Here is a 72,089-nt window from a genome sequence, read left to right as displayed (position 1 = left end):
CAAGTAGGAAATTAGGTTCCTAAACCGGAAGGGACATTTTGCCCACAGGTAGGAGTGGCCAACTTCCTGTAGTTTTTTTTCAAGAAGGAAGTTGCGTTTCCATCAATGGAAGATAGTTCTGTATACAGGAACGTGCATGTCCCACAAGGAATGAAGTGTCCATATAGGAAGGGACATTTCCTCCAAGGGAAGAATTTATCCCCTAAAGGATGTATTATTTCCCCACATGAAGGAACTATTCATTCACAGCATAATAGGTCCTCATAGAGGTTAGTTCATTTCCCCACAAGTAGAAGGTTTCCTCACAGGAAGTTTGTTGCCCCCACAGGAAGAGGCCTTGCTCAACAGGAAGTTACTATTCCCCCACAGGATTGTTCAATGCCCTCAGAGGATAATAAATCCACAAACTGGAAAGTGCATTTCCCACACAGTTACTGTGAGACCCTCATGAAAATACCTCAGCACACAGGCAAGTGCATTTCCCCAACAGGAACAGGGGTTCCTAAAACAAAAGTGACACTCCCTAATATAAAATGGGTTCAGTACACGGGACGAACATATCCCCCACAGGAAGGAGGGTTAACTCTTGGCTAGTTTTTTCCCCCACAGAAACTTGAGTTTCCATCAATGGAAGTTAGTTCTTAACACAGGGACGTGAGTGTCCGAAAAAGAATGAAGTGTCTATACAGGAAGGGACATTTCCTCCAGAGGTAGAATTATTCCCCACGAGGAAGTGTTGTTTCGCCACATGAAGGAACTATTCATTCACAGAATAATTGGTCAGCATACAGGATAGTACATCACCCGTATGTTTAGAGGGTTTCTTCACAGCAAGTTTGTTTCCCCCCCAGGAAGAGGCGTTGCCCAAAAGGAAGTTACATTCCACCACAGGAAGTTGGGATGCCCTCACAGGAAGATAGGTCCACAAACAGGAAAGTGCATTTCCCACACAGACAGGTGCTACAACCTCAGAGGAAGAGAGATCTGTACACAGGAAAGTGCAATTCCCCCACAGGAAGCAGGGTTCCCAAAACAAAAGGGACACACCCCCAAATGAGTTGTCGTTGCTACATGAGAAATGACATTTCCATCACAGGAAGGAGGGTCCACAATAAAGAAGTTTTGTTTCCACACAGGAAGTTGCCTTTTCATTAAAGGGAAGGTAGTTCTTCACAGAGGAACGTGCATGTTCCACAAAGAATGAAGTGTCCACACAGGAAGGGATATTTCCTCCAGAGGAAGAATTGTTCCCCCGGAAGAAGTATTGTTTCCCCACATGGAGGAGTGATTAATTCACACATAATAGATCCGCATACAGGATAGTGTATTTGCCCACTGTTAGAAGGTTTCCTCCCAGGAAGTGTGTTTCCCCAACAGGAAGAGGCGTTCTCGAACAGGAAGTTTCGATTCCACCACAGGAAGTTGAGATTCCCTCACAGGAAGATGGGTCCACAAACAGGAAAGTCCATTTCCCCCCACCCCCGGAAGGCGTGACTCCCTCACAGGACGAGAGATCAGAACACAGGAAAGTGAATTGTACCCACAGGAAGAGGGGTTCCTAAAACAAATGTGACACTCCCCAATATAAAATGGGTTCCTACACGGGACAGACATTTCTTCAACATGAAGGAGGGTTAACACTTGCCAAGTTTTTTCCCCCCACAGAAACTTGCATTTCCATAAATGGAAGATAGTTCTTAACACAGGAACGTGAGTGTCCGACAAAGAATTAAGTGTCCATACATAAAGGGACATTTCCTCCAGAGGAAGAATATTTCCCCACGAGGGAGTGTTATTTCCCCACAGGAAGGAACTATTCATTCACAACATAATAGGTCAGCATACAGGATAGTACATTTCCCGTACAGTTAGAGAGTTTCCTCAAAGCAAGTTTGTTTACCCCACAGGAAGAGGCATTGCCCAACAGGAAGTTATGATTCCCCCACCGGATGTTGCGATGCCCTCACAGGAAGATAGGTCCACAAACAGGAAAGTGCATTTCCCACACAGGCAGGTGGGACAACCTCAGAGGAAGAGAGATCTGTACACAGGAAAGTGCAATTCCCCCACAGCTAGCAGGGTTCCCAAAACAAAATGGACACCCCCCCCCCAAAGAATTTTGGTTCCTACATGAGAAATGACATTTCCATCACACGAAGGAGGGTCCACATTAAAGAAGTTTTGTTTCCACACAGGAAGTTGCCTTTTCATCAAAGGGAAGGTAGTTCTACACAGAGGAACGTGCATGTCACCCAAAGAATGAAGTGTCCACACAGGAAGGGATATTTCCTCCATGGAAGAATTGTTCCCCCAGAAGGAGTATTGTATCCCCACATGGAGGAGCGATTAATTCACACATAATAGATCCGCATACAGGATAGTGCATTTGCCCACTGTTAGAAGGTTTCCTCACAGGAAGTGTGTTTCCCCCACAGGAAGAGGCATTCTCGAAGAGGAAGTTTCGATTCCACCACAGGAAGTTGAGATTCCTTCATAGGAAGATTGGTCCACAAACAGGAAAGACCATTTCCCCCACAGGAAGGCGTGACGCCCTCACAGGAAGAGGTATCAGAACACAGGAAAGTGCATTTCGAAGGGTTCCTAAAACAAACGGGACACTCCCAAGTAGGAAAATAGGTTCCTAAACCGGAAGGGACATTTTCCCCACAAGTAGGAGTGTTCACCTTCATGTAGTTTTTTTTCAAGAAGGTAGTTGCGTTTCCATCAATGGAAGATAGTTCTGCCCACAGGAACGTGCATGTCCCACAAGGAATGAAGTGTCCAAATAGGAAGGGACATTTCCTCCAGAGGAAGAATTTATCCACTAAAGGATGTATTATTTCCCCACATGAAGGACCTATTCATTCACAGCATAATAGGTCCTCATACAGGTTAGTGCATTTCCCCACAGGTAGAAGGTTTCCCCACAGGAAGTTTGTTGCCCCCACAGGAAGAGGCCTTGCCCAACAGGAAGATACTATTCCCCACAGGATGGTTCAATGCCTTCAGAGGATAATAAATCCACAAACTGGAAAGTGCATTTCCCACACAGTTAGTGTGAGACCTTCATGAAAATACCTTAGCACACAGAAAAGTGCATTTCCCCAACAGGAAGAGGGGTTCCTAAAAAAAAGTGACACTCCCCAATATAAAATGGGTTCCTACACGGGACGAACATATCCCCCACAGGAAGGAGGGTTAACCCTTGGCCATTTTTTCCCCCCAGAGAAACTTGCGTTTCCATCAATGGAAGATAGTTCTTAACACAGGGACGTGAGTGTCCGAAAAAGAATGAAGTGTCTATACAGGAAGGGACATTTCCTCCAGAGGTAGAATTTTTTCCCCCGAGGAAGTGTTGTTTCGCCACATGAAGGAACTATTCATTCACAGCATAATTGGTCAGCATACAGGATAGTACATCTCCCATATGTTTAGAGGGTTTCTGCACAGCAAGTTTGTTTCCCCCACAGGAAGAGGCGTTGCCCAAAAGGAAGTTATGTTCCACCACAGGAAGTTGGGATGCCCTCACAGGAAGATAGGTCCACAAACAGGAAAGTGCATTTCCCACACAGGCAGGTGCGACAACCTCATAGGAAGAGAGATCTGTACACAGGAAAGTGCAATTCCCCCACAGGAAGCAGGGTTCCCAAAACAAAAGGGACACACCCCCAAAAGAGTTGTGGTTGCTACATGAGAAATGACATTTCCATCACAGGAAGGAGGGTCCAGAATAAAGAAGATTTGTTTCCACACAGGAAGTTGCCTTTTCATCAAAGGGAAGGTAGTTCTGCAAAGAGGAACGTGCATATCACCCAAAGAATGAGGTGTCCACACAGGAAGCGATATTTCCTCCATGGAAGAATTGTTCCCCCAGAAGGAGTATTGTTTCCCCACATGGAGGAGCGATTAATTCACACATAATAGATCCGCATACAGGATAGTGCATTTCCCCACTGTTAGAAGGTTTCCTCACAGGAAGTGTGTTTCGCCCACAGGAAGAGGCGTTCTCGAACAGGAAGTTTCGATTCCACCACAGGAAGTTGAGATTCCCTCACAGGAAGATGGGTCTACAAACAGGAAAGTCCATTTCCCCCACTGGAAGACGTGAAGCCCTCACAGGAAGAGATATCAGAACACAGGAAAGTGCATTTCCCCCACAGGAAGAAGGGTTCATAAAACTAAAGGGACACTCCCAAGTAGGAAAATAGGTTCCTAAACCGGAAGGGACATTTTGCCCACAGGTAGGAGTGGCCAACTTCCTGTAGTTTTTTTTCAAGAAGGAAGTTGCGTTTCCATCAATGGAAGATAGTTCTTAACACAGGGATGTGAGTGTCTGACAACGAATGAAGTGTCCATACAGGAAGGGACATTTCCTCCAGAGGAAGAATTTATCCCCCAGAGGAAGTATTGTTTACCCACATGAAGGAACTATTCATTCACAGCATAATAGGTCATCATACAGGATAGTACATTTCCCGTACTGTTAGAGGGTTTCCTCACAGCAAGTTTGTTTCCCCCACAGGAAGAGGCATTGCCCAAAAGGAAGTTACGATTCCCCCACAGGAAGTTGCCATGCCCTCACAGGGAAATATGTCCACAAACAGGAAAGTGCATTTCCCCCACAGGCAGGTGTGACACCCTCACAGTGCGAGAGATCTGTACACAGGAAAGTGCAATTCCACCACAGAAAGCAGGGTACCCAAAACAAAAGGGATTCACCCTCAAAAGAATTTTGGTTCCTAAATGAGAAAAGTCATTTCCATCAAAGGAAGGAGGGTCCAGAATAAATAATTTTTTTTTCCACACAGGAAGTTGCCTTTTCATCAAAGGGAAGGTAGTTCTGCACACAGGAACATGCATGTCCCACAAAGAATGAAGTGTCCAGATAGGAAGGGACATTTCCTCCAGAGGAAGAATTTATCCCCCAGAGGATGTATTATTTCCACACATGAATGAACTATTCATTCACAGCATAACAGGTCCTCATACATCATAGTGCATTTCCCCCACAGGTAGACGGTTTCCTCACAGGAATTTGTTTCCCCCACAGGAAGAGGTGTTCTTGAACAGGAAGTTTTGATTCCACCACAGGAAGTTGAGATTCCCTCACAGGAAGATGGGTCCACAAACAGGAAAGTGCATTTCCCACACAGGCAGGTGCGACAACCTCAGAGGAAGAGAGATCTGTACACAGGAATGTGCAATACCCCACAGGAAGCAGGGTTCCCAAGACAAAAGGGACACAACACCAAAGAATTTTGGTTCCTACATGAAAAATGACATTTCCATCACAGGAAGGAGGGTCCACAATAAAGAAGTTTTGTTTCCACACAGGAAGTTGCCTTTTCACCAAAGGGAAGGTAGTTCTGCACAGAGGAACGTGCATGTCACCCAAAGAATGAGGTGACCACACAGGAAGGGATATTTCCTCCATGGAAGAATTGTTCCCCCAGCATGAGTATTGTTTCCCCACATGGAGGAGGGATTAATTCACACATAATAGATCCGTATACAGGATAGTGCATTTCCCCCACAGGTAGAAGGTTTCCTCACAGGAATTTGTTTCCCCCACAGGACGAGGCGTTCTTGAACAGGAAGTTTCGATTCCACCACAGGAAGTTGAGATTCCCTCACAGGAAGATGGGTCCACAAACAGGAAAGTCCATTTCACCCACAGGAATGCGTGAAGCCCTCACAGGAAGAGATATCAGAACACAGGAAAGTGCATTTCACCCACAGGAAGAGGGGTTCCTAAAACAAAAGTGACACTCCCCAATATAAAATGGGTTCCTATACCGGACGGACATTTCCCCCACAGGAAGGAGGGTTAACCCTTGCCAAGGTTTTTCCCCCGACAGAAACTTGCATTTCCATCAATGGAAGATAGTTCTTAACACAGGAACGTGAGTGTCCGACAAAGAATTAAGTGTCCATACAGAAAGGGACATTTCCTCCAGAGGAAGAATTTTTCCCCACGAGGAAGTGTTGTTTCCCCACAGGAAGGAACTATTCATTCACAGCATAATAAGTCAGCATACAGGATAGTACATTTCCCGTACAGTTAGAGAATTTCCTCAAAGCAAGTTTGTTTACCGAACAGGAAGAGGCATTGCCCAACAGGAAGTTACGATTCCCCCACAGGATGTTGCGATGCCCTCACAGGAAGATAGGTCCACAAACAGGAAAGTGCATTTCCCACACAGGCAGGTGCGACAACCTCACAGGAAGAGAGATCTGTACACAGGAAAGTGCAATTCCCCTACAGGAAGCAGGGTTCCCGAAACAAAACGGACACACCCCCAAAAGAATTTTGGTTCCTACATGAGAAATGACATTTCCATCACAGGAAGGTGGTTCCACAGTAAAGAAATTTTGTTTCCACACAGGAAGTTGCCTTTTCATCAAAGGGAAGGCAGTTCTGCACAGAGGAACGTGCATGTCACCCAAAGAATGAAGTGTCCACACAGGAAGGGATATTTCCTCCATGAAAGAATTGTTCCCCCATAAAAAATATTGTTTCCCCACATGGAGGAGCGATTCATTCACACATAATAGATCAGCATACAGGATAGTGCATTTGCCCACTGTTAGAAGGTTTCCTCACAGGAAGTGTGTTTCCCCAGGAAGAGTCGTTCTCGAACAGGAAGTTTCGATTCAACCACAGGAAGTTGAGATTCCCTCACCAGAAGATGGGTCCAGAAACAGGAAAGTCCATTTCCCCCACAGTAAGGCGTGACGCCCTTACAGGAAGAGGAATAAGCACACAGGAAAGTGCATTTCCCCCACAGGAAGAAGTGTTCCTACAACAAAAGGGACACCCCCAAGTAGGAAAATGGGGTCCTAAACCGGTAGGGACATTTTCTCCACAGGTAGGTGTGTTCACCTTCCTGTAGTTTTTTTTTTTTTCAAGAAGGAAGTTGCGTTTCCATCAATGGAAGATAGTTCTGCACACAGGAAAGTACATGTCCCACAAAGAATGAAGTGTCCACATAGGAAGGGACATTTCCTCCAGAGGAAGAATTTATCCCCCAGAGGAAGTATTGTTTCCCCACATGAATTAACTATTCATTCACAGCATAATAGGTCCGCATACAGGATAGTGCATTTCCCGCACAGGTAGAAAGTTTCCTCACAGGAAGTTTGTTGCCCCCACAGGAAGAGGCCTTGCCCAACAGGAAGTTACGATTCCCCCAGAGGAAGTTTCAATGCCCTCACAGGATAATAGAACCACAAACTGGAAAGTGCCTTTCCCACACAGTTGGTGTGAGACCCTCACAGAAAGTAGATCAGCACACAGGAAAATGCATTTCCCCAACAGGAAGAGGGGTTCAAAAAACAAAAGTGACACTGCCCAATATAAAATGGGTTCCTACACGGGACGGACATTTCCCCCACAGGAAGGAGGGTTAACACACTGCCGATGACCCTCTTGGACCGATGCAGGAGCTCTCTCACTCCCAGTCCAAGAGAGGGTGTTTTGACCCTTGATCTCTTTCTTCGTTTGTTTTCTTTCCATGGTGGTAAAACACAGACCTCCTTTGAACCTTTGATAAGCCTACAGTTTACAATCACACTCCTTTAGCTTGATTTTTAATACAACTCCCGGGGTCAGGATCACGACTTTAGAGTCACGGGTGGTTCACCCAATGAGAGGACACTTGTGTGTGTGTGTGTGTGGGGGGGGCGCGCTCTGCTTTCTCCCGCCTCCCTAAAATGTCACCAGTCGATTTCATGTAACCCACGTACGGTCTCCTCTTTGGATTGGAGTGTATAAAATAAGGGGGGGGGGCGACATTGCCATTGCCGTGCTTCAGAACATCATCTCCCACCGTTGAGATTGTGCTTCTCGCCCTGTGTGCGACATTTCTGGACAGTTTGGCTCAAAGACACTCACAGAAATTCTTCACAGGTTAGAGGATTTCTTACGTTGTTGACAAATACCACACACCCACACATGTGCGTGCCCTTGGTTCACAGTTGCCGCCTCTGGGGCTCTTTCAGGTTTGTCCATTTTCCTTCCTCTTTTTCACGGGGAGCAAGGAGGCAGCAAGTGAAATCACCCGTGAGTGTGTGATATGAGACTGAGGATTTCCCGTGGAAAGTGGGTGGGTGGGAGGGAGGACACATCCATCCATCCATCCATCCATCCACGGAAATTAAAAGTTTAACTAAAAATCAGTGATGGTGGGTAGTCACGTCCTAGGCCGCTACCTTCCGTGACAAAGGTCAATCATATATATAGTGTTCTTATTGATTCCAAAGAGGAATAGAGTGAGAGATCAATGATGAAAGATAATCATGGGTCCATTGCCTCCTGCACACCCCCTACTGGGAGGTGGGGGGGGGGGTGGCACGCTGGGGATCCAGCACGCTGCCCCTGGCCTGAATCGAACCTGGGGGTGGGGGATGGGGGCGGGGTGGAGGGACGGATGCCGGGGTCCAACCCCAGCAGGTCCAGGGGTTCCCAAAGGCGTAGACGGAGTCGGCGAAGAAGGAATGACACGGAGACAGCGTTCAGTTGATCAGCAGCCTAGCCAGGATCTCCAGCCAAGTTCTGGTTTCGATCTCCAGAGAGGTTCTGCTTAGGATCTCCAGCCAGGTTCTGTCCAGGTTCTCCAGGCAGGTCCAGTCATCAGGTTCTAGTCAGGCTCTCCTGCCAATCTCCGCAGTCAGGTTCAGTCCAGGATCCCCTGCCATGCTCTCTCGCCAGGCTCCACCTCCAGGCTCCGAGGCCAGTCCCTGTCCAGGATCCTCCGGCATGCTCTCGCCAGCAAAGTTCTTCTGTCCCTAGAGAACGTTCTGTGTAGGTTCTGTGCCTAGGCTCTGTCTCTCTTGGTCCTGTCTTCCAAGCCCTGTGTCTGAAGTTCTGTCTTATAAGTTCTGTATTCTGAGTTCTGTGTCTTGCTGTCTTGTTACATCTGTATTTATACCAGTTGATTCAATCCTATCAATCTCTATTACAAAGGTTAGGGCGTTTCTTATCTCCATTCCAGGGAGTAAAGATTATGTAGCTTAAGCATGATTGTTCATAGTTAAAGGGATTAATTACCCGCCTGGGACTTAGTTGAGGGGTTTTATTCCCTCCCTAACTTCAGGGGAAAATCCCTACCTGGGGATTCAACCTTTCTCGGAGAGGTGACCTTGGTTAAAACACGGCGCCAAGAAGGTGAGCAAACATATTAAGAACCGTATGCCATATATGCCAGGTCCCTTGAAACAGCAAGGATGGACCGGCCCCCGGCAGACGGATGGATGATAAAAACCGGCAACTGGAGCAGAGTGTGCCGGCCGGTCCGGTGACCTGGGGTTATTGAGGCAAATCATCCCTCACCAGGCCTCCGGGGGTCCTCATCGCTCCACTCCTAGCTATGCCTCCCTTCCCAGGGGATCTGAGACGCCGAGGTCTACTGTGGACCTTCGCCATGGACCCTGGACTCACGCCCCCTCAAACGCCTCCCTCCCGCTCCCCACCCCTTCTCGGGATTCCCAAACGGGTGAGGGCTGGTTCCTGGGTTGGCAGGTAGAGGGCACTCTTTTCCACCCGTACAGGCCGGCCCGGTTTCTCAAACAGCCTCCTTCCCTCCCTGAAGTTGGTGAGCTTCGGGCCTGAGGGTGGGGGTGGGGACTCGGAGAAGCCCGAGGCGAGGGGTCCGAGGCCCTGTCGTCACTGGAGAGCTTTCTGCATTGGAATGAAGCCTCCGAGTGAGATCCATTGGAATGAATCCCCTCCCGCTTGCTCCCTACCCCACCCCCTACTCCCCATCCCCCACCCCAGCTCCCTTCCTCTCAGCCCTCAGGTCAGGGGCTTCCCTCTTAGTGCTGAACTGAGCCTCTGGGCCTGCGGTGGGGAGGGGCGGGGGAGAGGGGAGTCACGCAGGCAGGGGGAAAGCTGAGTTGCTTCCTGTGAGTGTATTTGAGCCCCAAGGTCCCTGTGCGTCCAGCAGAAATCTGTGTCTGTGGGGGCTACCCTCCTGCCTGCTAAGAGGTGCTGTCCCACCCTGGCCGGTCATTTCCCTCCCCCATCTGGGAGCTGGGCTCTCCTGCCCTGGTTCTGCACACAGGTGTGTGCCCGGCTCTCCACTCTCCACACAGCCTGGTTCCCAGGACCTGTGGTGAATCACTCAGACCCCCCCCACCTCCCCCCCCCCTGACTCCCGAGGCCAGTCCTTTCATCTCAGCCCCAACAGCTGCCCTTGGTCAGCCCTGGGTGACCAAGCCCTCATGACCGCTGAGTGGCCCTCTTGCCTGCCGGGAGCCACTGAGCAAAAGGGTTTTATCCTCAGCTCCGAGCTGCCTTTCGGCGGACACCACTTCAGTCCGGGGCTGAAGCTCTTAGTGGACAGACTGACTGAGGCGGCCGAGCCAGGGCAAGCTCCAGGCAGGGACGGGATCCCCAGGTCAGGTCCCCTTGGTCCAGCCCAACTGTGTTCTGTCCAGGTGGTGGGCGATGGCACTGCCCCACATGGGGGAGTGGCAGCTTGTCACAGCAGCCAGGCTTGCGGTGGACTCAGAACCAGCTCAGGAGGTGCGGCATGCTCCTGGTGCCCTGGTAAACCAGTTTTCCGGGCAGGGAGAGTCCTTGAATGTAGCATCTGGGCAATTTCTGTGGTGTAAATACTCCCACCATGGCCCATTCCAGGCTCCCATGGTGACGTTGGTGAATGCTCTGAGCTCAGAGTTGGGGGGAGAGAGCACAGTCTGCTTCCCCCCTCTCCCCACCCCCCCTGCCGCCCCCCCCCTCACCTTGTGCCTCTTCCTACCTCCCCTCACCACCAACCACACTGCCATGCCTTCCATGGGGCTGAAATGTTCAAGTCCCAGCCGTCCCTGCTCACAAAAGCCTCCGCAGGGTAGGGGATGTCACTGCTCGCCCCTAGACAGCGGCCTTGAAGCTCTTGGGATCCTCAGCAATATAAAGCACTTTACATCCCCACCCCCCCACCCCTCCCACCCCCCCCCCCCCCCCGCCCAAAAAAAGACAAGGATAACCAGGAAGGTGGGCGTGCCCACAGGGGCCTGGAAAGACGGGGCGTGCCCCTAACATTCCAAAACGGGTCTAGTTGCAGGCAGGGTGGGTAGCATTCAACTCCGTGGTGCCAGGAACTGGCCAAACCTCTCCCTCATCCACTTTCTAGCAAGGGGGGGGGGGGGCGGGGGGGGATAGGTTGCCAAAGAAGATTAGCCTTTTTTAAAAAATTTTCTTGGGTGGAGGGCCCCCCTGAGTCTAATTTCTCCCCAGTTTTGGTGAGTATGTACCCACAAAACGGGAACTCTCAAGGTACCGCGGCCTGGTTCCCCACCTATGGAGGAGACACATGGGTGTTGAGCCTAGCCGAGTGTGAGAGGCGTCTCTGCCAGCCTCTGGGGCTGCTTGAGGCCATTCTGAGCGGGGCAGGTCCCCCATGAATCCGGTCACTCGGGGGGCTCTGTCGTGGAAGCTCATCATGGAGTAAGGACTGCTGGCAAACATACATGCGTTCAGTCGGTCTCAAGGTGAGATTCCTCTCGGGATGTTCCCTTTTTAAAAATCGTCATTCTCACCCTAACCGGTTTGGCTCAGTGGATAGATCAGCGATGGCGAACCTTTTGTGATCGGCATGCCAGCATTTTGAAAAACCCTAACTTAACTCTGGTGCCCTGTCACATATAGAAATTTTTTGATATTTGCAACCATGGTAAAACAAAGACTTAGATTTCTAATATTCATTTTATGTATTTAAATGCCATTTAACAAAGAAAAATCAACCAAAAAAAAAAAAAAAGAGTTGTGTCATAGGTTTGCCATCACTGGGATAGAGCGTCAGCCTGCGGACTCAAAGGTCCCAGGTTCAATTCCGGTCAAGGGCAGGTATCTTGGTTCTTGGCACATCCCCAGTAGGGAGTGTGCAGGAGTCAGCTGATGGATGTTTCTCTCTCACCGATGTTTCCAACTCTCTCTCCCTCTCCCTTCCTCTCTCTAAAAATATCAATAAAATTTATTTTTTAAAAAATAAAAATCATTATTCTCCCCCTTTGGTTCAGCCTCTGGCTCATTGAAGTCTACATACACATGACCCTTCTAATAAAGCCCCACAAAAACCAACAACCAACATATGTTGGTGTCACTCACTGGCTTAAAGACAAACACGCAGACACACAGACAAAACTCTCTGTCCCTATCAGGTGAATTGGGGACGATTTGAGCAGGAAAATATAGGTTGCCCTTGTCCCATGCCCTCATTGAAAGGGGACAGGTTCTGATTTTAAAACAGCGGTCGGTCGATCGGTCGGTGGGTGGGTGGGTGGGTGGGTGGGGTACCCCTACCTACCGCTGTCGGCACACAAGCTTGACTCCCAGGGAGAGGGACACTTGGTTGGGTAGGGTGAAGAACGGGTAAAGTAGCCCCGGTCGGTGGGCGTCTCCGAGGGCTTCAGGACCTTCACCTCTTAGGATCGTTGCCATGTCCCCCAAAGCGGTATGAGTGAGGAGGAGGGGAGACACCCTCTCACAGTCCTCGGAGCATCCCTAGGCTCGCTTCTGTGTGTTTTCTCTTTGTAAATCCAATTTTTGTCTTTTGTTGTGGTTGTTTTCTACACTCTTTCTAAGGGTGACCTGGCTTTTGATAGCAGAAACAGACGCCTCTACAGTTTCACAGCGGACCTCATGGACAGATTCTGTTGCCTCGCCCTCAGAAGCCAGCAGGTGTATACGTCGTGTTCACGGATAAAACATGCAAACGCGTAGAGAACTCTTATGAGTTTACTTGAGCCAGACAGTCCACACTTGCCGGGAAGCAGAATCCCAAGGGGTTGGGACAATGCTCCAGAGAATGGCTGTTTTTCACTGTGTTTTATTCATTCTTTCTCTAAATTATTATTTAATATATTCTTATTGATTTCTGAGAGGAAGGGAGAGGGAGAGAGCGATAGAAACACCCGCTACTGGGGATCGAGCCCACAACCGGGCCTGCGCCCTTGACTGAAATCGAACCCGGGACCCTTCGGTCTCCAGGCCGATGCTCTACCCACTGACAAAAACCGGCTGGGGCGTGACTTTGTTTTATACGTGACAATCCAATCCAAGGAGGAGACATAAGTGGGTTACAGGAAATCCACTGGTGATAGATGAGGGAGGGAGGGAGGGAGGGAGGGAGGGAGGCAGGGAAGGAGGCAGGGAGGAAAGGGGGGGTGGGGTGGGGAGTGGGGGTATACCTCTGGGATTGGATATAATGCAAAATGATAGATGCATACTTCTTTTTTAAAAAATACATTTTTATTGATTGCAGAGAGGGAGGGAGAGAGAAACATCATTGATGAGGGAGAATCGTGGATCGACAGCCTCCTGCACGCTCCACAGTGGGGCTCGAGCCCCTGACCAGGGCGGGCATGCTCCCTGGCCCCGAATTGAACCCGGGACCTTAAGGTCCGCCACAGGCTGACATGGGCTCTACCCACTGAGACAACCTGTCCAGGGCCACACCTACTTCTTTTCCTTAGGTGGGTGCAGGATAGGTAGTTAACAGGCAACAATACACGTGATAACAATAACAATGAAGGAATTTATGGTCTCTTTCCTGCAGGGCGCCCAGGGGCGTTTCCTTGTGTGTGTGGGGAGGGGGGGCGGGGCGGAGGGGGGGAGGGGGAGGGGAGGGGGAGAGTAGGGGGCGCTAATGTTATAAGCTTCTCTGACATTTCAGAGGTATGTTGACTTAGATGCAAAAGGACCATAGGTTCAGTTAAGGTAAACGCTGACCTGGTCAAGGAAGACTCAGGCCTAGGACGCGACCAGCCACCACAACTGCTCTTAGTAACTGTCTCCCTTCAGACCATCCCTGCGGTGGCTTTAGGCCTTTCGGTTTGCAAGACCGCCGCGCAGGCCTTCCCTGAGCTCGTGGGGTTAGCATGTGGCCCCTTTCGTCGTCCACAGTTGTGTGGGAACAAAGGAGTCATCCTTTCTGTCAAAGAAGGGAGGTTAGCCAGCCTCCCTTTTGGCTCCAGGGGCTTGGCAGCCCAGCCGCCATTTCGAAACGGCAAAGGTCAACCCCTCCCTCTTATCCTCTCCACCCCGCCACCGGTTCAATTTCGCTGTTTTGTTTTTCCATTAAACAAATTCACATTTTATTTATGTTGACATAAACTGTACAAAATTGACTAAATCGAGACGCGGCAGTAGATGTAACCACGGAAACAGACAGAATGAAACAGACCGATCTGCTGTCAGTATCCATGGCCTCTGATCCTGTCTTGACCATGAAACGGAAGTGTGCCACATATTCTTGCTAAAAGCTTATGAGGATATAGGCTCAACAGGGGAATGTAAACAGCGACACCCAGATGTGGGTGTAACGATGGCGGGTTCTTTCTTCAATGTTTCACAGTCATTTGTTTAAGATCATCGAATAAAGACAAAAATCCTCACCGAAATCCTTGTCTGGCAAGCTCACGTTTCTTTCACCATCTGGTCATTTCACTGTTGGTTACAGATTTCTCGTGCGTGACATACTTAAAAGTCCTGCTAGTCAGATATTAGTCGTGAGCTTCATTGCACAATTTTATGAAACAGATTCCTCCCACACCTTCTCAGAATTCTCAAAATTCAAAGAACAGATAACTCAATGCCCAACAACTGTGACAATGAATGTGATGTCTGCAATGACCTCACTAAAACAAGTCCAAAGTGCCATTGGCAGAGATCACGCAGAAGTGCAACGTGGCGCTTCCGATGCCTGCCGCCGCCCTCTGGAAGAACAACAGTTAGTTCTCCAGAGCATGAGAGTTCACACCGGGGCCATTTAAGCAGAGGATCAGTGGCTACTCTACTCAAGACAGCCTGTGATTAAGTGACCCACCTATATATTACAGCTTTCCTATGTTTCCTTTCAAATTTCTTAGATTTTTCTCAATATAAAATATAAGAGAGAACGCATTTTAAAAGTCTCTCGGGTATTCCCGACACGTTTGGAATTATCTGCAGGAAGCTCTGACTTAGTTCTGTAGAGTTTGATGTATGTGTCCACCATTAAATCCAAATCAGGTCTCACATCGAAATGCATGTTAAGTAAAGCTAAGCTACTTGACCTTTGCCCTGTCAAAGCGTTCCTCCGGTGTGCTTTGAGACGCTTTCACCCATTTTCATAGCGTTCATTCTCAACCTTCATCACAGGGAGAATTCGTAGGACCTTTAGCAACCAACGTATAAACATGAGGAAAAAACTTGATGTCTGGCAGGTGGAGGGCTTCATGCATGGTGGATGGAAGCTCTGTCTCTTTTCTTCTGCGTTTCCACTTGATTCTCCAACAATGCAGCTCAGCTGAGAGTACATTGGGATTGGGTAAGTCGCTGCCATATGTGTCAGCCTGGTGCTCCTCCGGCGTATTGAATTTCATCCGTCCTGTGACAGAGGGGACCAGAGATCAGCATCGAAGAGCTTTGGGGTGCTGTTCTGAGACCACCTCTTTCCGTTCCTGAACAATGCGGTCCACTGTTGGAACAGTCAGAGGCTCTTTCTAGCACCTCTCAGAGGTTGGTCGGCTGAGACTCCAGGTTCCCTCGCTGAGCTCTGTGGAACTTCCCGGGGAGCTTCATCTGAAACAGCAAATGTGGTTGCCAGATTGGTGGCTTCCTCAAACCGAAATTCACGATAACCTTCAATATCTTCCATCACTTCATGTAGCAAACGCAGCGCCCCGATCGAGCTACTGGCCAGCTGCAAAGAAGACATCAGAGGTCTGGCCTTGGAGATTTTTCCCAGAGGCTCTTGTCAATGGTAGCCGTGGCCGGTTTGGCTCAGTGGATAGAGCGTTGGCCTGAGGACTGAAGGTTCCCAGGTTCGATTCCGGTCAGGGGCATGTGCCTTGGTTGCGGGCACATCCCCAGTAGCAGGTATGCAGGAGGCAGTTGATGGATGTTTCTCTCTCATCGATGTTTCTGGCTCTCTATCTCTCTCCCTTCCTCTCTGTAAAAAATCAATAAAATATATATTAAGAAAAAGAACGACAATGGTAACAACGAAATCAAAATCTGTTGCTGCACTGCAGAGTGGGAATGCTCGGCCCGCTATACAGTTTTCCCATCTACTATGTGTGTCCTCTTGTGTACCGCCTACACAGAAAACAAGTGCTTGCAGGAGCTCCACTGCAATTTCAAAAGCATTGTGCGCGCCTGCCTGTCCACCGAGAATGGCAAATTTCCTTCAGTTCTTGACCGCTTTCTTCATTGTTCTGAAAGAGGACAGAAATGACACTGTCAAGCTCTAAAAGCGGTTGTGCTGATGGGTGGAAAAAAGATCAAACTCCCTCAATTGTTCCAAACGCAACAGACGCTCCCGTGACAGGCACCGATCTTGCTGAGTGTGTAGACAGCTTGGGGAGGGATGTTAGAAAAAAATGGGCAAAACACCCCAAAGCAGCTTAGACAGAAAAAAATCGTAGATGGAAACAATTTAAAATGAAGAATGACTCAGAGTGTCTCTCACAGGCAAATACTTAGTTACACAAAGGCTCTTTCATTTCTTTCATTGAGTACCTGTCAAGGGGAGGGAACACTAGCAATTCTAGAAGAAATTGTTTCTACTTCAGTTAACAAAACTGGATGCTCACTCAGGGCTCTCAGAGGGGCTTCACAAATAATGTAGATTGTTTTTCTGCTGTTCCCCAGAACCGAAGGCATTCCAAAATGAGCCTGACTGTCACCACACTATACATGTTCATGGTTGGTGAGTTCAGTTCATCAAAACAGTGTGCTAATGAAATCTCCATGCCAAGCTTCTCTCTACCAGGAGTCTGGAAACTGCACACAGGCTTATAGTTAAAGGAGGGCAAGGGAAAAGAATGAACCCATGCCTCCTGCTTTCTGTACACCCATTCCCAGCAGTTTCGTGCTTTTTTTAATGAGCCAGGTCATCAGATTACACCAGAGTCTTGTCCCTGTAAGAACAAGCTCAATATGTGATCAAAACACCTGAACATTATCTATATATATAAAAGACTAATATGCTAAAAGTGTCCGGCCATCCAACTGCACTGTGTGGGTTATCTCTATGACCCACACTGACCAGCAAGGGGCAGATGCTTAACACAGGAGCTGCCAAGCTGCAGTGACTTGGCAGCGGCGGTTCTTGGGTTATGCACCTCAAAACCAGAGAGGAGTGAGCCATGATTTCTCATGGGACCACATAATTCCACTTTCAGCCATGGCTTATGTTGTTGCTGGGACACTTGTTGGTCCTGAATCTGGTTTACTGCACACTTGGGTATGTGGTCCACACACTGCAACAGCAACTTTGCAGAGTGCCCTCTCACACTCTGGGACCCCACGGGGGATATCAGAGAGCACATTTTGGCACTATCTCCACAAGCCAGGCCAAGGGCATGTCTGGCCCATCCTGCCCCACCAGCCACCTCCTAATTAATTTCCTTTCAATGTGCACAAATCTGTGCACTGGGTCACTAGTTTCAATTCATTTACTTTTACATTTCTATGTCTTGTTTCCTACCTGCTGTCACATGTCAGATGAAAATATTTATAAAGTGTCTACAGTAAGGTAATTTTTAACCTGATACATGTAAAAAGGCCTATTATAATAAGCAATTAAATGATAATAATTGTTGAACCTACACCTGAATTATCAGAAAATAAATTCTAGAAAATTTAATCCTTAGATATTAGTAGAGAGTGGTGAGATTTAATATAGAATAAGTAGACAGATGAGCCCTGAGATTTGAATGGTATGTCTTATGGGGAGAATATATCACATTCATGGGCATAACCAGTATTGTATTTCAGCTGCACAGTCTTGGATCACCAAGAGATCTATTATAAGAGCATAGATTAAATTAGTTGTCCAAATGGATGGAGACTGTTATAAATGATCTAATCATAATCATGACTTCTTGAGAAATGTTTGGTATATCCTCTAAGCACTTGGCAAAAGTTAGTTTTAAATGCACCCATCTGTCCCACACACTCATATTTTATAAACTTACTTCCTGATGAAGATTTGCCATTATTGGGAGTTTATTTTCAGCCTATGTTTTAGGCGTTAGCACTTGTTTATCTGGATTAGACACTGGATACCATTCAAGCCAGTACAAATTGAGCCAAAATTTTAATGTGGAACATAGATAATGTGAGAATGCACAGATATTGGAAACTGCACACAGGGGGGGAATCAGCACAAACTCACAGGTTCTTCCCCAAAGACCTCACTGTGAATTCATGATAGAAAATGAGGACAAAGACCTGGAAAAAATTCCTTTCTGGGGCATGCCTGGGAAAGAGATAGAGTATTCTCTGGTGTCTATCTCCCCTAAGACACAAAAGCCTTAAGCCAGGAAAAGCAGGACATCAAATTATATCACTGCTAGGACCTAGGTTAAGACCCATTCCAGCTTGGGGAAAAACAAAACAAAACAAAAAACAGAAAATAATCCTCTCTACCATTAGGGAAGGGGCAGGGATACTTCTGGGGCCCGGATAACTAGACATGCTAGATGTCTCTTACACCAGATGGAGATGGGTAAGAGCACTGGAAAGGAATCACAAACGAAACTCAGGGACATATCCCTAGTTGAAAGAGGCTGAACCAGAACAAGTGAGGACTCTAGCCCCCTCACTAGCAGGTGAATTATCGGAGTTATAAGGGATAGCTCTCCACTGCTGGAGGAAGATCAAGAGTATGGAGGAAGACTTCTTAGGTGCAGTTGAAGGGGGCAATTTTAAGATGCAAATTGAACAGACATGGAGAGGAAATTTCTGCCAAACCCAACCCAAACACCAGAAAGAAGTATTAGTTGATTGGGAAGCCTTTGGTGCCTAGTGATAAACAGAGGGTGTTAGGCAGAATCCTAAAATACTCCTCGGCATCCTGAATTCACAGAGATTTTCATGTTGACGTTGAAGGAGCAAACTACCATAGTTTGCAGGGAATGGCAGGCACTTCTGATAGCTGATAATGACACCCACTTAACAGCCAACAAGAAAGGGAGGACCTTGGTCCTACAGTCATAAGAAATTGTATTCTGTCAATAACCTGAATGAGCATGAAAGGGGACTCTGACTTCAGATGAAACTGCAGCCCTGGCCAAAAACTTGATTTCAACCTGATGACCTCAGCTGACAGAACACTGCATCTTGACTTCTGACCACAGGAACTATCTATATATATGAAAAGCTAATATACAAAGTGTCTCCTCGGGAGTTCGACCGGGAGAATGGGAGTTTGATCACTTGCTATGATGTGCACTGACCACCAGGGGGTGGCGCGGAATGAAGGAAGGCCCTTTCTGGCAGCCGGGGAAGGGAGACCCTGATCGGCCCTGATTGCTGGCCAGGCCTGGGGACCCTACCTGTGCATGAATTTTGTGCACCAGGCCACTAGTGCGATAATAAATGAGTGTGTTGTTTTCACTTCCATTTTTTAAAAAAATATATATATTTTATTGATTTTTTACAGAGGAAGGGAGAGAGATAGAGAGTTAGAAACATCGATGAGAGAGAAACATCGATCAGCTGCCTCCTGCACACCTCCCACTGGGGATGTGCCCGCAACCAAGGTACACGCCCCTGACTGGAATCAAACCCGGGAACCCTCAGTCCACAGGCCGACGCTCTATCCACTGAGCCAAACCAGTCAGGGCCACCTCCATTTTTATCACCTTCAGTTGAATAGGCTCTAATCAGTTCCTTAAAAGAATGAAAAACCTTGGCTCCAATTCATAATTTTTCTAAGGTAAAATTCACATCTCACAAAACCACCATTTTGAAGTGTACAATTTAGTGGAATTTTATTTACAACTAGAGGCCCGATGCACGAAATTCGTGCAAGAGTAGGCCTTCCTTCCCCCGGCTGCCAGCACCGGCTTCCCTCTGGCACCTGGGACCCAGGCTTCCCTCGCAGCCCCGGCTTTGTCTGGGAGGATGTCCGGTCTAATTAGATATTATGCTTTTATTATTATAGATATTATGCAACTATCTTCTGTATTTAGTTACACAAGTGGGTATTGTTTAAAGTCATTAGGTTGTGGTCACCTGTTACATAGCAATAGGAAACTAACACTCCAAGAAATGAAGGGCACCAGAGGTGGCATGAATTAAAACATAGAACTTAAAAATTTAATATGACAACAATATTATAAAGGATGGGAGGGAGGAATTGGGGATACACTGAGCAAGGTACTTAGAGTACACATGAGTGTTAGTTTTCTATGGATGTTTAAACAGGCTGCAAGCTAACTTGTTGCAGTCTACATTTAATTCGCTTAAAAATATATACTGAACACTCTAAGGCAGTGATGGCGAACCTATGAAACACGTGTTAGAGGTGACACGTGAACTCATTTTTTTGGTTGATTTTTCTTTGTTAAATGGCATTTAAATATATAAAGTAAATATCAAAATATAAATCTTTGTTTTACTATGGTTGCAAATATCAAAAAATTTCTATATGTGATATGGCACCAGAGTTAAGTTAGGGTTTTTCAAAATGTTGACCCTCCGAGCTCAAAAGGTTCATCATCACTGCTCTAAGGCCACAAGTATTTTACATAAAATGTATGAATAACATGTCAATAGTGGATAAAATTAAATCATGAAAAGTCATTAATCAAAAAGAAGACAGAAATGAGGGGTATAAATAAAAGATGAAACAAAGAAAATAGCTAGAAAGATGGACATTTTAATACAATCACATCAGTAACTACATTAAACATAAATGCCATGAACACATCAAATGAAAGACAGAGACCCAACTAGCTACTATGTGAAATCTTAAACCTTCCATGATTTTTTTTGTAATCTGTTAATTTAAAATCCATTCATGGGTCAGGCATTTTGGATGGATTGCTTGCTCATGTATGATTTTGTAATATTTTTGTAATATCATGAATTGGTCTTTGAAAAATTGATTCCTTGTGCTATGTAGATATTTCAGATGCTGATATATTTTTAAAACAATAATAGCAACCACATTTGTTATTCTCATCAGTTTCATCAGAAAGTCTTGAAATATTGAAAATTATCAAGCTCACAGTAGTGGATACAAGCTTTCCAAAATTCTAATTCTCAATTGAAAGCTCAGACTTTATCACTGGTAATAGATACTGTCCATTTTTCCCCCTTGAAATGATAGGCCACTAAACTTATCTTCAATAAAATATCTACTTATCTTCAATAAAATATCTACCAAATACTACATTCTGCATAACATTTAGCTTGGGAGTCATTCTTTGAAATAAACATGGTGCTCCAGGAAAGAGTGGCTAGCTCACCTCATCATTCAATCACACAAGCACTTTGAGTCAAACAACTTATCTCTCTACCTAGTGCTTTATGTGTACTTTTGCATTTTGTGACACAGATGTTAAGAAGATCTATCCCTGAGGGTGGAGATTTAATAACATGTGTAATTTGTACTGCTTCACCAGGGCATTCTTACTTGAAACTGTTCTTTTGTTTTATCTGCAAGTAAGCAATACATTGACTGCTAGCAGCTTGATACTAGCACCTTGATTCGTGCTAAGCTAGGAGCAGTTTTATTATGGATTTTTTTCCTGATCAACAACAGTGAAAAGCAAATGTCAACACAGTGAGAAAGCAAATAGTAGTACTATTCTAAAAGATAATTTTGATATTCTGAATCCCCTAAAAATAGCATAGGCACTCCTAGGAGTTCAATGCACACACACTGAGAATGGCTGTCTTGAGACAAAGATATACTGGTAAGAATAAAGATTAGGGATATGTTTATTATAACTGCTACAGTATAAAGATGGTGGTGAATTTTGTGAGCTAAGGTTGTATTTAATATATTTTCTTAGTCACTCTTGTTTAAAACCATTTATAATTAGTCACCACTAAGCTAACATATGGATCTGTAAAAGGAGTACACACATCAAAAATAAAAGGGATATCATACTTATTAATCCTAAAAGTGAAACAGAAGTGTTTATTGCCTCCACTCCATCCTCCCTTTTAATCTCATCCTAACTTGGAATGGAGACTTAGCTATTACAGATGGCACATTCTTGACACAAAGAGAAGTCTTGTATTATATGGACCCTGAATTATAACCACTCAAGGAGTTCAGTGAATAAGTCACTTACAAATAAATACGAGAAAGCTATCATCCATATTTATTAAGTCTAAGCAGAAAATGTAACAAAATAATAACTGTTTGACAACTCAATAAAATTGTCAATTTCCTGGCAATAAAGAATATGCAAAAACTGTTAGGTCGGAGAGAGCCCAGGATCAGATACATGTGATGAGACAATGGACTTCCCCTGGAATTTCTCACAGATCAACGTGCCAGACACAGATACCGGCTTCTTCTCCCTGAATCCACATACCCCCACACAGATAGGGACTTCTTCTGAATACCCCCGCCCATCCCCTGTGGCAGAGAATTCCTCAGCTCATGTCCCCGCCCCTCACCCAACCGCAGTATAAAAAAAGCCCCCCCCTCCCTGTTGGCGTGAATCCACGTGCCCTGTCCTGGGGGTACGTGGGTCTCCCGGGGACGCAGAATAAACCTTTTCCTTTCCTTTCTTTTCTGATTCACTGGACTCTATTTCTTGCGCCGCCTCCTGAGCCACCTAACCTAACATTTGGTGCCTTGAAACCCGGGTGGCGCGAGCACTCCCTTTGGCCATCCCTCCAGGGCTCGGGGTGCCCGCCTCTCCCTCCTCGTGGCTCTGGACCCACCAGGACCTCATCTCTTCAGCTCAGCAACTTTTCCCAGTTCGGCAGCATCAGCGGTGAGTCCCGCCCGCCCCGTGCTGGTCCCATGTGGCCGCCCGCCCGCTGGCATCTCTGTCCGTATACCGTGGCCACCTCAGAGATTGCCTCTCCGGACCCTTCCAGGAAGGCTCCTCCGGACCTGGGGGGGGGGGGTAGCAGGGATGCCTCTACCCCGCCCACGGTCCCTCCTTCTGTCCGTAGCGTGGGTGAAACCGCTAGGACGCCAGCCTTTAGCCCCGCTACAGGCCACGGGTATCAAGCACAGGGGGAATTCAAATTCCAAACCTGACCTGAGCACACCTCTAGGGTGCCGGCTCACCGATCTGGCTAAACACGGGGCCTGTCCCGGACCTGCGTCCTTTTTCTGTAGCCCCAGTACCGTCACACCGATCTCAGTAATTTCTGCCAGTGTACTGGGAAATTTGCCCAAGTCTCTCTCTCTCAGTCTCTCTCTCAGCCTCTCTCCATCTCTCTGCGTTCCCCGTCCCTCCCCCAAAGTTCCTTCAGCCATCTCTCCTCGCTCCGCCCTTCCTCCTCCCTCCGGGCTGTCCCTGCGCGGTGCCGCTCCCCGCACCGCTGAGCCCGCGGTGTGTGTGGTGCATGTGGGGGTGGGTTCATATGCTGTGTATGGGTGGCGGAGCGCCGTAATCATCATCATTGTCTCCATGCTCTCCCACCCCCCTTCACCAGAGGCCACCACAAATTCCCCCGGCGTAAGCCGCCGCTTTCCCACCGGCCTCATGCCCCTGTCCGTCCACACTCTCCCCTCCTCCTCCCTGCCGTACTCTCCTCCAGCCACGCCTTCCGTCGACCCACTGACCCGGCCTCCCCTCTTCTGCCCGCCCCACTGCAGCCGAAACTCAAACCGCCTTTTACAACCCCAGTCCCTGCACGCCGCCGCCGCCACTGCCGCGAGCACTGTGCCCCTTTCCCTCTTCAGCTGCCGCGCACCGGGTCCCTCCGCGCACCGCCGTAGCCGCAAACGCCTTAGCCGCTGCAGGACCTGGAAACTCAAGTCCCCTGCCGCCCCGCCCCTGCCTGCTTTCCCAGTCGGTACACACACGCGTCCATAGGCTCTACCTTCCTTCTGTCCTTCCTCCTCCATTCTGCCCCTGGGAGGTTGCAGCTTTTAAACTCAACTGCCGATACTTCTCCCAAGCCCATTCAGGCCACCTCTCCCGCGCTCTCCCCTTCCCTTACAGCCTGCCTTAGTAACCTGTACCCCACGCAGTGCCCTCTGTAAGGTCTAACCGCCCGCCTTCCTCTGTGCCCGCCTTCCTCTGTGCGCTCCGCCGAAACTCCACCACCATGACTGCCAGCACTTTAATTCACAGGTGGCCGACCAGTTCCCTTTGCGAGAGTTTGTAGCTGTGCTCTCTTCAGACCCTCTTAGCGAGATGCTTCCTTCTCCCCTAGAGCCCAAATCCTAAGAACGTCAGCTCCAAAACAGCACCTCGCAGGGTCTATGGTTCGCAGACCTTCTCAGCCCTGAAGAAGGCGCGTCTGAACTCTGTCTCCGTCTGAACAGCTGTCTCCGTGTCATTTCTTCTTCCCCGAGGAGTCAGTCCACACCTTTGAGCATCCCCGGGCCTGGACCCCAACATCTGGTGCCCGCTCAGGAACAGCTCTGGCGCCAAGCGAGCACGGCAAGGGAAGGAACGGCGTGCTTCCCGCAGGGGCTCGATCCGAGTCAGATTCCGGCCCGCCATGGCCGACAAAGTCAACATGTCTCTGGACGACATCATTCGGCTGAACCGCAGCCGGCGGGGCGGCCGCGGCGGGGGCAGGGACCGAGGCGGGGACTGAGGCTGGGCCGGCTCCCAGGGAAGCCGCAGTGGTGGAGCGCAAACCGCCGCACCAGTGAGCCGGGGCGGCGGGCCGTTCCGGAACCGGGCGGCCCTCGACCCAGGCAGGAACCGGCCGGCGCCCTACAGCAGGCCGAGACAGCTTCCCGACGAGTGGCAACACGACCGCTGCCGCAGGGGCGCCGGCCCGGTGACCGGGGGGGGGGGGGGGGGGGGGGGGGGGGGGAAGCTGCTTCTGTCCAACCTGGCCTTCGGAGTGTCCGACGCGGACGTCCAGCAGCTGTTTGCGGAATTCGGGCCTCTGAAGAAGGCCGGGGTCCACTACGACCGCTCCGGCCGCAGCCTGGGAACAGCCCACGTGCACTTTGCGCGGAAGGCAGACGCCCTGGAAACCATGAAACAGTACCACGGCGCCCCTTTGGATGGCCGTCCCCTCAACATCCAGCTCCTCACCTCACAGATACACACGCAGCGCAGGCCGGGGCAGAGTGTCAACAGAGGCCGGGTGAATACACACCAAGGACCTGGAGGCTTTGGCTGCGGCGGCGGCACGCCGAGTCGCGCCCGCGGAGGCAGCCGGGCTACAGGCAGGGGCACCGGACGCAATTCAAAGCAACAGATCTCTGCGGAGGAGTTGGACGCCCAGCTTGACGCTTACAACTCGATGAGGAGCACCAAAAAGCTGGACGCCCAGGTGAACACTGGCAGAGCGCTGAGGGGCACCAAAAAGTTGGACGCCCAGAAGGACGCTTACAGCGCAATGAGGGGCACCAAAAGGTTGGACGCCCAGCTGAGCACTGGCGGCGCGATGCGGGACACGGAGGAGATGGACGCCCAGACTGACGCTTACAGCGCGATGAGGGGCGCCGAGCAGTTGGACCCCCAGACGGACGCTTACAGCGGGATGAGGGGCCCCGAGCAGCTGGGACACCAGAAGGATGCTTACAGCGCGATGAGGGGCACCGAGGAGTTGGAGGACGCCCAGCTGGACGCTTACGACACGGTGATGGACACCGAGGAGTTGGACGCCCAGGTGGACGTTTATGACGCCATGATGGACACTACCTAAAGCACCACCAAGCCAGTGCGTGCGTGGTGGAGCTAGGCCTGGAAATCGTCTCGCGGTGCTTCCGGAGGGTGGGCTGGCGGGGACCTGTGGCCAATTGGGGAGTTGTTTCTTCTGTTTTGATATAGGATTTAAAACTCATGCAAAGTTTTTTCTTTAACGTTTATTTTATTAAAAAATTCCGAAAAAGACCTGTGTTGTACCTCGTCATTTTGGGGATAAATTTTACTGGTTGCTGTTGTGGAGGAGCTGGTGTTTTCACCTTGGCCATAATAAACAGAAATGGGTGTAGACAAAACCAACCAACCAACAAACAAACCAAACAAACAAACAAAAAAACTACTTCCCTCAACAACAACAAAAATCATAAAAACAAAACAAAAAAACCTCCCCCCAAAAAAAAAAAAAAAGGAAAACATACAAAAAACCTCCATAGAAAACACGCTGATCCAGCCTTTCAACGTTCTGACGCTTCGGCAAACCCAGATGGCCAGGCCCGAACCTGGTCTCACCTTAAACTTGACGTCCAACCCCTGCTGCTTTCAGTCCGGTATGCGGCCCATTGGTGCAGCGAGGGGGAGGGGGGGGGGCCTGATTTGGCTCCTCCCACCATGCTCTGGGGCCATAAAAGAAAGCAGGTTTTTCTTTGCAGGGCTTCTTTCCACTAGGCTTGTTGTCCTGGTCGTTGTCCTTGTTCTCCAAGGTAGCTTTTGGGGGAGAGATCTCACCAAGACCCGGTGAGAAAAGTCATCCTGACCTTGCCTCAAGGGGCCATCAAAAAGCCTCATAGCAGCCTGCATAAGCACTTGCTGGAGTCTACGGAGGTTTTTTATGCACTGGCCAAGAGGAGTGATGACATAGCTGACCCCTCTTCCTCATGGGCCCTGGGAAACTCAAGCAACCCCAAAGGCGCCCCAGCCCCACTCAGTTTTCAAACGGTGGCTGGATACGTGACCCAGCCCCCATGGCGGCAAAGGTCCAGTGAAAACTCAAATAAAACCCCAAAAAACCATATATATAAGTTCATACCAAGGGTCTCCACCTCCATCTGCAGGACAAGCTGCCTTCTTCCTGGGAAGGTCAAATTGGTACCATTGGTTTTTCCACCCATGGACAGACCTCCAGCTCGAACTTTTCTTCGCATGCCACAGTCTCTGGCATCACATCGGCCTGCTGTGACCAACCCTGCCAAGCCTGCTGCTGTCACTACAACCCTGCCTAGACTAGTGTCCCTTGGCATCCTGCTTCTTGACCTGAGCCCTAGGAAACGTCTTGTGCTTCCTGGAAGCGGGAGCCTGTTCACTCTGCTTTGGGCCAGCCCCAGACCCTCCCAAGCCAGTGTGTTGGAGGCAAAGGGGGACGGGATCCAGGAGCACACCCGCCCTGCACACACACGCACACGCTACACCATGACCAGTTCAAGTAAGAGGGCCACTGTGGTGACCCTTGAAGCTAGAGCTCAGGCCGGGTAGCAGTCTGAGTGGACCCCACCTGTTTACCTCTTACTGGTTTCATTCCCTCTTGAACTCTCCTCAAAGTTCTTCTCAACTTTCCCTTATGATACTTGTTGGCTATCAGTCTCATGCCGTTATTCAGCCTTAGAGTTTAGCGGGTAATTTACCACCCGCTTTGGGCTGCATTCCCAAGCAACCCGACTCTGGAAGACCCGGGCCCATCACACCAGGGGCCGCTACCGGCCTCACACCATCCACAGGCTGGGCCTTGATCAGAAGGACTGGGGCCCTCCAGGAGAGGCGCGGGGGAGTGGGTCTTCCAGATGCCACATTTCCTGTGTCCCACCGCAGGGCGGGGATTCAGCACTGGGCTCTTCCCTGTTCATTAGCTGTTACTGAAGGAATCCTGGTTAGTTTCTTTGCCTCCGCTAATATGCTTAAATTCAGCTGGTGGCCAAGTCTGATCTGAGGTCGTGTCTCGGAAGGGGTGCATGTGCGCACACACGCCTTGGTGAGCAAGGCTTCTCCAGGCAAGGTCAGGGAGAGAATCATTACCCACACACATGTGGGACATCATGGCCGACATGTCCCACCTCTCTCTCTTTCTTGCCTTACTGGGAGGACAGGGCAAGGCAAGGAGGCGGGAGAATGGGCGGCCTTCTCAGAGGGGGGTTGGTGGTGATCTCTGGGTTGGGGGGGATGCTGGGGCCACCACGATGATGCCGCAGCCCCACAAAGCACACAAACCCACCTCACACACACGCACACACACGGACACACACCAAGGGCCCGGCAGCACGTGACACAGCGCTGCCACAGCCAGTGGGGAGGAGCACACGGCGTCATAGGACTCTGCAGCATCCCTGGGGCTCGACCCCGTGCACAACTTGGCCTTGGTGCGAGCCACAACCCCCACAGGGCCGGAGTGGGTAAGGGGACCCGTCACCACGATGGGCCCTGCAACCCCAACCCTTTTTTCCCGTTGGCTGGGTCCGGCGTGAAGAAGCTTCCGAGAGGGAAACCGTGGCTTTGGGGCCTCTCCCATCTCTGAGCACGTCACCCCGGGGGCCTTCTGAGCACGTCACCCCAGGGGACAGGATTGATCGGCAAGCAATGCTCAGACAGGCATAGCCCCTGGAGGAACCTGGGGCCGCAAGTGTGCTCGAAGTGTCAATGGTCAATGTGTCCTGCAATTCACATTAATTCTCGCAGCTAGCTGCATTCCTTCATCGACAAACGATCCAAGGGATCCACCGCTAAGATTCGTCACGTTTTGGTGTTTGGTTTCCGCTCCCTGGCACGGCAACCTTCTCCTCTCCCCCACCCCACCACATCCCGGTATGGAGGGCAGAGGTGTCTTGGACGGCCATCCAAGCACGAGACAAATGAGTCCGGACTCTGCGGATGGGGAAGGTATAACCACTGGGCGGTCTGGGGCATGCTCGGATGCTCCACAGGTGCCTGGGTGTATCCACCTCCAGGGAGGGAAGATGGAGTTTAGGGGAGAGTGGGGAAAAGTACAGGGGTCCTTTCCCCAACTCTCCCCATGAGCCCAACTGCCCCTGACCCGAGGCGGAAGGGCAACCCGCACGCGTCTTTAAACCTCCACGCCAGGACACACTAGGTACCTGGAAAGGGGGATGTTATGGGTTCACTCAGCAAGATAGACCAACAACTCAGAATTTAAATTTATGAGCCTTTATTAAGCTGGCCAGCAAACTACAGTTACAGCACTCTGCCAAAGCTGATGCTGAACTGAGCACAGATTACAGGAGTTACATTTTATTATTAAATTTTGTGGAGGCCCAGAGAAAAGTGTCTTTCAAATTCTGGGCCCCCAATATGGAGGAAACACTATTTATACTTTTTCTAGTCTTTTGTCTCCCAAATTTGGAATGAGACTTCTGGGCCTTCTGAGAAAGAAGGCCTGCGTGCTTGGAAGGGGCCATGAGACCATATCTCAAGGCCTGGCCTGATGTCAGTACCTTCCTATCTATGTGTTTTAGGAACAGACAGCACAGCATGCCCCGTCTGGCCAAAGTGCCAGATATGCAGCCCAGCACAGGGGGAGCGAGTGGTCAGAGCGGACAGGGTATGGAATGATGTTCCAACATGCACCTCCACCTCCGCAGCCTCGACGCCTCAATCTGTACACACAATGTGCACACATGTGAGGTGTAGAACTCCTGGGTGCTGCCTGGCCGAGACGGGCCTCCCGCCCAACTGGCAACAGGCACCTTGTCCCCCCCACCTTCCACACCGACCAACCACCATCATTTCTGCTGCCTGGCATATTCCAAGGCGGGAAACCCCACTCGACACAAGTCAACACACATCCCACGGGCCCAACCCCTTCTCTCCCTCCAACACCTCATCCCATCTCTGCACCTGCGGCCCAGGCCCCTCACCACAGTGGGACAAGGGGCTGCAACGGGAAGCAGGGTGCAGGCTGCGGCAGGATACCCAGAACACGAGGGGTGTGAGTGCGTGGCACTGACCGCACCGGGGCGATGGACGGCAGACAGAGGAGAAGCACGGGGCAGACGAGGGGATGGTCATGCTCTTGACGGTAAGGACAGGATGACCCACCCCCAGGGCAGGTGGTGGGAAGGGGCCACCCTGTCCCTTTCCCGAGAGGCGCCTGAGGGAACGCCCACAATGAGTGCCCTTGTTTTCTCGCTGCCCGGGTGAGGGCGACAAAGAACCACAAGGCGGCGGGCATGGGCAAGGGGGCACCCCGAAGCCCCTCTGCATCCCCGCTTGCTCCTTCTCTCGCACCTGGTGGGGGGTGGCAAGGCAGCGGCCGCTGCCCCGACCCAGCCCGCACAGAAAAATCACGGGAGTTAAGCCAAGGAGGACACCGACCCAACCGACCCAACGCACATGGACGCGGTCTCGGTTTCCCCTTCTCCGTTAATGATCCTTCCGCAGGTTCACCTATGGAAACCTTGTTACGACTTTTACTTCCTCTAGATAGTCAAGTTCGACCCTCTTCTCAGCGCTCTGCCAGGGCCGTGGGCCGACCTGGCAGGGACGATCCGGGGGCCTCACTAAACCATCCAATCGGTAATAGTGACGGGCAGTGTGTACAAAGGGCAGGGACTTAATCAACGCAAGCTTATTTCCCGCACTTACTGGGAATTCCTCGTTCATGGGGAATAATTGCAATCCAAAATCCCCATCACGAATGGGGTTACCCCCGCCTGCTGGCATAGGGTAGGCACACACTGAGCCAGTCACTGTAGAGCACATGCAACCCCGGACATCTAAGGGCATCACAGACCTGTTATTGCTCAATGTCAGGTAGCTGAACACTTGTCCCTCTAAGAAGTTGGAGGACGCTGACCACTCGGGGGTCACATAACTAGTTAGCATGCCAGAGTCTCATTCCGTATTGGAATTATCCAGACAAATCGCTCCACCAACTAAGAACGGCCATGCAGCACACCCAAGATCCAACTACGAGCTTTTTAACTGCAGCAACTTTAATATATGCTATTGGAGCTGGAATTACTGCAGCTGCTGGCACCAGACTTGCCCTCCAATGGATCCTCATTAAAGGACTTAAAGTGGACCCATTCCAATTACAGGGCCTCGAAAGAGTCCTCTATTGTTATTTTTTGTCACTACCTCCCCGGTCGGGAGTGGGTAATTTGCGAGCCTGCTGCCTTCTTTGGATGTGGTAGCCGTTTCTCAAGCTCCCTCTCCGGAATCGAACCCTGATTCCCCATCACCCATGGTCACCATGGTAGGCACGGCGACTACCATCGAAAGTTGATATGGCAGACGTTCGAATGGGTCATCGCTGCCACAGGGGGCGTGCGATCGGCCCAAGGTTATCTAGAGTCACCAAAGCCGCCAGTGCCTGCCCCCAAGGCCCGCGGGGGCCGAAGGGAGGCTGATCGAGTTGGTTTTGATCTGATAGATGCATGCATCCCCTCACCCCCGCGAGAGGGGTCAGTGCCCATAGGCATGTATTAGCTCTAGAATTACCACAGTTATTCAAGTAGGAGAGGAGCAAGCAACCAAAGGAACCATAACTGATTTATTTTTTGAAATATATTTTATTGTTTTACAGATAGGAAGGGAGAGAGTTAGAAACATCGATGAGAGAAACATCGATCAGCTGCCTCCTGCACATCCCCTACTGAGGATGTGTCTGCAACCCAGGTACATGCCCTTGACCAGAATCGAACCTGGGACCCTTCAGTCCGCAGGCCGATGCTCTATCCACTGGGCCAAACCAGTTCCTGCCCGTAACTGATTTAACGAGCCATTCAGTTTCACTGTACCGGCCCGTGCATACTTAGACATGCATGGCTTAATCTTTGAGACAAGCATATGCTACTGTCAGGATCAACCAGGTAGGAGAGCGCAGGGAGCCAGAAGAGCGTGCCACCGTGGCGGTTCTCCGGACGCGGGCCGGATGTGCCAAGCACGGGAGGAAGTGAGCAAGCATGGGTGTGTGTGGAGCTGCGGGCACAAGGGGAGAGGGGGCAGCACAGCACCAAACCCGGCCCAGCAGCAGATGGACCGCCCGCACCCATGGACCAGGGCACAGCGCACATAGCGGCGCCCTGGAGGGGCGTGGCATGGACGGCGATCACTACAGCTGGCCATGACCCGAACAACGCTCCAGTAGGCCCTTCCAAACGGGGTCACACGGCAAGAGACCGACCCTCGCACCCACACGCAACAACGCCGCAACGGTGGGCGGTGGGGGGCACAGGGCGGGGCTGCGGTGGGCCCAGGAGGCCACAGGCAACCACGGGCACAGCCCCTGTGATGGCATCAGCCAGGCGGACGGGTCGGACATATGGACACAGGCATGACAAGGCGACCACCCCCAGGGCAAGCAAGGCACGTAGGAAAGGCACGGCGGCGATGGTGCAGGTGGGTGTAGCGGGGCTCCGGGGCCACCCAGCAAGGTTAGTTGAGGACACAGTTCGTTGGGTGAGAAAGAACGGAAGGAGAAAAGACAAGGCCGGGAAGCGAGTTGGTTCGCCACACCGGAACAAATGCGGGGTCTCACCGCCAGAGGCCCTCCAGGCCCAAGGGACAGTCCACCGGACACCCATGAACCACCGACTGGCTTCCGCTGGAAACAACTTTCAAACAACCTCACGTGGGGGGTTCTGGGTCCTGCCACCCACCCGCATGGCCACCGCCTCTGACCCCGGGCCTAGAGGGCCTAAAGTCCCCTCTTTCCCTCTTTCTCACGGGTGCACATGCCCAACAAACACACCCCCAGTCACACTGCGCCCCATCTGAGAGCATTCTGCCCAGAGACACCACCAACCTCCCCACATGCACCACGGAGGTGGGGGAGGGCCAAGGGGCGACACCCAACATGGCAGGAGGCTGATTCTCGGGGGGTGGCTGGGGGGTGCACATCAGCAGCGACCCCTGGGAGGGGTCGCGCATGCAAGAAATCAAAACGGTGTGGACCCAATCAAATGAAGGAAGGTCCTGGGCGCACACGGCATAGGGTGGACATCAAGGCAAGGCACCGGACCTGGACGGGCCACCGGGTAAACAAATGCGGGGATCCCACCACCACAGACACACAGGGTGGCCCCGCGATGCCCGGGTCGCCGGGCCGATCCTCCTGAAGCGCACAACCTCAAAGCCTCCTCCTGCCATGCGGCCGAAGCCCCGCCAATTCGGAAAGGCTACACAGGACCCTCAACAGCCACAGGGGAGCCGCCACGGCTTCTCTCCAGCTGCCCATCAACTCATCTGCCCGGTCTGAACCTGATGGGCAGAGCCCTACCTCCCGCCCCAGGACAAGCCAGGCCCTGACCGTGCCCAAGCAGCACACCCGTGTCTGCTGTGAACCTGAGACATTGGGAGCGGGAACTCCAGGGGACAGGAAAGGCCTCCGCAGCCCCCCAACCCCTTCAGCAGGCAATGGGAGAGAATCCCCCCCACGCATCTGGATGTGCACGCGGCAACACACGTGCACACACATGTAAGATCAGCACTTCCCGGCTATGGATGCCACCCCGGCCGGGCGGGACCCTCCCCCAACTCGGAGGGGCAAGGCACGGGCCACGGTAAGGCAAGGCACAGCAGCGTCGCTGCTCGGCCCCTCAAAGCCAGTGAGCTAACACAGAGGGGGCTAAACGAACGCGCTTCCAGAAGAGGGGCAGCAGCTTGGGGGTCCGGTACCCCAAGGCACCCCCTCAGATTGCTAGAGAAGGCTTTCTCACCAAGGGCGCATCCCCCCACCACAACCCCAGCAGAAACACCCCATCGGCCGGCCCACGGAGCCATAAGGAGACACTTCTGAGGGAACACGGGGGGCTTGGCGGAAGACCCCACCGGGACAGCGTCAAGCACAGGGTGTACACACACAGGCGCTCGCGATAGGGGCCCTCGAGAGAAATCGGAGGAACGAGCCCATGCTGCCTCTGGACTTTGTCCTATTGCCTCACACCATGACCTTGTCCACAGTTAAATAAGAGAGCCTGTGGTGTTGCGTCAGGAACACCAGCACAACGCAAGACAGAAAAAAAAAAAAAAAAACACACACAAAAAACTACAACAATGAAAAACAGGTGTCAGCAAAAAAAAATAAAAACAAAAAAAAAAACCTCTCGCAGTCAACCTGCGGCCAGCACCGCTGACTCGGCCCCATCGCCGTCGCTGGCATGGCACACATTAGAGGGCCCGGGACTCCTCATGCGAGGGGGACAGGTGTGCCTCCCCTTATCCGGCCAGACTCCCCTGGAGCTCCCCTCCAGTGCACCGCAGACAGCAGCGGCCCAGCAGGGGCTCGCGGGAAACGGAAACTACACCACCAGCTTTGCCTTGGGCACCTGCAGGACGCCAGGGAGCGCTCCAGGGGCACCACCGAGGGCCAAGGTAAAACAGCATCCACATGCCCAACGGGGAGGCGCATGCGGCATGAGGACGGGACACCCCCTCCCTGCCATGGGGAGGGGTGCCCGAGACACAAGCCGGGGAAGGTGAGCAGAAGGTGTCCACTGCATCAGAGAGACCACATGCGTGACACGGAGGTCGGGCCAGGTTCTGCACCCCTCCTTCCCTTCCATGCACCGCCGTCGGACAGGGAGGAGAGGAGAGGGGCCTGCAGGCAGAGCGAGAGAGCAGTGACATTCACCAAGGAATGTCCTTCTGTTGGCTAGCGCGGCTTAGGCCCGGCGCCAGAGAGCAACGTCACCACATCGATCCATAGGCAAGAGCGGGGCAGGGAGCCACCAATGAAACCTGACCTCAGTGGAGTTTCGAGAGGATGACTTGTGTTTTTTGGGGAGCGGTCATTGTATTTTCTTGTGAAGGGGTAAGTCCTGGGCCACTTGAGGATGAAGACTTTCCTGCATAAAAAGCCCGGGGTGCAGTTTCCCCTAGGGGAGCTCCCTGGGCTGCAGACGCTGACGCAAGGGGCAGGGAGGGGGAGGGGGGGGGCGTCCCCTGGTCTGCAGGTGCCCTGTTCAGCTGGCCGCCCTCCTGCCTCTGCAGGACTGTCGGTGCTGGACATAGAACTCTGCGTAAATGTATTGACTTTTAATAGGAGGCCGTGTTCTGAGAACGCCGCAGCCGTATTGGGTGCAGTGACTTCTGCTAGAGGTAAGAAGTTCCCATTCACTCCAAGTGCCAAGGGCTTTCAGTCTTTTCTCTGGTGGAGCCACAGAGTAAAACAGCTGCCAGTCCTCTGCACTTCCTACAGGAACTGCTCACTCTCCCTCCAGATAGAACGCCGAGGGGGATAACGCTGTCACTGGTCACAGAGCTGGAAATAGACTCTGAACATCTCTCTGTGTCTGCGTATATATATAAAATTGCCTCCCAGTGATTTTTCTGAGTAAACTGAAGGTCTGTGACATATATTTGCTTTTTGAGAGGAAGGGGGAGCGAGAGAGAGGTAGAAACATCAATGATGAGAGAGAATCATAGATCGGATGCCTCCCATGCGCCCCCTATTGGGGATGGAGCCCGCAACCCCCACCTGTGTCCTTGACGGGAATCAAGCCTGGGACTCTTTAGTCTGCAGGCCGAAGCTCTATCCAATGAACCAAATCGGCTAGGGCTAAACATCTCTTTTTATAGAAAATTAATTAGAAAAGGAGGGTGAGATGAACAGCTTGTAATATAATTTGATGCTGAGCTCTAACCAATTGGCCCCAGGATGTGATTTAGTGGCCATTGCCTGCAGTGGGGTGCGCAGCGGCATTATAATCAGGCATAGACGTCCATGGTTTCTTGTCAATAAGTGGTCCATCTCAGGTGCTGCTTCATAATTCACTAGGGCCACATTGAAAGCATTTGGACAATTAGAGAAGAGGTAACATTCAAAGTTTTTCACTCTTTGAAAAGTGGAAGGTGACTTTCTAGTTTTACCAAATTCTTCACGTTGCTATTTTGAGATGCACATTTTCTCCTAAGGGTTTTTTTGTTTCTTTGTGGTGAAGTTAGAGGGAGACTGTGAATTGTGGGTAGAGGCACCCTGGTGGGAAGGGGCTGGTCATGGCAGCCCTGAGTTGAGCTCTGGACTGTTCCCCTCATGCACGGCTAAGTCACTGACCTTCAGTTTACTCACAACATTGGTGGAAGGCAATTGTATGAAAATGCTCTTTAAACTAAATGTGTTGTTCATAAGCTAGAGGAAAGGAAAATGCAGTGATTTTGGATGTACTACTGTGAATGATACTTCTGAAAAACACTATCATTACATTGTGGGAACCATCTTATACAGCACATCATTATTTTACTGCACAAAGCAGCAGAGAAAGGCCGTGCACAACTTCTAGTGTCATCGTCCCCGAGCAGGGACGTCACCCAGCGTGTCCAGTCCTCTGAGCACCTCAGAGGTGCTGCGTGAGGTGCCGTGATTTAAACAAAGACAGACCTCTGGAGGCATTTCTGTATCACTTTCCTTCCATTCTGTTGCTTGGGATTATACTTGAAATTCTATGGAGGAAAAATGACTGTTCTTGGGGGGATTCCTATTTGAACCTTTGCATAGCAGCTTAGAAACTTTGCAGAGGCACTAGCCAGTATTGCTTAGTGAATAGAGCAGTGATGGCGAACCTTTTGAGCTTGGCATGTCAGCATTTTGAAAAACCCGAACTTAACTCTGGTGCCGTGTCACATGTAAAAATTTTTTGATATTTGCAACCATAGTAAAACAAATACTTATATTTTTGATATTTATTTTAGACATTTAAATGCCATTTAACAAAGAAAAATTAACCAAAAAAATGAGCCCACGTGTCACTTATGACTCGCGTGTCATAGGTTCGCCATCACTGGACTAGAGCATCAGCCTGCAATTGAAGGGTCCCAGGTTTGATTCCAGTGAAGGACACAGGCCCAGGATGTGGGCTCGATCCCCAATGTGGGGCATTCAGGAGGCAGCCTATCACTTATTCTCTCTCATCAATGTTTCTCTCTCTCTACCTTCCTCTCTGAAATCAAGAAAAATATATTAAAAAAAAAAACACTTTGCAGAGGTCTCCTCAGTGTGTCACTACTGACCATGAAATAGACTTAAACTAGTGGTGTTTGGGACGCATTAAGGGCAGGACTTTATATTCCAGCATTAGCAGACTTCAGTGACATCACTCTGCACATTGATAAGTCACAAGCTCTGTACTTCTGTTGCCAGTGGCAACTCCAATGTGTCTGACGGATCTGAGCACCAGACCCACCTGCAGGGACAGGCACTCATTCCAGTGCCCCATTCTGCCTGAGCTCTGTCCTGGGCCTGTGCAGACAGCAGCAGCTGACAAAGACTGGCTTCCCTGGAGAGTGCTCACCTTCACACACGGTATTACACATGTTCTGCAGTGCTCTGCAGTCAGGAGTGCCTAACGAAGGACTTACTGCCATGGAAAAGATTCTCTTTAGTGAAATAGACCTCTCCAAAGTTGTTAAGCCGCTACACAGAGATTATCATAGGAACCCAAGATCCTGAATCACATCTGCAAGTTTTTCCTGTAACAGCCAGAGACTCAATGTCTTATAGTCTCTACTGAAATCACTCATCTTTTCATCATTCATTCATACACTCACTCATTCACTCATTCACACACTCATTCATTCATTCACTCATTCACTCACTCATTCACTCATTCACACACTCATTCATTCATTCACTCATTCACTCACTCATTCATTTGCTCACTCATTCACTCACTTGCTCATTCATTCATTCATTATTTGCACAAGTGTATGGGGAGAAAATAGTGGTAGGTCAGTCTCGCCCTGAGACCTGGATGGCGGATGGAGAGCAGGACACCTGTCCTCACCAGCTGGTGCCTTCCCAGGTGATACCCACAGAGGCACTCGGAGGGGGCACTGCCCTCCCTTTGGAGAGTGGGGGGGGGGTGAAGGCACCTGCATGTCACTTTGCAAACCTGAGGACACTAGACACAACTACTGTCCCCTTTATGGGGAGCATGCATTTTAGGTCCTGAGGTTCATGCTTTGCTTCATCCCTTTACAAGTATTTAGGAGCCTGTTTTGTGCCACACCTTTCAAAGCTTTATTTTCCTAAGAAGCAAGTTTCATAGAAATCACATCGCAGTGTGTGACTGAATCCTGAAAGCTCAGCAGCGTGAGCTGTGCCTTCCGGAGGCGAGTGCTGACAGAAGAAGCAGCGTGTGCTCGGAGCCAGGCCCATAGCCTGAGCCTATGCCCAGCCTCTCCCTCAGAACAGCCGCTTTTTTCTGTCCCTGTGTCAGGGCTTCATTTGCATTGTTGTTTGGCATTGCCTCCCTGTCATATGTAGCTGCTCCATGAACTTAAGAGATGAAGACAATGGTGTTTGGGAAATGTCCTGGAAACTTCTATTCTCCCATTGAAGACATGGATTGCTCTAGCAGGCGCTCACCAGTTTGCTTAGTGAATGAAGTGACTACCTACTTATAGAGCCAAATGTATCTTTTCAGCTGTGTGTTGTTTTCGGCCCTATGCCTGGGACACCTCGGGGCTGGTTAGTTACTGAGAGTGGAGGCAGTGGTTCCTTGGCCAGGTTTGTTTATTGCTCAGTCATGCAGAAATTAAACATCATAGAACAAACGTTCTCTTCCAACTTCTAGGAAATGGATGGTTTCATATATTTTTCTTTTCATTTATTTATTTTTTAAATCCTCACCGAAGTATTTTTCCCTTTGATTTCTAAAGAGCGTATGAGGGAGGGAGCTAGAGAGAAACATTGGCATGAGAGAGACACATGGCACGCGTCCATACTGGGCCTGGGGATCCTGTAACCGAGGTTTGTGCCCTTGACCAGGAATCGAACTCATGGCCATTTGGTATGCAGGTGGATGCTGTAACCACTGAGTTAACTGGCCAGGGCTCATTTTTTTATTTTAATTAAATATGAACATCACAGTATTAATATGCTCCTCAAACCCCTGACTGGTTGGCTCAGTGGATAGAGTGTCAGCCTACATTCTCAGGAGTCCCAGGTTCGATTCTGGACAAGGGCATGTACCTTGGTTGCGGGCACATACCCAGTGGGGAGTGTGCAGGAGGCAGCTGATCGATGTTTCTCTCTCATCGATGTTTCTAACTCTCTATCCCTCTCCCTTCCTCTCTGTTAAAAATCAATAAAATACATTTAAAAAATATGCTCCTCAAAGATGAGACTGCAAAGTAGAAATGTGTTTTTGCATCAAAAACAGCAGCAGTGAAACAGCAAGAAATGTGCTTGTGCAAAATTTGAAAAATATAGAGAATCAATGGTTTCATGTAAAGTTGGTGTGCACCAACTTTACACATGATAACATATTTGCAGTCATTCCATAGTGTTCCTACAATCAGCCATGTATAAAGAATCTATCTATATAAAAGGCTAATATACTACATGTCCTTCCCACCTTCCGACTGGTACTAATACACGCACTGACCACCAGGGGGCAGTGATCAGGAGCTGCCATGACCTGCACAAAAAAATGGCACCCCAGAGCCTGGCTGTGGTGGTTCAGTGGATTGAGCGTTGTCCCATAGATCAAGAGGTCCTGGGTTCAATTCCCAGTCAAGGTACATGCCCGGGTTGTAGGCTCAATCCCCAACAGGGGGCAAGCCAGAGGCAGCCGATTAATGATTGTCTCACATTGTTGTTTCTATCTCTCCCACTCTCTCTCCCTTCATCTCGGAAATCAATAAAAAATATGTTTAAATAAAAAAGAAAAAGAAATGGCACATCAGACCTGGAGCCCAGAAAGCAATACACGCAATACTTGGCTTCCCCAAAGAGGGATACAGGCCCTGCCACCATCCTGAAGTGACAGTTCACCAAATCTCAGCTGATTCTGCTGAAACCCCATGGCACAAAATGCAGCCCAAAGCCCAGCCCAGCCTGGAAATGGTTGTTGCGGTTGCTGGGTAATGACATCATGTAGCAATGCCCAGCTTCCCCTCCCTAGCAACAAATAGCCCCTTGCATTTTCTTCAGCACACAAACACAGGTTGAAACATTTCACACTTTAACCAAATATCTGTGAAGTGTTTTCCCATGCCTCATCTCATTTGATCCTCACAGAAGTCCTGGAGTAGGTAGATAGGAGACTTGGTGGAATACTATTTTCTTTTCATTAGCCAGAAAACAGAGATTTATAAAGCTTAGAAATTTTACCTAATTGAAAAGAAGTAAGAAATGGTGGACCTTGACAATGACTTCAGGTTTTCTCACTGTACAGAATATAGACAAACACTGCTGCAGTTACATATTTTACCCTTTGTTCTCCCTGCATGATCTACAATAATGATCTGCTTCATGTTGATATTTACTGCTGTGTTGCTGACAATTACCTGAAAGAGAAGTTGGGGTGCTTCACTGGCCTGGAAAAGATTTAGCTACATCAGAAAGCAGGTCTACTTAAGCAAGTTTATTCTATCCTATTTAATGAGATCCTAATAGGCAAATTGATTAAACAGCAGAATGACCGGTTGCTATGATATGCACTGACCACCAGAGGGCAGACACTCAATGCGGGAGCTGTCCCCTGGTGGTCAGTGCGCTCCCACATGGGGAGCACCGCTCAGCCAGAAGCTGGGCTCAAGGCTGCCAAGTGCAGCATCTTGGCAGGAGCCTCTCCCACCTCCACAACAGGCAGGCGGTAAAGAGTGAAGGGTCCCGGACTGCAAGAGGGATGTCCAACTGACAGCTTAGGCAGGAATCCTCCAAGGGGTCCCAGAGTGCAAGAGGGCACTGGCCAGGCTGAGGGACACCCCTCCCCCGTGCAAAAATTTTGTGCATCTGACCTCTAATCCTATGATAAAAGCCTAATATGCTGTGTGTGGTTGACCTGTTGGCCGTTCAAGCAATCAAAGATTAGTATGCTAATGATATGCTAAGGCCACTCAACAGCACCCTATGATGTGCACTGACCAGCAGGGGGCAGACACTCCACCGATAGGTTAGCTTGCTGCTGGGGTCCGACCGATCGGGATTGAGAGAGATGGGCTGGACACACCCTGGAGCCCTCCTGCAGTTCCTCCACAGCTGGCCAACCTTCTGTGTCTCTCCCTGGACTCAATCGTGCACTGGTGGGGTCCCTCGGCCTGGCCTGTACCCTCTTGCAATCCAGGACTCCTTGGGGAATGTCGGAGAGCTTTTTTCTACCCGATCCTGCAGGCCAGGCAGAGGGACCCCATTAATGCACGAATTCGTACACTGGGCCTCTAGTATCCTATTTAATAAAAGGCTAATATGCAAATAGACCGAATGGCAGAAAAAACGAACAACTGGTTGCTATGATGTGCACTGACCATCAGGGGGTGTGTGTATAACACAGCGAATATTGGCCATGGCGGAATGGTAGAGCAGGTGAGTGGGGGCACCAGACCAAGGCAGGGTGCCTGTCACTGTCATCAGGGCGAGCCTGTAGTGGTTATTGAAAATTCTTTCTCTTGTTCAAAAACAGTCCCACCCGGCGCTCGCACCTGCTGCTGGTACCAGCCCACTTGTACCTGCGGCCGGTGCTGGAGCCACTGCTCACACCTACTGCTGATGCCAAGCATTGGCCCCGATTGCTTGGCATTGTCAGCAATGTGAGTGGTGGCTGTCAGCCCCTATTACACTGGAGGGCTTCTTTATTTCTCCCTGATCCTGAGGGAAGATCTGGGCTGGCAGCCATCTCTCGCACCCACTGCTGGAGATGGCCCTGCTCTCACCTGCTGCTGGTGCCAGAGCTGCCACTCCCACCCACTGCCACTCCCACTTGCACCAATCCCACTCACACCTGCTGTTGGTACCTGGCGCCACTCTCGATTGCTTGGAACCATCAGCATGTGTGAGCAGCAGCTTCCAGCTCTGATTGCCCCTGAGGGCTTCTCCACCTCCCCCTGCTCCTGAGGGGCCATTGGGGCAGCTGCTGCTCACACCTGCTGACAGTGCCACATCTCTTGTACCCGCTGCTGGCACTGACCCCAATCACTATGTGCCCTCAGGGGGTACAAGTGGGGTTGGTGCCATCAGCGAAAGGGAGCAGTGGCAGTGGGAGAGGGGCTGCTGGAAGACAGGGGGCAGGGGGCAGTGGTGGGAGGGGCTGGGTGGTGGTGTGGAGGATGGGCTGAGACCTGCCCCTGTGTGTACTGCAGCCTCACGACCCACAATGCCTTTCAAGGTGCATGAATTTGTGCACTGGGCCCCTAGTATCTACACTAATAAACGAGAAACTTGCAAATTAACCATCACTCAGCTACACCCACCAGCCAATCAGTAGCTAATATGCAAATTAACCCAACTTAGATGGAGGTGGCCAAGGAGCAGGAGCAGCAGGAGGCTTCGGTTGCCCTGGTGATGGAGGAAGCCAAGCTTTCTGTCTGCCCTGGCTGGCCCTGTGCTCTGCTCAAGGCTACTAAGTTTCAATTATAGAAGATAAATAAATCCCAGATGCCTGCTTCCAGACCACCCTGGCCTCCGCTCAAGGAGGCGATGAAAAGGAAAAAAAGGAGAGGCTGAGAGCCTGCAAATAGCCATCAGCCCCTCACCGAAGATGGCCACACCCTCATGGGGTGAGGGTCCCCATTGGGGGACTTGGCCAGCCTGCAAACAGCCATCAGCCCCTCACTCAGGCTGGCCAGGCACCCCAGCAGGGACCCCTATCCTGAAAGGGGTGTGGCCAACTTGAAAACAGCCCTCAGCCCTTCACCCAGGCTGGCCACACCCCCATGGGGTGAGGGTCCCCGCTGGGGCTCTTGGCTAGCCTGCAAACAGCCATCAGCCCCTCACCCAGGATGGCCAGGCACCCCAGTGCAAACCCCCACACTGAAGGGGGTGTGGTGAGCCTGAAAAAGACCCTCCACCACTCACCCAGGCTGGCCAGGCACCCCAGCAGGACCCCCACTCATGCACCAGGCCTCTATCTATACTAATAAAAAGGGTAATATGCTAATTAGACTGGGAGACCTTCCAGGAGACCTTCCAGATGTTGTTCTGGACAAAGCCATGGTGGTGGGGCTAATGTAGAGGCGGTTAGAGGCCAAGAGGGGAGGGCAGTTGTGGGTGATCAGGCTGATGGGTGACGGGGTCGTTGGGGGTAAGTAGACCAGCAGGGGGGCCAGTTGGTGGCAAGCAGGCCATCAGTGGGGGTCAGTTGGAAGTGATCAGGACAGTGGGGGGGGCAATTTGGAGAGAGCAGGCCAGCAGGGGGTCAGTTGGGGGCGAGCAGGCCAGTGGAGAAGGAAGGTGGAGGCGAGCAGGCTAGCGGGGGGGGGGGGAGAGTTGGGGACAAGCAGGCCGGCGGCAGGGGGCAGTTAAGGGCGAGCAGGCTGGCAGGCTGGCAGGCAGGCAGGCAGGTGAGTGGTTAGGAGCCAGCAGTCCCGGATTGTGAGAGGGATGTCTGACTGCCAGTTTAGGCCTGATCCCTGTAAACCAGCAGTAGGATATCCTTCAAGGGGTCCCAATTGGAGAGAGTGCAGGCTGCACTGAGGGCACTGGGCCCCTAGTATCCTATATAATAAAAGAGAAACATATAAATTGACCATCCCTTCCCTGTGCTTACCAACCAATCATGGTGGATATATAAATTAACCCAACAAAGATGGTGGTTAATTTGCATACACAGGCACCGGGCAGAGAGCTGAAGTGGGAGAGCCGGCAGCTTGTGGGGACGTGGTGCCCTCGGTCACTCCCATGGAGGGATGTGCCTCCCTTAGTCACTGGGCAGAGAGCAGAGCAGGAGAGCTGGAGGCGTGTGGGGCCATGGCTCCCTTGGTCACTCCCAGTGTGGGGAACACCAGGAATTCTGGGCATAGTAGTTCTGATGGCAGACAGATCTCTTAGACACGAGAGCAAAGTGAGTCTGGAGCAAGTTACTGTTGCGGTAAGGGATGGAGGGAAAGCAAAGATGAAGACATAAGTAAAATCAGAGTGTCTAGGAAAAATTAAAGGGAAGATATCCTAACACTTCCAGGAAATCTCAACCAATGAAGCAAAGAGAAAAAAATGCCTCTATTATTCTGTGAGCAACAAACCAAACTGGGTTGGAGGTCTCAGATAATTCATTCATATGATTGCAAAGACAGACAGAAACTCCCGGACTGGAGAGGGTGCAGGTCGGGCTGAGGCAGTGGTCAGCGAACCATGGCTCGTGAACCATGGCTCACGAGCCACGTGCGACTTTTTGGACCTTTGAGTGTGGCTCTTCCACAAAATACCATGTGTGGACACACACGTACAGTGCAATAGAAACTTCATGGCCCATACGCAGAAGTTGTTTTTCAGCTTGGGTGAGTCTATTTTGAAGAAGTGGCTTTAGAAGAAGTGGGGGGTGTCGGTCGGTCCGGCGATGGGAGATGCGGTGCAGGCGGGTTGTGGGATACTCAGGGCAGGGGAGGCGCACATGATTCATGCAGGAGTTGAGTGAGCCAGTCAGTCAGCAGTCTCATTGTGCAGTGGTTAGTGCTAGTCGCGTCCGCAAATCGTGCGCGGGTGACAAAAGATAGACAAAATAAGTATACAAGACAAGTGTGGATGGGAGAATTGGAAGGGGTTGACCTCAGTGAAAGTACCACAATCAGATTGAGGATGTTTTTAGCAAAGGCCAGCTTAGGAGTACACTAATTAAGTTAATAACAATGTACCTACCTATGTAGTTTAAGTTTAAAAATTTTGCTCTCAAAAGAAATTTCAATCATTGTACTGTTGATATTTGGCTCTGTTGACTAATGAGTTTGCTGAACACTGGGCTGAGGGACCCCCCACACCACCGTGCAGGAAGATTCGTGCACTGGGCCCCTAGTCCTATCTAATAATAGACAAAAATGGTAATTAACCATACCTCAGCTACATTTACCATTGGCTAATCAGGGCGATATGCAAATTAACTGCCAACCAAGATGGCAGCTGGCAGCCACACAGCTGAAGGGAACATGAGGCTTGGTTGCTCCAGTGATGGAGGAAGCCAAGGTTCCCTGCCTGCCGCAGCCCGGCTCTGAGCTCCGGATGCAACAATGTTGCAATTATAGAAGCTAAACAAACCCTAGGTATCTGCTTTCAGCCAGCCGGCCTTGGAGCTGGAGCTGCATCAAAGTTTCAATTGCAGAAGGTAAATAAATCCCTGAATAAAAAAAATATAAAAAAGAACAAAAGGAGAGACTGGGAGCTTCAGTTGCAGGCTTGGCCTGCCTGAAAACAGCCCTCAGCCCCTCATCCAGACTGGCCAGGCACCCCAATGGGGGCCCCTACCCTGAAGAGGTTGCGGGCAGACTGAAAACAGCCATCAGCCCCTCATCCAGGTTGGCCAGGCACCCCAGTGGTGACCCCCACCCTGAAGGGGGTGTGGGCAGCCTGAAAACAGCCATCAGCTCCTCATCTAGGCTGGCCAGGCACCCCAGTGGGGACCTCTACCCTAAAGGCAGTGCAGGCAGCCTGCAAACAGCCATCAGCCCCTCACCCAGGCTGGCCAGGCACCCAAGCAGGGGCCCCACCCTGATCTGAGACACCCTTCAGGGCAAACCAGCCAGCCTCCACCCGTGCACCAGGCCTCTATCCTATATAGTAAAAGGGTAATATGCAAACTGACCCTAAAAGCAGAAAGACTGGGAATGACTGGTCACTATGACACACAATGACCACCAGGGGGCAGATGCTCAATGCAGGAGCTGCCCTCCGGTTGTTTGTGAGATCCCACATGGAAGACCTCTGCTCAGTCACAAGCCAGGCTGATGGCTGCTAGTACAACGGTGGTTGTGGGAGCCTCTCCTGCCTCCTCAGCAGTGCTAAGGATGTCTGACTGCAGCTTAGGTCTGCTCCCTGCTGGCAAGTAGACATCCCCCGAGGGTTGCCAGACTGCCAGAGGGATGTCTGATTGCCAGCTTATGCCCAATCCCCTGGGGAGCAGGTCTCAGCCAGCAGATGGTCATCCCCTGAGGGGTCCCAGACTGTAAGAGGGCACAGGCCAGGCTGAGGGACCCCCCACACCACTGTGCATGAATCTTCCTGCACTGGGCCCCTAGTCCTATCTAATAAAAGAGAAACATGGTAATTAGCCATACGACCGCTACCCTTCCCATTGGCTAATCAGGGTGATATGCAAATTAACTGCCAGCTAAGATGGCGGTTAACCACCAACAAAGATGGCAGTTTATTTGCATACATAGCCACAATGCTGGGAGGCAAAAGGGAAAGGACTGAAGAATGGTGATGGCAACCCAGGCGGCAGGCAAGAGCTGGGGGGTGGGCAAAGGCCGCCTTCAGCCAGTGATCACCATCAGAAAGCCGGTTGGGGTTGCCGGCTGTCCTGCGCCCAGCGATTGCCATGGTGATCGGAGGGCAGGAGGGCCTGCGCCCCGCTATCAGAGGGCGGGAGGGCCAGGGTGCAGGCCAGGGGGTAACCCTGGACTCCCTGGACAGGCGGCTGGCCTGCGGCCCGAGATGGCCATGGTGATCGGAGGGCAGGAGTGCCCGGGAGCAGGCCAAGTGGCAACCCCGACCCCCCTGAAGCCGCCTGCCCGCGCCCGTGTGCGGGACAGCCCGTGCCCCTGTGTGGCAACAGAAGCCAACAGCCCAAGCCCAGGTGCAGCCTCTGAAACCGCCTGCCCACAGCATGTGCAGCCACAGAAGCCGCCTGCTCACGCCTGTGTACGGCCACAAAAGCCGCCTGTGACCTGATCCGGTCCCGGGTTTCAGGCCCGTGCCCGTGTGCGGCTGCAGAAGCCAGCAGCCCATGCCTGTGTGCAGCTGCAGAAGCCACCTGCCTGCCTGCTGAATCCCACTATGATCCACTGAGTTATGAGGCCAGAGAGCACGGAGAACTTCCACCTCTGAGTCAAAGTGGGGAGCGGAGGACACAGCCTCCCCTCCTAAAGTCGCCAAAGGACAGAACCTAACCTAAGCCACATCCTCTGAGACAGCCGGGCAGGCACCACTGACCCTCTCTGTAGGCCGGGCCCCCCTCCCCCTTCCCCTGTCCCTGCACAGCTCCCATAGCTCCCCACTAGCTGAGTCAGGCACAACAGGTTTGCAGCCACAGGGGTGATTTAGCAGCTAATGAAAAATGCAAGAACGAACAAATGAAGCAGCTACTGCAGTGGGGAAAAGACGCTCATCAAATTCGTTGTCGCTGAGAAACTGAGGCAGCAAGCACAGGCCCCTGCACAGGATGAGGCTTCTGCTTCTAAAGAAACGTCCTGTGGGTAGAGGTGAGGGGGTGCTGCCTTTCCCATCTCAGAGCTCTAGGAGGTGTCTGTGCTCCCCCTCCTGGTATTCTTAACACCCAGAGACCCCTCCCCAGTCCAGGCAGGAATGTTCCATGCTGACCGCCTCCAGAAAGCAGAGAACAAAGAGGCACTTCTTGACTTCAAGCCTCTAAACCAGTGGTTCTCAACCTTGGCTGCACATTAGAATCACCTGGGAATCTTTTCAAAATCCTGATTTCTGGGCCTCATCCTCTGGAAATTCTGTTTCTTTGTTATGGGGTAGAGCCACAGCATTAGTAACAAAGAAACAGAATTTCCGGAGAATGAGGCCCAGAAATCAGGATTTTGAAAAGATTCCCAGGTGATTCTAATGTGCAGCCAAGGTTGAGAACCACTGCTCTAAACAGACTTGACCACTGCGGGCAAAGACCTGCAGCTGAGAGGGGGCAGGTTCTGGGTATCGAGGTCCAGAGCATGGAAGACCTCCTGGGGGAGCAGTGGATCTGGAAGCCTGTGTGCTGGGTCAGAGACACGCCTGCCTCCCACCCTCCCCTGCCCTGCACATAGATGTGCCTGGACTGGGGTGAGGAGGAGAGGGAGAACTAGAGGGAAGGAACACTGAGTGTTTGTTGGCGGCCATGTAAAAAGGACTGTGACCCTCCCACTGAGTCACTCCCTAAGGCAGCAGAAGACGGAGGGTCTGAGAGCAGCCACACAGCTTTGTGGCCGTGACCAAGGCACCAAGATGGTGTGCATGCAACGGGACTGAGGAGGTGTCAGAGGACCTCACCCCAGAAAACCCAATAGCTCTTTGTGTGAGAGGGAGAGAGCAAATTGGACTCAAGAGGCCTCAAGGCCCAGATGAGGAGGATATACCAGGGATCAGCATGGACTTGAGCTCTGAGGTGAGGGTCAAGGGCAGCTGGTTGGGGGCCAGCCCAGACAGAAGACTGAGGTCCAGATGTTCTTGACCCTGCTCGGTTCTTTGGCACCTCTGCCTGAGATATAAACTGTCTGACATGGAGGTACAACTCCAGAGAAGGGGGTGGGGAACCTAAGTTAAATAATATTTTGTTTTTGTTTTTTCACTTGACAGAATGGGGGCTGAAGTTGAAGTTAGGTTTGGTTACTAAACAATAAAGAAAGCAACATTTCTTGCACACCCGACTGTGTAGTCTGAGTTTGCTGCTGCCTATAAACCGAGAAAAAGTTGTAAAATGAAGTACTAATCTCTAGGGTTTAGGTCAGACCGAGGAGTAGTGCCACTCAGCCAGAAGCTGGCTCATGGAAGGCCAGTAGAGTGATGGTGGCAGGAGCTTCTCCCACCTCCGTGGCAGCACTAAGAATGTCCAACTAACAGTTTAGGCCCAACCCTTGGGGGCCTAAGCCTTTAGTTGGACATCCCCCGAGGGCTCCCTGACTGCCAGAAGGATGTCTGACCACAAGCTTAAGCCTGATCCCCCGGGGAGTGGGCCTAAGTCAACAGGTGGATATCCCCCATGGGGTCCTGGACTACAAATGGGTGCAGGCTGGGTTGAGGGATGCACCCTCCCGCCCCCCACCCCGAGTGCACAAATTTTGTGCACCGGGCCTCTAGTATATATATAAAAGGCTAAGTTGACTCACACATATATAGCTCTAACTGGCACCAATCACACACGCGTTTCCATCTGTCATTGTAAATCATGAATTTGGCTCACACTTCTATTATAAAGGGCAAATAGCAATATTAAAATATTTCTTCTACTTCATTTCCTTTCCATATGCATGAATTTGAGAAACCGGGCCATTAGTGAATAATAAGCAAGGAAATTTTTGTCTTTAGGGAAAAAGACCTCTCTAAAATTCTTAAACAACTTTTTAACGATTATAAAGGGAATCCTAGGTCAGAGGTCAGCAACCTGTTCCTGTAATAGCCAGAGACTCAATGGTTTGTGGTTTCTGCAGAAACTCCAAGCCTCTCCTCATTATTAGATATCAGTCATTGATTCTATGTAAATAAGTAGTTGTGGCTCTATTAGAATAGATATTTTCTGTGAACAATAAAGTTTGATTTTCATATAATTGACCTGTTTTAGGCAATAAGGCTTCCCTTGAATCTCAGAGAATTAGGCACAGGGCTTAGGCTGCTGGGCCCTGGGACTCACGGGGACATTTCTGCTTCACTAGATGGAGCAACAATGCAGTGAGCTTCCTCTCCCCACTGCTAGGAACACGTGACTCATTAGCCAACACTGTACGTCAGGGCCAGTCAGACTCACTAGATCCTGCTTGGATTTGCTGTATTTCAGGCTGATCAGATCCACTCTGTGAGTTCAGTGACTGGAAAAGGCCCAGTACCCCTGCCTCTGGGGTTCAATGTCTCCCATCACATTTGGACTTTCCCATTGAGAGGTTGCAGTTCCCAAGGTCTGGTTTTCATAGAAGAGTCTTCATGCAGCTCTTCAAATATGCTGTTTCCAGTCGTTATATAGTTCCCCATGCATTGGTGAAAGGTATGCCATGTGGGCACTCCCAGAGTGGGCAATAGGACTCACCTTACCAATCAACTCCAACATTACCACTGCCATAAACTTTTGAACTGCTTATTCATAATTTAAAACAAGGGAGAATGGGCATTTACATGTCAAATGGAGTAGCACACCACCTCAGAAGTCAAACTCTCCCCTCACCTTTAGGGTCCTGCTGGGATTTGAGTCTAATCAAGGTAGAAACTGTCGCAGAAGAGCTCACTGTCTTTGTTACTCTGTTGTGCTTGCTTCCTCTTGAAAATTTTCTGTTCCCTGGCAAATTCTGAATTATTCTACTTTCCTCCTGTGTGGGTTATAACAATACCATGATCCATTCCACTTTTTCTCACATCTGGCTTGAAACCTGTGACAAAATTGATCTCTTCATGCTGAATTAGATCTCTTGGATACAGATCAAGTAAACCATCCATGTCCACTGTTCTGGAGCACTCAGAAAACATTAAGAATGTCTGTGTCATCACCCCAGACACGGAAAGAGAACTCAGAAGCCCCATTGGATTGCCACGATAGCCCCCACTCCTCCATTTAGTGTTACATGCCATAGCCCAATATTTACTGTCTTGAGCCAAATCTGGATTAGAACTTGTTTTTTAACACTGAATGAATGATTTTCTTTCCTTTTTATAGATACAATTCCTCATGAACTGTCTGATGCCTAAGGCCCTACAGCGTACCTGCTACTGCCCAGTCCTAACAGAAGCTCACGCTGATATTAGTGAGGAGAAGGTAAGTACAGAGAAATGTACTCATATTATTCCAGAAGGAAATAACATCACTCATCAACATCATACAAATCCATCAGGAGGATAGACCGTGACTGCTTCAATGTCAACAGGCCACGGAGATTTCCATGAGTGAACAGGTTTAAGTAGAGACAAGGATTCCTTGTTTGATAGTAGGGTCCAAGGCATCACCTTATATAACTACTTTGATCAGCCCAGGTTGGATCGGGTATGGCCCACACATGGCCCACACTAATTGATGTAGTCTTCCCATGCAGGGCCCTTAATGACTCTGTGAGTGACATCACACCCAGGTCATAATGGACAGCTCAGGTTGCATGGTAACTTGGTGGCCTATGTTTAAGATTTGTTCTTTGTAACCCAGGAAATCCTGTGGGACAAATCTCTATCAATCCCCAGGGTGATGACAGTCCCTAACCCGGAATGTTTGCCCCTCTGGCTAGGACGACTTTTGACTAATGGGGATGGAAGCCACCAGCAATGCCCTGGTGGACTCAGCCAGAGGCTGGAGCCATTGCTGCCCACAGGTCCGTGGGGAGCCAGGACACCTATGCAGCTTGGACCCTAGTTACCTCTTCCCCAGCTCTCAGCAACCCAGGAAACCTTGACAATCAGATTTGCCAGCTTTCTACCATGCACCTTTCCAATTTTTCTCACTCTGGCTTGGAATCATTGACACAAATATATACTCATGTCCTGAAGCTCTTTGTGCTGAATCTGAGTCTTGGTTATAAGTCATGTAAACAATCCATGTGTGCTGCTGTGGACAACCCAGAAATTTGTCAGATGGTCTATATCATCAACACAGACATTCACAATGGAAGCCAGGAGAGCCATTGGATTGGCACAGCGGTCCTCACTCCTCCATCTAGGGATGTTGTCACCCAGTATTTATAAACTGCCTTGTTTGGCGGACTCTGGAGTTACAAATTGGCTTTTTAACTCTTAGTTTTCTTGTTTTCAGAGACACCAGTCCTCATTAACTGTCTGGTGGCTAACACCCTGTGGCACACCTGCTGCTGACAAGTCCGAACACAGGCTCCATCTCATCCTGAGTGAACCAAAGGTAAGTGAACAAGGATATGCTCGTGGGTGGGGAATCCTGAGCACCTGCACTGTGACTCACACACCGGCCTTCCCAAGGTCCCAACCACAATCCCCATCTTCCAGGGACACTGGGAGGACCATCAAGTCTGCTGCAATGCATGGAGGGGGACATGCAGCCGCCTGCACCTGTGACAGTGCCTGTCTTTTTCCAGGTTGAACTCAAAAGAAGAAAACTTTCAGGTCACTCCATGGAGTCATATACCCAACTGAGGAGTAATCTGCCTCTAAAATCCAGAGGCCCCCTGGGTGCTGGTTCTCCATCTTGGTAGCAGGTGGGGCCAGATGCCAGCAATCATTGCTTACCTCAGATAACTGCCTCCCCCTCAGAAGAGCACTGGACACAAACATATTTCACTGAGTAAGAATTCTGAATTTCAGTCAGAATTTCTTCCTCAGCTACTGACTCTACAGTATCAACTCGAGAGTAGTATTGTCCCACTCACTTGGTCCATTCTGCATAACATCATCATTGTAACCGACCAGCCAGAAGTATTTCCTGTGGAAGAAAAGGGCAGTGAGGACCTTCAGCCTGTAGAGATGACTCATCCCTGAGGGAAGATAATGAAGGTGTATGGGGACCTTGCCACCTGAGAGAAGGCAAATTGAATTGAACTATGAAAACGGGAGGAGGAGGCATTTGCCTGCACTGTAGGTGCATATGGTACAAGGTGATGGGGACTTTGAAGTTGCTCAAGCAAAGTAACCACATGGTACAGCAGCAGCATAGGGTCTCCTGTAGTTAAAGAATTGGTGAGTACACTGCCACTTTCCAAGTTGTGTCTTTTCCCTCTCTCTTTCTTCTTCTCTGTCACCTACTCCCCCTCCTCTTCCTTCTCATCCTTTTATTACTCCTTCTATTTCTTCTAAACCTTCTTTCCTCCTCCTCTACTTTCTCTATCTTTTCCTCCTCTCTCACTGGCTCCTGTCCAACCTCCTCCTCCTTCTCTTCCTCCTTCTTTCTCTCAAGACAAATCAAAAGAGTAATGAGGATGTGCCCAAATCATCACTCCTGAATCTTTCAAATCCTTCATGGTGGCACAAATCTCTCATATTCATCAGGCAGATGGTACAGCTTCTAACTTAATACTTGCACAGTTACAGGCAGTTCTTATGGATTGGTTTAGACTTTCTGTCCACAGTTGCCTTGAGTCATTGGTGATGAGTGTGTGGGATAATTCCGCTGGTATAGGAATTTCAGTTATGCATTTTACAACCAGGAGCAACCACAGAATGGGTGAGATAAAATTTGGACCTATTTCAAAATAGACCTAAGCTAAAATTCACTGGTCACCTGACCCTCAAAAGATCCTAGTCTTAGTGAGGGCTAAGGTATTATTTTGGATTCTGACACCAATTTCTGTTCATAACCATTTGCCTGTGGTCGCTGAATTATCTAGTTCATTGTTTCCCCCAAAGAGATAGTTACTCGGATAAAACTTTTTGAAAAGGGGCTATCAGCCATTGGGCCAACCAAAGCATTCCTTCTTCTACATTAGAGCAGGAACCAGTGGGCATTTCCATGTTACAATTTTTGGCCCATCTTTGGATGCCTTTTTCACCCCACCATCTCAATAAACTTGATACAACTTTGATAATGACCCAAGCTGCAGATATAAATGCACAATCTCTGTCTTGTCATCCCAAATTATTAAATTCCCTTTCATCACAATGTATATTCCTTTAAACATTGTCCCTCACCATTAATTATTTCCGTACATAATCCATGTTTTCCTGCTTCTGTAAATCACAGAATTCACATGGCTCTTGCAAAGGGTAGCACACTTCCTCAAGGGTCACACTCTGCTCCTCACCTTTAGTGTCCTGCTGCGATTTGTATCTAGTAGAGGTGGCAGCTGCTGCAGGAGAGCTCACTGCCATTGTCATCCTTGTGTGTTTCTTCTTGCACATTTTCCCAGTCCATGAACAATTCTGAATTGTTCCAATTAGGTCATAGCCAATTAGGTTATAACTCTACCATTAACCTTCCCAGTTTTCTCACATCTTTGGCTTGGAACTATTGAGAAAATGAATCTTCTCATGTCCTGAATATTTTCAAGCTGAATCTGGAGAAATAGCCAAGTACATTAAGTTGGTCTTTCCCTACATAATTAAATTTGAGGTTACATTCTTTGCTTCAGTCAAAAACTAGTGTTATGCTTATTTCCTGTGAGAATAATTTTCTAAGTAAGTATGTCCAACTCTTAATCAAAAATACAAACTGAAAACAGTTTCTTGTTAACATCTCTGAGCAAGTTGGATTTTAACAGAAATCTAATTCTTTTTTTTTTCCTTTGATATATATATATATATATTTTTTTTATTGCTTAAAGTATTACAAAGGGTATTACATATGTATCCATTTTATCCCCCCGCCCTAGACAGTCCCCTAGCCTCCCCTATCACCCAGTGTCCTATGTCCATTGGTTATGCTTATATGCATGCATACAAGTCCTTTAGTTGATCTCTTACCCCCCTACCTCCTGCCCCCCAACCCTCCCCAGCCTTCCCGCTGCAGCTCGACAATCTGTTTGAGGCAGCTCTGCCTCTGTATCTATTATTGTTCAAAAGTTTATAATGGTCTCTATTGTCCACGAATGAGTGAGATCATGTGGTATTTTTCCTTTATTGACTGGCTTATTTCACTTAGCATAATGCTCTCCAGTTCCATCCATGACGTTGCAAATGGTAAGAGTTCCTTCCTTTTTACAGCAGCATAGTATTCCATCGTGTAGATGTACCACAGTTTTCTAATCCATTCATCTACTGATGGGCACTTAGGCTGTTTCCAGATCTTAGCTATGGTGAATTGTGCTGCTATGAACATAGGGGTGCATATATCCTTTCTGATTGGTGTTTCTGGTTTCTTGGGATCTATTCCTAGAAGTGGGATCACAGGGTCAAATGGGAGTTCCATTTTCAGTTTTTTAAGGAAACTCCATACTGTTCTCCACAGTGGCTGCACCAGTCTGCATTCCCACCAGCAGTGCACAAGTGTTCCTTTTTCTCCACATCCTCTCCAGCACTTGTCGTTTGTTGATTTGTTGATGATAGCCAGTCTGACAGGTGTGAGATGGTACCTCATTGCTGTTTTGATTTGCATCTCTCGGATGATTAGTGACTTTGAGCATGTTTTCATATGTCTCTTGGCTTTCTGGATGTCCTCTTTTGAAAGGTGTCTATTTAGGTCCTTTGCCCATTTTTTGATTGGATTGTTTATCTTTCTTTTGTTAAGTTGTATGAGTTCCCTATAAATTTTGGAGATTAGGCCCTTATCAGATATGTCATTGGCAAATATGTTTTCCCACACAGTGGGTTTTCTCGTTGTTTTGTTGATGGTTTCTTTTGCTGTGCAGAAGCTTTTTATTTTGATGTAGTCCCATTTGTTCATTTTTTCTTTAGTTTCAAGTGCCCTAGGAGCTGTATCAGTGAAGAAATTGCTTCGGCATATGTCTGAGATTTTCTTGCCTTTGGATTCTTCTAGAATTTTTATGGTATCCTGTCGTACATTTAAGTCCTTTATCCATTTTGAGTTTATTTTTGTGTATGGTGTAAGTTGGTGGTCTAGTTTCATTTTCTTGCATATATCTGTCCAATTTTCCCAACACCATTTATTGAAGAGACTATCTTGGCTCCATTGTATGTTCTTGCCTCCTTTGTCAAATATTAATTGAGCATATTGGTTCGGGCCGATTTCTGGGCTCTCTATTCTATTCCATTGATCTATATGCCTATTCTTGTGCCAGTACCAGGCAGTTTTGAGAACAGTGGCTTTGTAATACAACTTGATATCTGGTATTGAGATCCCACCTACTTTGTTCTTTTTCAGGATTGCTGCAGCTATTCGGGGTCTTTTTTTATTCCAGATGAATTTTTGGAAAGTTCGTTCTAGATCTCTGAAGTATGCTGTTGGTACTTTAATGGGAAGTGTGTTGAATTTATAGATTGTTTTGGGTAGTATGGACATTTTGATGATGTTGATTCTACCAATCCATGAACACGGTATGTTCTTCCATCTGTTTATGTCTTCCTCTATGTCTTTTTTCAACGTCCTGTAGTTTTCTGAGTAGAGGTCTTTTACCTCTTTAGTTAAGTTTATTCCTAGGTAGCTTAGTTTTTTCGGTGCAATGGTAAACGGGATTGTTTTTATAATCTCTCTTTCTGAAAGTTCACTATTGGTGTATAGAAATGCCTCAGATTTCTTGGGGTTAATTTTGTATCCTGCTACATTGCCAAATTCATGTATTAAGTCTAGTAGCTTTTTTATGGAATCTCTAGGGTTTTGTATGTATAATATCATGTCGTCTGCAAATAAGTACAGTTTTACTTCCTCTTTTCCAATTTGGATGCCTTTTATTTCTTCTTCTTGCCGAATTGCAATGGCTAACACTTCCAGTACTATGTTGAACAGGAGTGGTGAGAGGGGGCATCCCTGTCTTGTTCCTGTTCTTAGGGGAAATGATGTTAGTTTTTGTCCGTTGAGTATGATGTTGGCTGTGGGCCTGTCATATATGGCTTTTATTATGTTGAGGTATGATCCTTCTACTCCCACCTTGCTGAGAGTTTTTATCAAAAATGCGTGTTGAATTTTGTCAAATGCTTTTTCTGCATCAATTGATATGACCATGTGGTTTTTTTCTTTCAATTTGTTTATGTGATGTATCACGTTTATTGATTTGCGGATATTGTACCATCCTTGCATCCCTGGGATAAATCCTACTTGGTCATGGTGTATGATCTTTCTGATGTACTGCTGGATCCGATTTGCTAAGATTTTGTTGAGGATTTTGGCATCTATGTTCATGAGGGATATTGGCCTGTAATTCTCTTTCACTGTGTTGTCTTTACCTGGTTTTGGTATTAGGGTGATGCTGGCTTCATAGAATGAGCTTGGAAGTGTTCCTTCCTCTTGAATTTTTTGTAGTAGTCTGAGGAGGATAGGTTTTAGTTCTTCCTTGAATGTTTGGTAAAACTCCCCTGTGAAGCCGTCTGGTCCTGGGCTTTTGTTTGATGGAAGCTTTTTGATGACTGCTTCAATTTCTTCCATAGTTATTGGCCTGTTGAGATTTTTAGATTCTTCCTGATTGAGTTTTGGAATGCTGTATTTTTCTAGGAATTTGTCCATTTCCTCCAGGTTGTCTAGTTTGTTGGAGTAAAGCTGTCCATAGTATTTTTTAACAATCATTTGTATTTCTGTGGGGTCTGTTGTTATTTCGCCTCTATCGTTTCTGATTTTATTTATTTGGGTCCTCTCTCTCTGCTTCTTGGTGAGTCTGGCTAGAGGTTTATCAATCTTGTTTATCCTTTCAAAGAACCAGCTCTTGGTTTCATTGATTTTCTGTATTGTTTTTTTGGTCTCTATGTCATTTATTTCTGCTCTAATCTTTATTATCTCCTTCCTTCTGCTCACTCTGGGGTTTTCTTGTTGCTCTCTTTCTAATTCTTTGAGTTGTAGAGTTAGATGATTTACTACCATTTTTTCTTGTTTTTTGAGATAGGCCTGTAGAGCTATAAACTTCCCTCTCAGGACTGCTTTCAATGTGTCCCATAGGTTTTGGATTGTTGTGTTTTCATTGTCATTAGTTTCCAGGATGTTTTTAATTTCTTCTTTGATCTCATTGGTAACCCAATCAATATTTAATAGCATGCTATTCAGCTTCCAGGTGTTTGAGTATTTTGGGTTGTTTTTATTGTAGTTTATTTCTAATATTATGCCATCGTGGTCTGCGAAGACGCTTTTTATGACAGAAATCTAATTCTTGACTATAAAGCCTTCTTAACATATAATACTAGAGGCCTGGTGCATGAGATTCATGCATTGTAGGGGGGTGGTGGTAAGGGGTACCCCTCAGCCCAGCATGCACCCTCTCACAATCTAGGACCGCTCAGGGGATGTCTGCCTGCTAGCTTAGGCCCAATCCCTCTTGCAGTCCGGGCCTCTCACAGTCTGGGATCCCTCGCTCCTTACCACCCGCCTGCAGTGGAGGCAGAAAAGGCTCCCTTAACTGCCACTGCACTCACCAGCTGTGAGCCAAGTTTCTGTCTGAGAAGCGCTGACCACCAGGGGGTAGCTTCTGCATTGAGCATCTGCCACGGGTGGTCATTGTGCGTCATAGTGATCAGTCATCCCACCATTTGGTTGATTTGCATATTAGGCTTTTATTATATAGGATACTTACTAGTTAAGATTTCCTACGTGGGGATAATTCTGTAGATGAATAGGCTAAGTAAAATAACATAAATAAATATCCCTTCTATTGCCTATATGGGGATATATTTTCTTTGGTTAATTATTATTGACTAGAGGTCAGGTGCACGAATTCATGCACCAGTAGGTTCCCTTGGCCTGGCCTGGGGGATCAGGCTGAAACCGGCTCTCTGACTTCCCTTGAGGGCTCCTGGATTGGATTGAGAGAGGGCACAGTCCAGGCTGAGGGACCCCCACTGGTGCACGATCAGGGTTGAGCAGAGATGCAGGAGGTTGACGAGCCAGGGAGGGAGCATGAAAGCACTCTAGGGCATGTCTGGTCTGTCTCATTCAGTCCTAATCTGCCAAACCTCAGCAGCAAGCTAACCTATCAGTCAGAGCATCTGCCCCTGGTGGTCAGTGCACATTATGGTGAGCAGTTGAGCAGCATTAGCATATCATTAGCATATTATGCTTTGATTGGTTGAACGGACAACCAGATACTTAGTTTATTGGGCTTTTATTATATAGGATTGGCCTTATACGTTTATATTTTTAAATTCTTTATTATTTAAAGTATTACATATAGGGTCTGTCTGAGGAACAGCAGCTGTGTGTGAAGCCTCCCCCCATCAGACAGAGGAGCCACCACAGCTGTGAACAGCACCCACCAGAGGACCTGCTGCCAACTGAGGAGCAGCTGTTACCACAACCGCCCGAGGAGCAACTGCAGCCCGAGGAGCCTCTGCCACCCAACGAGCAGCCACTGAATCACTCAACATCTAGATATGTCAGTGAGATCAAACATGGGTAGACAAAGAAACCCCCAAAGGAAAGAAAAGGAGGACTCCCCAGAAAAGCAGCTAGGTGAAACAGGCATGCAACATGACAGAAAAAGAATTCAGATTAAGGGTCCTAGCGTGCATAAACTGGATGGAGGAAAAATCAACAACATATGTAAGAATCAAGAAGAAACGGATGAAAAAATCAACAACTTATGTAAGAATAAAAAAGAAATGGATGAAAAAATCAATAACTTAGGTAAGAACCAAGAAGAAATGAAGAGTGATATAGCTGCAATAAAAAACACCATTGAAAGTTTCAACAGTAGACTAGGAGAAGCAGAGGACTGAATTAGTAAATTAGAAGACAGGGAAGCAAAACACACCCAAACTGAACTGCAATTGGAGAAAAAAATTAAAAGACAGGAGAAGAGCCCAAGGGAGCTATGGGACAACACGAAATGAAACAACATACGAATAATAGGGGTGCCAGAACAACAGAAAGAGGAACAGGGTTAGAAAACCTATTTGAAGAAATAATATCAGAAAACTTCCCTGAGGTGGGGAAGAAAAAGTCACACAAGCACAGAGAGTCCCAAACAAGGTGAACCCGAAAAGACCCATACCAAGACACATCGTAATTACCATGGCAAATGTTCAGGACAAAGAGAGCATCTTAAAGGCTGCAAGAGAGAGACGGAAAGTTACATACAAGGGATCTCCTATTAGATCATCAAATGATTTCTCAACGGAAACACATCAGGCCAGAAAAGAATGGACAGAAATTTACAAAGTGATGCAAAGCAAAGGACTGAATCCAAGAATACTCTATCCTGCAGGGCTATCATTCAAAATTGAAGGGGAAATAAGAAGCTTCACAGACAAAAAAAAGGGCTAAGGGAGTTTATATGTGAAAAACTACAGGGCACTGAAAAAAGAGATAGAGGAAGACATAAACAGATGGAAGAACATACCGTGCTCATGGATTGGTAGAATCAACATCATCAAAATGTCCATACTACCAAAAGCAATCTATAGATTCAATGCAATCCCCATTAAATTAGCAATGGCATATTTCACAGTTCTAGAATGAAAGTTCCAAAAATACATCTGGAATAAAAAAAAAAAGACCTCGAATAGCTACATCAATCCTGATAAAGAAAAACAAAGTAGGTGGGATCTCAATACGAGATATCAAGCTGTATTGCAAAGCCACTGTTCTTAAAACAGCTTGGTACTGGCACAAGAACATACATATAAACCAATGGGATATAATAGAGATCCCAGAAATTGACCCAAACCACTATTCCCAATTAATACTCAACAAAGGAGGCAAGAGCATACAAGGAGTCAAGACAGTCTCTTCAATAAATGGTGTTGGGAAAATTGGACAGATACATGCAAAAAGATGAAACTAGACCACCAACTCACACCATACACAAAAATAAACTCAAAATGGATAAAAGACTTAAACGTAAGAGGCGAAACCATAAAAATACTAGAGGAAACCACAGACAGCGAAATCGCAAACATATGCCGAAGGAATTTCTTCTCTGATACTGCTCTAGGGCAATGGAAACTAAAGAGAAAATAAACAAATAGGACTACATCAAAATAAAAAGCTTTTGCATAGCAAAGGAAACCATCAACAAAACAACAAGAAGGCCCACTAGATGGGAGAACATATTTGCCAATGATATCACCAATAAGGGTTTAATCTCCAATATTAACAGGGAACTCATGCAACTTAACAATAAGAAGACAAACAATCCAATCACAAAATGGGCAACGGACCTAGATAGACACTTTTCAAAAGAGGACATACAGAAGGCCGAAAGACATATGAAAACATGCTCAAAGTCACTAATTATATGAGAGATGCAAATCAAAACAACAATGTGGTATCATCTCACACCTGTCAGAATGGCTATCATCAACAAATCAACAAACAACAAGTGTTGGAGAGGATGGGAAGAAAAAGGAAGCCTTCTGCACTGCTGGTGGGAATGCAGACTGGTGCAGCCACTGTGGAGAACAGTATGGAGTTTCCTCAAAAAACTATAAATGGAACTCCCATTTGACCCAGTGATCCCACTTCTAGGAATATATCCCAAGGAACCAGAAACACCAATCAGAAAGGATATATGCACCCCTATGTTCATAGCAGCACAATTCACCATAGCTAAGATCTGGAAACAGCCTAAGTGCCCATCAGTAGATGAATGGATTAATCAACTGTGGTACATCTACACGCTGGAATACTATGCTGCTGTAAAAAAGAAGGAACTCTTGCCATTTGCAACAGCATGGATGGAACTGGAGAGCACTATGCTAAGTGAAATAAGCCATTCAGAGAAAGATAAATACCACATGATCTCACTCATTTGTGGAATATAGAGAAAAACATAGACTGATGAACAAGGATAGATCCAAAGACAGAGAAACAGCGATTAGCCTATCAATCTCCAGAGGGAAAGTAGGGGAGGGTGGGGTTAACGGGAAGAGATCAACCAAGTACTTGTATGCGTGCATATAAGCCAAACCAATGGACATGGACAACAGGGGGATGAAAGCATGAGTGTCGGGGGGGGAGGATGGGGGTTAATTGGGGGGGGATGAGGACACACTTGTAATACCTTAACCGATAAAGAAATTAAAGATAAAAAAAATTTTTCTTCCCAAAAGTCTAGTTAAAGAAGTAGCTGATATTTTTTAAACTAAGAATATGCACTTTTCTGACTTTCATAATTAATCAACTCCATCTGCTCATTCCCCAATCATAAGAAAAATTGTGAGAGGAAATGATAGAATGTTATAGCATGTAATGCAGTGATTAATAAAAATGTTTAAAATATTTTTAAGAAAATCAAAGTAACAATAAATATCGCAATGTATCAACATCAGTTTGTTTAATATGAATTATCTCTAATCCAGATGAAAGGTTAGAACAATTGATATTTAAATGACTTAACTCATATTTTTGTTTTTGCTTACATCAATAACCTCCATCTTTCATAAAGCATTTTAATTAAAAACATCAACACTAATAAAAGAGAAAAATGGTAATTGGCGTACGAGCTACCCTTTTCATTGGCTAATCAGGGCTATATGCAAATTAACTGCCAACTAAGATTGGCAGTTAACTGCCAACAAGATGGCGGTTAATTTGCATATGTAGGCACAATGCAGGGAGGCGAAAGGGAAAGCAGGAAGAAGCCCCCTGCCACTGACAGTGATCGGAAACCCAGGGGGGAGCTAAGAGCTGGGGGGCAGAAAATTCCTCTTCTCCGGATATTACAAGAATTCCACTCTCCCTGCCCCCTGAAAATGGGGGAGATGAGGTCAGATAACAGAAAGACATTTAAGTTATAAAAGGATTTAGAAATCATTATTTCTCTTTCCTAAGAGGAGAAGAATTTAAGATTCATTCATAAATAGAGATAAATTAAAATACCAATATTGTAAAAGTAATGGTATAATAATATTGGAAAGTAAACTAAACATATAACTATTGCAATAAGTACAGTTAAAATAAATGCAAGAATCAAAACAAGTTATTGAAAAATATAATTTTGAGATGAATCAATTATTTATAAGCTGCATTTCTAACTTTCAAAATAGATTAACAAGCATTGTAAAGTAAAAAGAAATATTAAAACTTGTAAAAATGCACTTCATTTTTCACTATGAAGGAATGGTTGAATTACTTCCTTTTTGTGTTTGTAATTATTTTTACAGAAATATGCATTCACCTATGCATACGATGAAATTAAAGTAACTGCTCTTGTAATTAAGAACAAGATTTCAATCTTTCAAGTTTTGTGGATGAAAAAAAATTTGTATTTCTTAATTGCAAATAAGCAGAAAGTAGAAAGCATAAAGCAATATAACCAAAATAAATCCAGACTTTAAGACTAGCTCAATGATACCACAAAGCTGTGTTGGTTTGCAAGAAACAGACATAAATCAAGATACACAAAATGCCTAAACATTTCTAAAATAAGCAGGAGAACATAGGACAAAAAATCAGGAGCACTGATATTCTTATTAGCAAGAGGAGAATTCCAAGTAAAAAGCATATTTGCTATCTTATACATAAAGCAATTATGAATTCAATATCAAAGATAGCAATATTACCCTAGCCAGTTTGTCTCAGTGGATAGAGCATCGGCCTTCAGACTGTAGGGTCCCAGGTTCATTTCCAGTTGCGGGCACATACCTTGGTTGCAGGCTTGATCCCCAGCTCTTGTCAGAGCACATACAGGAAGTAACCAATTGATGTGTCTCTTTCACATTGATGTTTCTCTCCGCCTCCCCCTCCCCACACACACACTCTCTCTCTCTAAAATTCAATGTAAAAATATCCTTGGGTCAGGATTAACAACAACATGATAGCAATATCAAAGATTTCATGGATTCAGAGAGAAGACCTTAAGCTTAATAAGGTCTTCTTAATGAAGTAGCTCTGAAATTCTCATAGTAACAGAAAGGGAAAGATGGTTGTTGGTGATGTTTATACAAAAGGAAGTGCCATGGAGTCATGGAAGCATCCAACAGATTGTGCTTTATGAAATCAGAAGAATGAAATCAAGTAAATAATTGTTGTAGTTCAACATAGTTCATTATAATTAATCTTATATGTATACTAGGGGCCCGGTGCACGAAATTCGTGCACTGGGTGTGTGGGTGGGGGGAGTGTCCCTCAGCCCAGCCTGCCCCGTCTCACATACTGGGAGCCCTCAGGCGTTGACCCCCATCACCCTCCAATCGCAGGATCGGCCCCTTGCCCAGGCCTGACGCCTCTGGCTGAGGCGTCTGGCCCGGGCAGCGGGGACCCGCAGCTGCAGCAGCCCCGTGATCGTGGGCTCCACTTTAGGCCCAGGCAAGGGACCCCTAGCTCCCGGGACTGCCAGCTTCAACCGTGCCCAGCTCCCATCGCTGGCTCCACTCCTACTTCCTGCTATCACTGGCCAGGGCAGAAAAGGCACCTGATTCTCCAATCACGGCTGGGGGGCAGGGCAAAGGCGGCCCCGGGGCCACCTTTGCCCTGCCCCCCAGCTCTTAGCTCCCCCCTGGGTTTCCGATCACTGTCAGTGGCAGGGGGCTTCTTCCTGCTTTCCCTTTCGCCTCCCTGCATTGTGCCTACATATGCAAATTAACCGCCATCTTGTTGGCAGTTAACTGCCAATCTTAGTTGGCAGTTAACTGCCAATCTTAGTTGGCAGTTAACTGCCAATCTTAGTTGGCAGTTAATTTGCATATAGCCCTGATTAGCCAATGAATAGGGTATCATCATACGCCAATTACCATTTTTCTCTTTTATTAGTGTTGATGATATAGTATATGCAAATCTTCCAAATAGCTATATGAATATTGGAACAAAAATTAGCATGATTATTGTTTCTCTGATGTAACTGATTACTTTATTCAGTAAAATAATGTGGAAAAAGCAATGGTTGATTTTTTAAAATGCCATTGATATGAAGGTGGGAGACACCAAAGAAAATTAATTGTATAGAGAGGATACAGAACATTTTTATGACTCTGCTATCATATGTGTGCAAATATAAGAGGCCTTATTTTGATGAAATACACAGGTCTTTTAATCCCAAGGTTAGCACACAACCTTAAATATACTTAGCTTCAGAAACTCTGATTTCACAACGGGTGTGTCTTGCTTACCAGTTTTCTCCTTGAACTCCTGGATCTTGATTCTTGCTTTTAAAGAGTATCTACCTGAGTTATCTACTCATGAAAATACTTTCATGGTTGTTTTTAATATACTTGATAACAATAAGACACTTATTTGATTTGGACAAGGGTTGCCAATGGCATTTTCACTTCTTTCTAAGGCAATCTGGGGATATTTTTTGATTGTCACTGTGATTAGAGGATATTATTGTCTATTTGAGGGGGAAAATAATGGATTTATGCTCTACAACTTTCAAGAAAACTACCAGTTATTCATGTAGATGGAAAATGTATTAATAATTATTAAGCCTAGAACATTACTCTACTTTAATTATAAGAACAAATTATTTTTACATGATTTTACTATACAGTAAAATTATTAGGAATACAATATATGCAAATTGAGAGAAAAGTCTACCTTTTTTCATTTTGAATTTTGCAAAATTAGGTAACTGTCTGGTATTCGCTGGCACCCTGCCCCGGGGGCGAAAGGACCCCCTCCCTCTCTCGGCCGGTGAGAAGCTGACCTGTCCACACTGACGTCTGGAAACCACCCCACCCTGGTGAAAAATTCCTGCTGGACAAACGGCTCCCGGACAATGGCCAAACCGCAGGACAGACTGCAGGTTTCACCTGACCCTGGAAAGCCCTGACTTCCACCAGTTTCGGCCAGCAACAATTGCCTCAGAAAAGTATAAAACCTTGCCCCTGTCCAGGTTGGGCGCGGCTTCTCCGGCTCCCCTCTCTGAGCCGGTGAACCCGCCCGTGTGCTCCCAATAAAGCCTGGTTAATCTGGTCTCTTTTTGGACTCACGGTTTTTCCTTGCGGCGGCGTAAAACCTAAGATTTGGTGCCGAAACCCAGGAGTGGGTCTCGGACTCGGACGATCCTCGCCCCGGTCTCCCCTTACAACCTGGGAAGCAGTGGGCAGCGGCAGCTCGCCCGGGCTAACTCCCAGACTCTGAGGTACCGGGTCCGAGTCTATTGGCCGGTCAGGCTCACTTCCCCGGTTTGCCGCCCCGGACCTCGGCCTGGACTTCCCCGGACTCCATCTCCAGTAAGTCACACGGGAAACCTCCCTCCCTTTCCTTCCTGCTCTCCGAGATCTGTCCGGAGCCTCTCGTCCTAAGTCCCGGCCGTGCCAAGAGAACTCCTCCGCCCTCAGAGGGCCACTGTCCGGTCTCTTTGAGGACAAAGGAGACGTCCTTGGTCCTCTTCAGACCCCAGCCCAGAACCGGGACTCTGTACCAATCGGTGGGACGCCTCCCTTGGTGCTTTGTCTCCAATCTCGGGGAGCGGGAAACCCCTCAACTATGGGAGTTTCAGAGTCCAGGCCGGATCCTAAGACACCTCTAGGGTGTCTCCTAAAAATTTTTCCAAACTGGGGTACACTCAGACACTCAAGGCCAAACGCTTAATTTCTCTCTCACAACAACAATGGCCTCAATATCCTCTAGATAACCAGTCCCGCTGGCCCCCAATTGGCACCTTTGACTTTAATGTTCTAACAGACTTAGATAATTACTGCCGGCGCATGGGCAAAGATTCTGAGGTCCCCTACGTCCAGGCTTTATGGGACATACGTTCCCGCCCCAACCTCTGTTCTCCCTGCTCAACCCGTCAGATAACCCTGACCTCATTGACCTCCTCTCCTCTCCTCCTCCTTACCGTCCCCCTGACCGAGCTGTTCGTCCCCTGACTTCTCCTGCTGTCCCAGAAACCCCCTCTGTCCCTTCTCCTCCCCTGGAATCCCCAGCTCAGGAACCCGAATCTCAACCGTCCTCGCTCTCCTCTCTGGTTGCCTCTCATACCCGCTCACATTCTTCAACCCCGGCCCCTCTCTGCCCCCTCCGCGAGGTGGCGGGGCTGAAGGTCTGGTCCGGGTTCATGTCCCCTTCTCACTCCAAGATCTCTCCCAAATTGAGAGACGCCTAGGATCGTTCTCGGCTGATCCGACCTCATATATAAAAGAATTTCGATACTTAACTCAGACATATGACTTAACCTGGCATGATGTACATGTCATCCTTTCATCCTCCCTCACCCCGGATGAGCACGAACGTATCATCACCGCGGCTCGACACCAGGCTGACCGGGACCATGAAGTAGATCCCACTGTCCCCATAGGAGAGCAGGCTGTTCCCCGGGAGGATCCTTTATGGAATTACCAGACCGGGCAAGGCTCTAACATCCCTAACCGTAACACCCTGCTAACATACCTCCTCAGAGGGATGGATGCTGTCTCCAATAAAGTAGTAAACTATGATAAATTAAGAGAAATCACCCAACAAGCTGATGAAAACCCTGCCCTTTTTCTTAACCGCCTTCTAGAAGCCCTCATAAAATTCGCCCGTCTTGACCCTAGCTCCCCCAACGGGGCTACTGTCCTGGCCTCACACTTTATTTCCCAATCTGCTCCTGATATCAGGAAGAAACTCAAAAAGGTTGAGGAGGGCCCTGAAACCCCCATACAGGACCTGGTAAAAATGGCCTTTAAAGTCTTTAATGCCCGGGAGGAGACGGCAGAAGCCGCCCGACAGGAGCGGCTCCGTGAAAAGGTATCCCTTCAGACCCAGGCTCTGGTAGTGGCTCTGCGGCCGGCAGGGGAACCAGGTCGGCGCCAGCCCTCAAAGGGTGGGTTCCGATCCCCACCAGGGGCATGCTTCAAATGTGGTAAAGAAGGCCACTGGGCCAAATCGTGCCCGCAGCCCCGGCTGCCGACAAAGCCCTGTTCTCTGTGCAAACGCTCTGGGCACTGGAAGTCGGACTGTCCGACCCTGGCTTGGCCCTCTACATCTCCATGTGGGGGGCTTGAGAACCAGGTATACCCAGCAATGGAGCTCCTCGGGCTGGCGGACGAATGAAGTAGCCCTGGCTCCACGACTCTGGTAACCCTCGCCGAGCCCAGGGTAGTTCTCCAGGTAGTGGGTAAGTCTATCTCCTTTTTGGTAGACACAGGGGCTACCTACTCGGTCCTCCCCTCTCATTCGGGCCTTAGCGTTCCTTCCCAGATCTCAGTTACGGGGATAGACGGGTCCCCCTCAACCCCCAGGCAAACAATTCCTTTAGCCTGCCAGTTCCAAGACCGCCTTTTTTCACACTCCTTCCTCATTATCCCAACTTGCCCTGTCCCCCTACTGGGGCGGGATATTTTAACTAAACTCCACGCATCCATAACCTTCTCCTCCTCGGACCACCCCCTCATAGCTGTTCTCCTGGACTATATGTCCGACGCCCCCTCCCCTTCTTCACACCCTCTTCTACCCGAAGTAAACCCTGGGGTCTGGAATATTGAAACTCCCTCTGTGGCCAGGCAGCATACACCAGCCCTTGTAAAACTGAAAATTCCTCATTCCTATCCTAACCGCCCCCAGTTCCCCACCTCTCGCACTCACCGGATAGGACTTAGCCCCATAATCACCAAGCTAAAAACCCAGGGGCTCCTCATTCCCATCAACTCCCCCTGTAACTCCCCCATCCTCCCAGTTAAAAAACCCAATGGGCAGTATAGACTGGTTATACAGAATGTTCTCTCCCACCCCACAGTGAAACCTTACCCTCTGCCTGCCCTAATAAACACCACCTTCCACCTCCTCTCCAACCTGAACCCCTCCTGCTCAACCTCGTGCTGGATATGCCTGTCCCTGACCCGAACTCTGGTTTCCGCAATCCCCCTCCCTAACACACTCATAAACAACCTTACTTTCGCCCCAGGCAGGCTTCAACGCACACTGTACAATATATCCCTCTTTGGCACCGAAGACATGACTTGCCTCGTCAACCATACCCAAAAATTGACAATCATACCGTGCACCTCTAATACCTCGCTTCTCCCTGAAAATTTTTGCCCTCCACTGGGGATCTTCATCCTCTGCGGAACAACGGCCTATACATGTGTCCCCGAGAACCTTGAACAAGCCCCCTGTCTCTATGTCTTCCTGACACCAAATCTCTCTGCAAGTAACTGAAGGCGAGCTAGAATCATCTCTCGCCCCGGCCTTTCCTCATTCCAGGCAAGAGAGAGCAGCGCTTGTTCCCCTTCTTGTGGGGACAGGGGTCCTAACAGCCGTGGGAACCGGGGTCGGAGGGATTTCTTCCTCAGTACACTTCTATCACAAGCTCTCCACAGAATTCTCTGAAGACATAGCTCTCATAAGTGACTCCATTGAATCCTTACAAAGGCAGATAGACTCGCTGGCAGCTGTGGCTCTGCAAAACCGCAGGGCCCTTGATCTCCTCACTGCCGAGAAGGGAGGTACATGTATTTTCCTCGGGGAAGAATGCTGTTATTTTGTCAATGAATCAGGAATAATAAAGGACCATATAAAAACACTAAGAGACAGAATTAGTCAGAGGCGGAGGGAGGAAGCTGGAGGGATGGCATTCTTCAGCTCCCTAGCTCCCTGGCTCCTCCCTCTCCTGGGGCCGCTAACATCCCTACTCCTAATCCTTCTCTTTGGCCCATGCCTCATAAAATGTCTTACTAGCTTCCTCCAAAACAGAATACAAGCCCTCACGAATGCCAAGGTTGGAGAACTGTACCTAGCCCTCAACGCGGAGGCTCTCTCAACCGGCCTTTATGCTGAAACACCCATGTCCGCAAGTAAACAGCCCCAGCCTACACATACATGCAGGAATGCTGTGTAACCTGTTTTCTTTTTTTTCTTACCCCTCCCCCCCCGCAGCATCTGCCTAGCAACACAGAACATTCGGAGACTCTCTATTCCCCCCGACACCCCTAGCCAGCAGGAAGTAGTCAGATGATCACGTCGTCCTCTTATCCCATCATAGAGAGTCCGGAATGTCTGGTATTCGCTGGCACCCTGCCCCGGGGGCGAAAGGACCCCCTCCCTTTCTTGGGCCGGTGAGAAGCTGACCTGTCCACACTGACGTCTGGAAACCACCCCACCCTGGTGAAAAATTCCTGCTGGACAAACGGCTCCCGGACAATGGCCAAACCGCAGGACAGACTGCAGGTTTCACCTGACCCTGGAAAGCCCCAACTTCCACCAGTTTCGGCCAGCAACAATTGCCTCAGAAAAGTATAAAACCTTGCCCCTGTCCAGGTTGGGCGAGGCTTCTCCGGCTCCCCTCTCTGAGCCGGTGAACCCGCCCGTGTGCTCCCAATAAAGCCTGTTTAATCTTGTCTCTGTTTGGACTCACGGTTTTTCCTTGCGGCGGCATAAAACCTAAGAGTAACAATTTCAAATAATTAAGTCATTAATGTCAATGTAGAAGATAGTTTTTAAGATGCAAATTTAATTCTACTGTGTAACTTTTGTATCTGAAGCGATTTCTTCATAAACGTACTTGCTTCTGATGACTTTATAGTCATCAGATATTTATATTACCTTGCTATAAGTTTATTTTGAAAATCTTTATTATTTTATAGCAGTATGGGCTTTTATTTGTTTGTTTAGTTTTGTACTTAATTCCATTTTCCTGCAATATCTATTCTCACAGTTTCATATCAATGGAGACTTATCTATATCTATATCTATATATAAAAGCCTAAGTGACCTTACAATGAAACGACTGGAACGAGCGGTTGCTATGATGCACACGAGCACCAGGGAGCAGACGCTCAACACAGGAGTGGCCCCCAGCCTACAGACCCCAATCACCAATGAGACCTACCGGTCAACCTCCCAGTCCCTCCCCCTGGCTGGAAGGCCCTGGTCGCCTGATCGGAGCCAGGCCCCTGGGCTGGGACTGGGAACTGGGGGTGGGTGGCAGTGGACGTGGCCCCTTTCCCAGGGGGCCTGATGTCTGGCTCCCTCCTCAGAGCTGGTGGCCAACCTCTTGGGTCCCTACCCCTGGCTGTCAGGGCCCAAGATGGGACAGGGAACTGGGGGATGGGTGGCGGTTGCCACAGGCAGCGAGGGAAGGAGAAGGCGGGGAGGTGGGGAGGCGGGGAATCTGATTGGTCCTGATTGCTGGCTAGGCCTAGGGGCCCACCCATGCCCAAATTTCATGCACCAGGCCTCTAGTTAACTATAATAGAAAATTATCTATCAAGACAGATTAAATTACTCAGAATACCTTGCATTTATGTGTCTCTGTAGATTTTTATCAATGGGATATAAGAGGAATGCATAAGCAACATCAAATTTTTCCCTTAAAAGTTTGGGGTGTGTGTTGTTTTATCCAGGACTTAGGGACTAATGATTGTGAGTTTATTCCACTCATGTGGGGGAGGGCAACAAAATATGTGATGATAGGAAAGCAGAACGGAACACCCATATCCCTGAATGACCTTGGAGATCAGAACTGCCCACCTGCCCTCAAACACCTGCAACTCACAACTGTTACCTAAAAGAGAAATAGATCCCCCTCTATGAAAACACACTTTGTTTGGTGTTCTTTTTATTATACAAGCTTATCTTAGCTTATAACCTAGATATATAAACATTATTAAGTATTTCTCAGTAAAAGTGGGGCTGATAGTGTTGAGAACTGTTTGAAATTATAACTATGCATACTGAAATGAGAACCATGAACATTTTATTATGCATAGTTACATAAAATGAGACACACCAACAATTTACAAAAGAAATACAGTAAAGTCATTATTAATTAATTTGGCCACAGAAAAAAATGATAATTTGTACTTTTTTTCCAGCCTAGATTTTGCCTTTCCAGGTTGAAGGTGTCTTTACTCTAATTAAACTGCTCTTTTTGTTGATGTCCCGAGGAATGATTGCTTGTGTACTCAGGGCCCTATTTCTAATTGGCAATAGTTCTTAGGCTCTACTCATAGACTTACTCCAGTTGCAACACTAGACATACAGTTTTTATTATTTGATAAAGTTACAATGCTTCAACATGCTCTTGAAAAAATAACTATCTTCATTCTGACTTGTTCAGGAGGGTGGTTACATCTGGTTTGAACATTTCCTTTCCATTACATCCCTTACATCCAAAGTAGAGATTGTCAACCCATGTGCCACAAGAATTGTTAAAATATACAATACCTGACTATTTGCTTTTTTCATTAAATCTTCATTGTTCAGATTATTACAGTTGTTCCTCTTTCCCGCCCCCCATAGCTCCCCTCCACCGGTTCCCAACCCACCCTCTGCCCAATGTCCTCATCCATAGCTGTACGATTTTTGTCCAGTCTCTTCCCGCACCCCTCACACCCCTTCCCCCCTGGAGAATAGTCAGTCCACTCCCTTTCTAAGCCCCTGATTCTATTATATTCACCAGTTTATTCTGTTCATCAGATTATTTATTCACTTGATTTTTAGATTCACTTGTTGATAGATGTGTATTTGTTCTTCATAATTTGTATCTTTACCTTTTTCTCCTTCCTCCTCTTCTTAAAGGATACCTTTCATCATTTCATATAATACTGGTTTGATGGCGATGAACTCCTTTAGCTTTTTCTTATCTGTAAAGCTCTTTATCTGACTTTCAATTCTGAATGATAGCTTTGCTGGGTAAAGTAATCTTGGTTGTAGGTTCTTGGTATTCATCACTTTGAATATTTCTTGCCATTCTCTTCTGGCCTGCATAGTTTCTGTTGAGAAATCAGCTGACAGTCATATGGGTACTCCATTGTAGATAACTGACTGTTTTTCTCTTGCTACTTTTAAGATTCTCTCTTTGTCTTTCGCTCTTGGAATTTTAATTATGATGTGTCTTGGCGTGGTCCTCTTTGGATTCCTTTTGTTTGGGGTTCTCTGTGCTTCCTGGACTTCTTTCACCAGGTAGGGGAAGTTTTCTGTCATTATTTCTTCAAATAGGTTTTCAATATTTTGCTCTCTCTCTTCTTCTAGCACCCCCATAATTCAGATGTTAGTATGCTTGAAGTTGTCTCAGAGGCTCCTTACACTATCTTCATATTTTTTTATTCTTTTTTCTTTTTGTTTTCCGATTGGGTATTTTTTGCTTCTTCCTATTTCAAATCTTTGAGTTGATTCTTGCGATCCTCTAGTCTGCTGTTGGAACTCTGTATAATATTATTTATTTCAGTCAGTGTATGCTTAATTTCTAGTTGGTCTTTTTTCATATCCTCGAGGGTCTCACTAGATTTCTTGAGGGTCTCACTAAATTTATCGGTGGTCTCACCAGACTTTTTGAGGGTCTTACTAATTTTATTGGCGGTTTCTAGAAAATTCTTGAAAAAACCTTATAAGTGCAGTTTTGAACTCTATATCCAGTAGTTTGCTTTCCTCCATTTCTGTCATTTGTGACCTGTTTCTTTGACTCCGCATTTTTTATGCTTCCCTGTGTTGATAGAGTGGCTTTCTGTGCTAGGTGTGCTATAGGGCCCAGTGGCTCAGCCTCCCCAATTATCTGAGGTGAACACTCTTGGTGCTCCCTTTGTGACCTTTGTGCACAGTCTTGTAGTTAAGCCTTGATTGTTGTAGGTTTCACTGGGAGGAATT

At 48.4% G+C, this 72,089-nt stretch overlaps 1 protein-coding gene, 1 long non-coding RNA gene and 1 pseudogene across 5 annotated transcripts; 2 read left to right on the top strand and 1 right to left on the bottom strand.

The window, feature by feature from the left end:
* The first annotated feature begins 24,424 nt into the window (after window positions 1-24,424).
* On the top strand, window positions 24,425-25,591 carry LOC132225616 (THO complex subunit 4-like). The gene is made up of 2 exons (XM_059680698.1): window positions 24,425-24,463; window positions 24,749-25,591. The coding sequence occupies exons 1-2, from the start codon at window positions 24,425-24,427 to the stop codon at window positions 25,589-25,591; spliced, it is 882 nt and encodes a 293-aa protein (XP_059536681.1).
* Window positions 25,592-28,153: 2,562 nt separating this feature from the next.
* On the bottom strand, window positions 28,154-28,307 carry LOC132225671 (5.8S ribosomal RNA; annotated as a pseudogene).
* A 6,227-nt stretch (window positions 28,308-34,534) lies between these two features.
* Window positions 34,535-51,817, top strand: LOC132225510 (uncharacterized). Of its 4 annotated transcripts, none has more exons than XR_009450958.1 (4): window positions 34,535-34,635; window positions 49,818-49,916; window positions 50,900-50,999; window positions 51,524-51,817. It is a non-coding gene; the product is annotated as an uncharacterized LOC132225510 (long non-coding RNA). The 4 variants fall into 4 exon arrangements; XR_009450959.1 differs by lacking the exon at window positions 51,524-51,817 and adding an exon at window positions 51,207-51,389; XR_009450957.1 differs by lacking the exon at window positions 51,524-51,817 and adding an exon at window positions 51,077-51,389.
* Window positions 51,818-72,089: the final 20,272 nt, after the last annotated feature.

This window comes from Myotis daubentonii, chromosome Y (genome assembly GCF_963259705.1).
Source record: "Myotis daubentonii chromosome Y, mMyoDau2.1, whole genome shotgun sequence".
Lineage (NCBI taxonomy): Eukaryota > Metazoa > Chordata > Mammalia > Chiroptera > Vespertilionidae > Myotis > Myotis daubentonii.
This window is presented reverse-complemented; position numbering and strand designations above follow the sequence as displayed.

Excerpts from the sequence above, each read along its gene's own strand:
- LOC132225616 (XM_059680698.1), top strand. The coding sequence starts at position 24,425 with ATGGCCGACAAAGTCAACATGTCTCTGGACGACATCATT. Across the intron at positions 24,464-24,748 it reads TGTCTCTGGACGACATCATT|AAGCTGCTTCTGTCCAACCT; the intron begins CGGCTGAACCGC and ends GGGGGGGGGGGG.